Source organism: Semicossyphus pulcher, unplaced genomic scaffold (assembly GCF_022749685.1).
Source record: "Semicossyphus pulcher isolate SPU_LCO1_2020_fin unplaced genomic scaffold, fSemPul1.0.p SCAF_2, whole genome shotgun sequence".
NCBI lineage: Eukaryota > Metazoa > Chordata > Actinopteri > Labriformes > Labridae > Semicossyphus > Semicossyphus pulcher.
The window spans coordinates 35,755,396-35,816,343 of NW_027211693.1; the positions used below are offsets into that span (position 1 = coordinate 35,755,396).

General features: G+C 40.7%; 1 protein-coding gene across 1 annotated transcript; it reads right to left on the reverse strand.

Moving 5' to 3' along the window:
• Window positions 1-47,425: 47,425 nt before the first annotated feature.
• Window positions 47,426-60,679, reverse strand: syvn1 (synovial apoptosis inhibitor 1, synoviolin). Its single transcript, XM_069670574.1, has 16 exons — window positions 60,536-60,679; window positions 57,705-57,856; window positions 57,461-57,553; window positions 57,183-57,335; window positions 56,665-56,713; window positions 56,072-56,175; window positions 52,643-52,769; window positions 52,408-52,507; window positions 52,074-52,139; window positions 50,892-51,008; window positions 50,505-50,662; window positions 50,108-50,254; window positions 49,807-49,956; window positions 48,720-48,903; window positions 48,519-48,634; window positions 47,426-48,415 (listed from the first exon to the last, which is right to left on the reverse strand). The coding sequence occupies exons 1-16, from the start codon at window positions 60,609-60,611 to the stop codon at window positions 48,216-48,218; spliced, it is 1,992 nt and encodes a 663-aa protein (XP_069526675.1). The 5' UTR covers window positions 60,612-60,679; the 3' UTR covers window positions 47,426-48,215.
• Between the last annotated feature and the right edge of the window lie 269 nt (window positions 60,680-60,948).

The following is a 60,948-nucleotide window of genomic DNA, read 5'->3' on the forward strand; positions in this document are numbered from 1 at the left end:
CATTTTAAATAGATTTTACTCATACCGTCATGTGGGTTACATAAAAAAACCTTAAATGCAAAAAGGTATTAAGCTATCATTTTAGCTGGATGCAAAGAGGGATCTAATTCCAACAAGGTTCAAAGAAGGAAATATTTTATTGTAGGCTAAAGGGTTTTTTACTTTCTCAGTGTTTGGTCTAGATGTATGGGTCCCTAAAATGACAGAATTATAATTCACTGACAGCAGAATCTTTGTAGAGTTTAGGCTAAATCATGAATCAAACAAAGCAGGTCATAATGTTGTTACAGCTTGTAACAAGTAATGGTAGTCTTATGATAAGCCAAATAGCCCCATAAATGGTAGTTTTATGATTAGCCATATAGCCTTGTAATAATAGGTTTTTTTATAGGGCTATTACCACTGATTAACTTGCCTGGTATTTTTGCTAAAAAACAAAAAGTTGATTTTAGAAGAGAGAGGAGTCGAGGCAACAGACATTTAACAACATGAGACACCTCTGCTTCAGGGCCGTCATTTAAAAGCGACGTCAATTAAATATTATGTGTGGCACAGCTGCATCATCTGTTACAGCCTGCTGTTTTTATGCTCTCTGTCAGAAGAACAGTGTTTATGACAAGTTACTTTTAATTCACTTCACAACGTGGCATAATGTCTCGCGAATGTACGGATGTCATACATGTTTATTTTTTAATTTAACACACACACTCACACAAATAAGAGGTACATTTATTATAATCCTCAAGCATAACTAAGTGGCACCAACAATCATGCCCACAGATATTAACTATCCAGTGTCTGTTTTATGCACGCACGTGAGCATACAGCCGTGTGATCCAGCAGCAACAATAAGTAAATAAACATTTACAGCCGACCTTTCTCTGATGGTCAGCACACAGAACTTTAATAAACACGAGATCCTGTCCGGACCTGATGGCGTGTCTGCAGATTTAAATAATTATTGAGTTACCTGCTGTGCCTCGTGCGAAAATGTTATGTTTTGTTCAGTCAAAACATGAACATCAGGCTGTGGAAGCTTAAAATAATAAGTCCAGGCCTACGCCAGTCCGTATTTTGTAGGAGACAATTTGTCTTCTGGTTTTGATAAAGAAATAGCAACATGTGGACATGCGGCGGGTTAGTGTGGTGTGCACTCGCCACACGCCATGGAGAATACCTGCTTAGACGGAACAGGTGTCTCAGGAGCAGAGATATGCAACAAAAGGCTCCCGCCGTGGTTTGTATATTCCAGCTGTGTTTCACGCCTCTTTTTACGTCAAGGTGCCGAAAAGACTTCCGCAAAGGATACACCGGTGTATCCTTCGCTCATAGCTCCTCCGGCAAGCCTCCTCGATCCTCGATCCTCGATCCTCGATCCTCTCTCCTCGAGATGCATTTTATGAATTGAGACATCCTTCAAGATGGCATGCTGAGATCGATGTCCAGGTCACAGGCAGGAGGACAGAGGAGCAAGGAGACGAGGAGGCACAAAATAGAGAAATGAGAAAAGCCTATAGTGCACCGCTCAAGTGGAAACTACAAGAACTTTAACCAAGTCCAGTTCTCTTTGGGATTAAACTTTGTTTGTTTGAGGTGGTTTTGCCATCACATTGTGCATTCTTGCAGACAGGATGCACCACGTGAAGGGAAATACACCTCAGTGCAATAGTGCAACCATATACTTTCCTTCATCTATTCATATTTTGGACTTTTTTAGTCAACATTGAGAAATTATTATTATGTGATAGTATTCCTGGCTGCAAAACAGGGGGGTGCAAATCTGGGCACATACAAATTCTATGGTGTAATCCATCAATTTTATTAAACACTCGGCTCATAATTTGGACTGTTTAGTCCAATGTTGTGCTTTTCATACATCTATCAAGTGGTCTAAGAGAGGAGGGATACAATCCTTGGCAAGTAGAATATTACACACATCTGCCAAATGATACATCAAACCAAAACTTGAATTGCACAGACCTATGAAGCTTTTATCATTGTCTTAAACTCCACAATGTGAATATCAGGTAAAAAGCATTTATAACAAGTAGCTTAAATTTATTTGATCAAGTTTGCCAGTTTAACATTTTTCCACAGTTAAAAACACTTTTGACAGGTACATTTCAAACCAATCATATTAATGCTTCTTTTGCAGAGTCTAATAAAACCATTAATGACAAAGAGTGTTCATAAACTTTGTAAAAGAGTTGGAGGTTTCTGACAACAACACTTGTGACCTCAATGATGAAGATTAACTTTAGGTGCTTATTAAATAGATTTGTAATCTCCACAGGTTGTCCGGTAAGAACAAGTTATGTGCATGCAATGATGATTCCAGTCAGACACACACTCTCTTTGAGATGCCACTCATTTATTGAACTGAATTTTGACGTGTGTGTGTGTGTGTGTGTGTGTGTGTGTGGTTCTGTAACACAGAATAAATAAAAACAGTAAGTAACAATGTATTACAGACTTACATGCTTATAGCATACAGTACAATAACATAGATGTTAAACGATATTTCTCTCACATAAGTACACATATTATATACACATATATCAACCAATTAACCAAGACATAATAATTATGACTACGGTCATATCAAGGCATCTCTGAACCATTATATGTGCAGTAATGAATAGGGCAACCGCAAGGCATTATTTAACTCAAGGCTACTGATATAAATAAGCTAGCAAACTGGTACCACATCATACATTAGCAAACCACATAACAGAAATAAACATTGTCCAAATAGTGCAAAGACCACACTCTAATAATGATACAGTAAGGCACTTAAAGACACATCTTTACTTGGTATACAGGCAGTAACACATGTTTATAACCGCGACTGAGCGCCGCCATTGTTTACCGAGCATGCACTGTGGCAGACGCCATTACCGTTAAAACAAAAACATATTAACCACACTGTGGGCGGAAAATAACAACAAACAGCAGGATTACTTACGGGTTTATGAACGCACACAGTCTAATAAGGAACTTGGAACGGAGCACAGCAAACACACTCGAGATCAAACACCGCCGTCTTCACAGTCTTCAGAAGTGTTTTTCACAGACAACATCAGGCATCTTCATCCGCGACTGGAGCTGTATGCATTTTGATGCTGCTGCTCAGTCAGCTAATTCAGCATTGCCTGCGGAAGTCATCCTTCACCACAAGCCCATAAGCATAGAGAACTCTGTAGTAATCTGAGATGTCTGCACTACAACTGGGTGATCTTCTGCACAGCCGCCCCCAAGTTCGTGTAGCAAACTTGAACCAGTTGAGGATCAGCCAGAAGTGTCTCGTGAGTGCTGGGAGTCTGATGAGCCGAGCAACTGGTCGTGTGTATGTCTGGTTCTTGACTTGGATCTGGGCAGTCCGTACCCTACCATCAGCACCAGGAATAACTGCTGTAACCTTTCCAACTGGCCAAAGGGCATGCGGTAGCTGTTGGTCGATGTCAAGGACGATTGTGTCGACAGTTAGATTGCCCCTTTCCTGTTGCCATTTGGAGCGCGTCTGCAGGGATGGCAGGTAGTTTCTGATGAAGTGGATCCAGAATTGATCAGCTAGAGCTTGGCACTGCCTCCATCTGCGACGGCTGAGGAGCTCTGTGTCTGAGTAGATGACCTGAGGTGTAGAGGGGTCAGGCCGCCCCATCAGCAGCATGTTGGGAGTGATAGGATCCGGGTCTGCGATATCTGATGAGGTGTAACCCAGGGGTTTGGAGTTGACAATGCTCTCCCCTTCAATGAGTATCGTCCTCAAGACTTCCTCTATGACAGTCTGAGCTCCCAGGGTGGTGTGTAGAGCAGATTTAATGGAGCGGATCTCACGCTCCCAAGAACCGCCACAGTGCGGTGAATGAGGAGGATTGAACCGGAAGTGAATCTGCTGACTGGCGAGTTGTGACTGGAGAAACGGGGTTAAGGAGTCGAAAGCCTCTTTGAGTTCGGAGCTGCCTCCCTTGAAGTTTGTGCCTTGGTCAGATAACAGCTCGAAGGGCTTCCCTCGTCTGGCGATGAAACGACGGAGAGCCTTCAGAAACGAGGTATCCCTACTGGCCAGCAGATCAAGGTGCACAGCATGGGTAGTCAGGCACTTGAATACTATGCCCCATCCCTTCCCTGTGCGCCGCCCGATCTTGATGAGGTAAGGTCCAAAGCAGTCCACAGCCATTTTGGGGATGACTGGGTTGCTGCGCCATTTTCTGCATTCAGGACAATTGAACTGATGTTTACGGATGGCCTCTCTCCCACGAAGAATCCAGAACCATCTACGTAGCTCAGCAAAGACTCTCTCGGGTCCTGGATGGGCAAGGCGCCTGTCGTAGTCCTGGATGAGTTTGGTGATGTGATGATGAGGGTCAAGCACGACTGGATGCATCATGTCTTGACAGAGGTAGTCACATCTGCGAAGCCTCCCCCCCACGCGGATCAACTGGGATTCTTGGTCATACTCTGCAGCCAAGGTGAGTAATCTGCTACTTTGTGGGACCGGTTTCTGAAATGACAGGAGCATGAACTCTTTGGGAAAACTGTCTTTCTGTACCTGTCTGAAAAGAGCCTGTTCAGTTTGCTTATAGTCATCTGCTGTTTGGTCTGAGGTGGCAGCCGCCCTGTGACATGCTGTGACGGCTGCCTTAAGCAGCTCATTGAAGTCGTTGAAGGCACTGGCATCAGGCCAAAGTGGATCTGGAGCCACAGAGATATGTCCACAGAAGTTGGATTTCCGTAGTTCGGCAGGATCATCGATGAGGAGATGTCTGGGGATGCAGGCCAGGCGGTTTCATCTTGCCACAAGAATGGAGGTCCTTGGCTCCAGTGGTTGGGGCCAAGAAGCTGTGACAGGGCCAGCCCTCGGGTTATGTCATCGGCGGGGTTGTCTCCTGAGGTAACGTACCGCCAGGTGCTGTCCTCCGTCAGCTCCTGGATGTCTGCAACTCTGGTGCCAACGAAAACCTTATAGTGGCAAGATTTGTTGTGGTTGGGTCAGTCCAGTAGGTGATGCTAGAGATGTTGAGGGTGAGCTCTTTTTTCAGGACAGCAGCAAGCTGGGCACCAATGTGAGCGACTTGGGATCTTGCTGCCAGAAATGCTACTTGAATGTCACCTGTCTGATCCACTTTCCGCAGGTAGGCTACAGACCCGTAATCCTTTTCTGATGCATCTGAAAAGATGTGAATGCTTTGGGTGCAGGCTGTGAGGTCTGTCTCTGGATGTACATATCATCTGGGAAGAGAGATGGTAGGGAGTTGATGAAGTTCACCCTCCCAGGCATGCCACAGCTTAAGGAGGTCTTCCGGTAGCTGAGGGTCATCCCAATCTCTCTTCTTACCCTAGAGATGCTGCACCAGCATTTTGGCTCGGGTGGTGTAGGGGATGAGCAGACCAAGAGGATCGTACTGTCTGGCTAGGACACGATAAATGCTGTGCATAGTAAGTTCAGGATGCTCAGTGTGGCGAAGCTGGTAACTGATGGTGTCCGACTTACAATGCCATAGCAGCCCCAGAACCCGCTCTAATGGATCTGCCCCATCAGATGATAGCCAGAGTTCACTGCTTTCTGATCTTGATCCTGGTGCCATATGGCTGATGATTTCTGGAGCATTGGTAGCCCATTGGCGTAGCTCAAAACAGCCTGAAAGAAGTAGCTGCTGTAGCTTGTCGACGACTTGATTGGCTTCTGATGCAGAGGTGAAGCTCTGAAGGAGGTTGTCAACATAAAACTGTTCTCTATTGAGTGGCGGGTATCTTCACCTGGGCTACTGTGATCCAGAACATGCCTTCTGAGAGCGAAGGTGGCACAACATGGACTGCATGTCATGCCAAATGGCAGCACCTGCCATTCGTAGATTTCAGGGGATGTACTGCGATCCGTGTCTCTCCAGAGAAATCGGAGAAAGGGCTTGTCTTCATTCAGCAGGCGGACCTGGTGAAACATCCCTTTTATATCGCTGCTCACTGCGATGTGATACTCTCTGAAGCGAAGTAGCACACCAAGTAGAGTGGATCCTAGAGTTGGTCCTGGGTGATCTTCTGCACAAACTGTAGACTTAGATCATTTCTCGTCAATGTTAAACCCCACAAAAAGAATGTATATTGTCAAAATGCATCACAATATCGGGTAGTTTACACTTGAGCAGTGTGTGTTCATGCAAGGTGCATGCAATTCATGGCCGGCAAGCAAAAAAAAAAAACGGGTTAATCCATAAACATCTCAACCCTGAGTATTTTGAAAGTTGATACAAAAAAATATCCTTTTTGCAAGACATCATGCATTGTGTTTCTTATTACTGTAATATAATAACAGAGATAATAATAGAGATTAAAAACACTATTATGTATACAGCAGAGGTGTCAAACTCATATTAGGTAGTGGGCCGGATTTGTTCTGATGAGATCTCAAAGGGGCCGGACTATTTTTTGCCAACATCATGATGTCTTAACACATAGATATATCGGCTACTACAGTTTTATTATTTGAAATCATTCAATAAGAGCCAACAGATACTTTTAACAATCAGTGAGCATTTCATGTTGTTGCATAAACAACAAAAAAATTAATAAAGCAACATGCGATCCTTGCAACATATTAACAAGGATTAATTTTCAAATGTGAATGTCTTTGTCGTTCACCTATGATACATTTGAAAGAATAGGTTAATAATAATAGCACATAATAATACTGTACAACAGGGAAGTGTAACAATAAGTGGCATAGTAAACTTTTTCCTATTTACACTACTCTAAACAACAATACATTTAGTGTTTAAATCTCATTGTGATTCATTAATTAAATGAAAAGAAACAGTCACATTTGCACTTGCTGGTCGGCACCTGACACTTTTTGACTTCCACCAGCCTGTCGACATCAGGAACTAGTTTCTGAGCGGTGGTGATTTTCATTATGTCCCTCAGATGTCCGTGCGCCAGCCGACTGCGCAGTTTGGACTTCATCCCTCACGTTAATACCTGCTCACATACAAATGTGGTCCCAAACATACAGACTACCTTTGATGCAAATGCTGTCGTTAATAAAGTAATGTCAAACGATCAGATGTAGATTCGTACTTTAACGGTGCGCTTCACTGCAGTTTGATCAGCTCCATTCGGAGTTCCTCTCTCACGTGTGTAATCCCTCTCCAGCTGAGTGAAGACAGTTAATCGTCTTTTAAACTCGGCTATGAGCCCCAACAGTGTGTTCCTGTACGTGTCCATACTTTCGTGATTCACAGGTACAGATTTTAGACAGGAGAAGTGGGCTGGGTTGTGATGGGTGAGCTGCGCCTGCCACAGAGCACATTTCATTTGGAAAGCACGAGCGCTGTTGGAGTACTCTGTGACGAGTTTGTTGTGGCCCTGCATGTTAACATTCATCACATTCAAATGTTCTGTAATGTCCACTGAAAAAGCAAGACCTGTAACCCTGTCTGGCTTATCTTACTCTGCCACTTGCTTTCCTCTCTGTGCCATGAATTGAGCGATCTCTGTGGGTAATTGAAAGAAGCGTCTGAGCACCGCTCCGCGGCTCAACCAGCGGACCTCAGTGTGAGGGCAGCTCATGCCTAATATCGTGATCAGATAAATGATCATTAAAGTCTCTATATATACATCTATAAAAATATAAATAGGCCTATATATATATAAATATATATCTATATATATATATATATATATCTATATATATATTTTTTTCCCCTTCCCCAAAATGTCTCGCGGGCCGTATCTTTGACACCCCTGGTATACAGTGTATGACTTTAGTGGCTTGTCACCTGAGTGGCTCTGTTTCCTGAGACACTGGAAGATAGTCCATGACAGAGATGTAAATGAACTTTTGGGCATCGCTGATGACAGATTGGATGGTGGAGAGATCATCTGAACGACCACGGGCTGAGATCTGCGGAGGGGCACTATGCAGGAAACAGATGGAACACAGGAGGTAAGAATCATTTAAGCACATTGAGAGAGGAAGAGGACACTGACACAGCAGGGTTAACTCTCACTTAACTCAGAATACCATGAATTATATACTAATATCTAAGTTCTATCTATTGACATTGAATTTTTAACTTTTAGCTTTTTTTAACCTAGCTGTGTCATAGCCCCTTTCTACACAGTAAATTTTGCAGTGTTAAATCAACACTTAAAGAGTTAAATTTAACACTGTGTCCGAGTGTATTTGGTCCTTATCAGAATTGGTGTTAAATTAACTCTTTCCATAGTGTTAAAATTACAGAGTAAAATTAACTCAAAATTGAGTAAAAAATTAACACTGGCTAACACCGTACAGTGTTAATGAAACTTAACACTACAGGTTAATAACTCTGGAGAGAGTAAATATGATTCTCAGCAGTGTTGATAAGTTACTCTGCTGTGGTGACAATTTGACTCCGATTCTAATGCTTTTTAACACTGCATTGAGTTATTAAAGGTTAACACTGGAGGCTCATATAAGTGTTAATTTTACACACTACTGTGTTGATGATTTACTCTGTTGCTGTGAAAAAACAACTCAGATAGAGTCAAATCCTAACAGTCATTAACACTGCACAGATAAATATATAGTGTTATTTTTACACTTTTGTAGTGTCAAATTGCCTCTACATGTACCATTGAATAAAAACAAGTTACCACAAAAATGCATTTAACTTTTCACTTTTTATTGCACAAAAGCACCTTTTGAAACTGCATTTAACATTTGCAATCAACCAGTTGTACAAAATGGCTTTGCCTGCCGTGCCAGGCACAGTACAACTTGTTCACATTCACTTTTGGAAAACCTTTGGAAAAACACAAGCCACAATATAACAGTAACAGTAAGGTCATGTAACAGTGTACTTGCCGTGCCATTACAGGGCTCCAAGTGAACTGTAAATATAACATTTATGAGGTATAGATGGTTGCAGGTGTGCCTTAAGTCTGCATAAAAACATTACATTAAAAACAACAGTTAACTTTTGGTCAGCCTAACACGTTACCACTTTAGAACACTGACCCTAGGTCTGCATAAAATGGCAATATGGAACAACATATAAGGCCATATCTGTTGTACCATACTTCATTTGAACATCAAATGGTTTGAAGTAAAAAAGATCATTTATGTGTAACACTTTTAGAACCTTGTCTGGATGCAGCTTGACCTTAGAGGCGTGGTAATGGTCATCAAAACACATGGTTTCCATCAATTTTCCACAGAGCAAAACACAGTCATCTTTTACAGCAATCGTGTCAATTGCGTAACAAGCACCAAGACTGTATGGCATTCAACCCCAAATCATTACTTCCATCCATCATCTTATCTGTTGACAGTGGTGGACGGTTTCGCTGCTGATTGAAACCATAGTCATATGCATGTATTCTACCAGCCACTTGTTCAGCACTTAGGAAGTTGCCTTGAATGTACTTCAGAATCAGTTTCACCTCAAACGGACCAACCCCCTCTAAAATGTCATGCATTATATCTACAGAGAAGTTGTTGGCTATGTTGAAATACTGAAGTGAATTCAACAGACAAACGCGTTTCACACCATATACATGAGGCAGCCTAGGATCTGTTTGTACAGTCTGACAGTGCTGTGCATGTGCATCAACAGTTCTTAAAACAACTTCTGGATCATCTTCACAGAATACAGTTTGAAAACAGTGTTTCTCAAGGAGACAGAAATGACAGCAATATCGAGCCCCAAATGACTCCACAAAACCAAATAGACCATGCAAACCAAGATTGTCCCCAGTTACCTGAACTACAGTACCATGAATCGCATGTTCAAAAAATGGAATTTGCAGTCCCTCTGTCTCAAGCACTTTCAGATCATTAATAAGTGGTTCAAGTATCAAATTAAAACTGTATTTCTTGATGTCATGTGCATGGAATAGAGCACACAAATGAATATTAATGAAAGATGAATTAAAGATTGGGGGGAAATTTCTTAAAGTAAAATATAGCACCTAATTTATGTAAACCCTTTTTGGATCCCAGGACATTTGCAGTTTCAAAGTCGTCATAAAACAGCTGAATCTGCAAGGCATCTTTTTCTATAGAAAATAGGGGACTTTCTTTAAAATAGGTGGCATCTCTCAAGTCTGCATACACACCTTACTTGGGAATATACCTGGGCTTGAACATGTCTGCAAATTCCTTTTTTTGTAAAATACTCTTCAGTGTTTCCAAAATAGGAACATATGCAAACATATCGGTTACAATGACTTGGTCATATGTCCCAGTAGTTTTGTTTCTTCTGCTGTCAAATCTTGTGCCAAGCACTTTTTGAACAGGCTCAACAAGTCCCCATTTCTCTCTTAAGTGTTTGTTAAGTTTTGCCTCTGAATTTAAAGGTGTGAATGGATTTTCCAACGTTTGGAAGGATTGTTCTATTTTGTTCCTATTTTCTGTATCCTGCTGAGACAAGCACTGTAAAGCTACATCCTTAGCCTGACTGTGAATCTCAAAAATCACTTCTTGCATGGATGAGACAAACCTCTTAACATTAGACTGACTCAATCCATCTGCTTTGAGTTGTGCAATAGCAGTAGCACACATATCTAAAGTGCTGCTACTGGACTTTGTCAACGGGGTAGATGTTGTGGCTGTCTCCTCTACATTAGCTGTCACCAGCTCTCCTACATCACCAACATCTGCTCTGCTTAAATTGACATCATTATTAACCTGTTGGTCAATATTGTCAGTGTGTTTGGAGTTTAAATGTTTCCTAAACCCAGAAAAAGTTCCAAGCACACGGCCACATCCAGACTGAGCACATCTAAGGCGAAGATTTTTTCCATCCAAGTAACCATGAACTACTCGTAAATGCCTAACAAGTGTATTTGCGCAAGTTAACTCAGTCTGACAAACAAAACACTTCATGTTAAACAGATCTGCTCAAGTACTAATGAAGCAACCTAGCCCGAACTTCTGCGACACGGGGACTCTCCTTCACTTTGCCAACATCTATGTTGTACACAGTGGTCTGGATGAACGTGAACATGTTGTACAGCATGGGATCGTATGTGGTGGCAAAAACATAATGCGCCTTGAACAGTTCGTCGAAAGCACCAAGTGAGGAGGCCGACCTGCAACTGATGGCATTTTTGTCAAGTATGACAAAGAACTGGTGGACTTCTTTCTTCCTTCGTCCTACAGCCAGGAGGTAGGGTTGTGTGCTTGTCGTGACGGAGTCAAGATGTTCCTGGATGTTGGTTCCTGTCTGAGAAAACAAAACACAAATACATGGCGAGACTATTACAATTACATGGTTGTAATATTACACTCAAAAAAATCAGCTTCCATGTGTATGTACTATGTATAGTATTTAACTGTGTGTGTGTGTGTATGTGATCATGACCTGCAAAACCAAGGCTCCCTCAGTGAAACATACTCGAATAAAATGTAAAAATAAAATTAGGAACAAATACAAACCTTCTTGAAGACCACAAGATGCTTCTCTGCTTGGGAAGCAGACACCTTTCCTGGTCTCCTCCGACCCTGGGCAGTGGGTGGAATCAGGTGTAACAGCAGCAAAATCGATGAGAGGTCACTGTCCCAACCTGTAACAACACAAACCTGATGTTAAGTGGACCATCACCAAAATTCAGTGATTCTGCAATTTCAGTAGCAAGTCATACTTACCAATGTCGTCATCCACTTCAGTGCCATCCTCAGGAATATCAGCTGCCAGGAGGAGATCTTCAAGATCACTGGTGGATGGAAGCTTTCTGCATTGTTGGATGATCTTTTTCTTGAATGTGGTCGTCCATTTCTCCAGAAACTTGCCAGAGACATCCTCCCCAAACATCAGAACAAAATCCTGTTCCACCTAGGGTGAGGATAACGGAGAACTTCAAGATTTCACAGCCAGATGAATTGTGTTAATTGTTAGACTGTCACTAAAATACACACATACTTTTTACATAATTATGAAATTTTCAAAACACTGTCAAAATAATGAAAATCAATTACCAAGCCTTTGACGTCTTTGAAACGTGGAAAGACAGACAGTACGTTGCTCGACTGCTGTGGGTCGAGGACCATGTTGCAGCGGAAGTCAAATGTCAGCTTCATCTTCTTCTTGATTGTGTCCTCATCAGCTGAATGTTTAATCAGTGCGATTGCTTCCTTACACTCATTTTCACTCAGGACAGTCTCTGGAACAAACTGGGGCTCTCGTCTGGCAGCTGGTCCTCCAGGCCCATCTTCATGAGATGCCCCTTCAGATGATGCTACACAATATGGAAAAATACCATATTTTGACAACCATATAAACGTACAGGCAAAAAAAACAACAACAATGTTTCAGATCTTCTTATTATAGCGTTACCTCCATATGATGATCGTCTGTCTCTAGCAGTGGATCTCTGAATAGTTTTAATCCTCCAGGCCAAGTACCCAGTGCCACTCTCGCCATCATAATAATGCTCCTTGGAGGGTGAAAGGATAACAAAAACAGACACTCCATTAATGAGAAGTTAAGGTGCTTCCAAGTGATTTTGGACACAACAAAAAAGTAGAGATGCACCGATCGATTGGCAAACGATCGCAATCGGCCGATAATGCCCCTACCGGTTTTTATCGGAGTTCTCAAAATAGATCAAAACAGGCCGATCAGATGACGTTTCAATATAGAGACAGTGCATTGACTTGTTTGTGTGTGTGTGTGCATTGACTGCATGCATTCCCACTTCTCAGACCCAGGTCTCTTTAAGGGGGCGTGACAGTCTCTACATTGAAAGGCGGGCAGGCGAGGAGGGAGGGGGAGAGGAAAAAAACACATCAACACTGAGGGGCCGTCCAGACGGAAATGTGCACGTTTTGCATCGTTTTGGCCGATCGTCCACACGGATCCTGAAAACGCAGTGCCGAAAACGCACTGTTTTGGAAACCTGGTCCCAGGGTGAAAAAATCCGAAAACGCTCCCGTTGCGTTCTCGTGTGGACGGCGAATCCGCATACTTTGCGTATCGATGATGTCATCGCCCCACCCCTCAACCTCTAGCCTTCGACCTCTGAACCCCGTGACGTCTCATAACAGCAACAACAATAATGGCGGACTACATGCTTGTGTTTGTGCTGGAGAAGATATTGCAAAACAAGCTTATGGTTTCCTTGCACTAGCCATTTTCGTCTTCTTGTTGTGCTCGGTTTCTTCTTCTGCTGTCTGTTTGTATACAAGCTTTATACGCATGCTCCGTCTCTTCTTCCCCGTTTTTGGTGGATTTCCGTAGCAGAAACAGCGCCATCTATATGCCTGGAATATGAACTACAGCGTTTTGAGTCGTTTTCAATGGATCCGTGTGGACACAAATATTCTTGAAACGATGCCAAGGAAGACGGAGGGAAAAAAGATCGTTTTGGTACGTATGGACATGGCCTGAGTTGGCTGCTGCTAAGGCAGAGAAACATAAGGAGCGTGCAGCAACCCAGACGCCAAATTTATGGATTTGACGCTGTGATCGGTGATCGGCAATATCGGGATCGGCAGATACTGCTTTGAGTGATCGGTGATCGGTGATTGGCCCCAAAAATCCTGATCGGTGCATCTCTACAAAAAAGAGCCATTATAGTGTGTGACTGACATAACCGGTCCTGGAGAATGGATCACTGAGGTAGGGGAATAAGCTCACAATTCCTCTGGCATACATTTCTTTCATCTGTCTGGGGGGTGATGTACTGCAAGATTAAAAAAGTAAAGATTTCTTACATGCACTGGATTTAACAAAGATTTGAATTTAATCTAAAAGCTACATTGAGTTAACTAAAAACTATTTACAAATTACCCATTCTTCTCCGTCATGTCAGCTGCCAGTATGTTCACCATTTTCCTTCTGGTTTCATCTGTCAGGGACTTGCTTCGATTATATTCATTTATTATGCGTTCCCCACCAGGTTTCTTGGTAAGAATGGATTCCACCAACTTCAAACAAAGAGCAAAACATTTCAGCATGTTGAGAATACATCCCATTAATAAGTAGGGATTTTAAAAAAGAACTTAAAAACAAATGATCATTAATATAACACTACATTCTTTTTTATGGCCTTGGTGGCCTAAAAATAATTCCTGTTCTGCTTTGGTGTTTGTGTGTTAATTCTTACGTGCTTGGCTTCTGTGTCCAGCCTCTGCCGTTTACCGGAAGGACTCTCTGAAAGGATGACTGTATCTTGAGAATCAGACGAATCAAGGGATGGTGGTTCAGACTGCTCAGGACATGCCATGGAGACAGATTCTGACCACGATAGGAGAAGCAGATAGAAGGAAAAACATTAACCACCAGTAACTAGCATGTCCATTAAATACTGTAATATAAATTACAAATGTAACTGAGACAAACCAGTGTCATATTTGATGGTTAGCACTCCACCTGAGGGATCCTTAACTACATCCTCAAATACATCGTCATCCAACTCAGTCCCCGAACTGTCCAAAACCTTCACACCTTCTGTCACAGCTGGCACACCGAACTTTGCAAATGCTACAGGAAAAGACAAATGCTTGTGTAAACCAGACTTATGAATTCATGTTGGTCTAACACTCACAAATATCCAATGAATCTGGAACATTACTTTTGAACAAAGCATGCATTCAGAGTTACTCAATGTGATTAGTGATGGTAACATTTGTACTCAAAAGTTACTATTACAGTTACTCTTAGCACCTTTAAGCTTCCAGTGCAAAGCTTGATTCCAATGTCAATTTCTTACCTGCAATCAAAAACTCCTTCAGCTCTGGCTCTGTTATTCTTACAAATTTTTGGACATCACCAAGTCTGGCTTTAATCAACATGGTTCCTGCAGCACATAATTCCACATTGTCACAACTATATATGCTTTTTATAACATAAACACAAATATAAAAGCAAGTGCATGGTTTTCAACAGAGCAGCCCTGCAACAACACCAACTTTAATGAATAATGTTCAATTTGAAAATAAGATAATGTGTTTTTTGTTTCAGGCCACCAAACAGCAGACAAATGATCAGCTATTTGCAGAAATGACAAGCAGGGATCAGGTCTACTCCAGGGCTTTCCACTAAGGCACAGACTAGCCAGCCATATTAAATGAGTAGCCAGCAGGGGGGAGTGGCGGCGGCGGCGGCTGTTAGGCCATAGCCACGATCATATACACTGGTGAAATGAATGAATGAAAATACACTCTCACATGTCGCAGGTGGTGCTAACTGAACGCTTGAAGAGAAGACTGGATTACCGGTAGGACATCGTTTTGGGCTAAACGATGCGATGCGGGTAGGCTTTCTTTTGGCGTCTCTCTTTTTAATACGCACTGATTAAACTGACGAAATTTTGCAGTGGATAGCCTGAGTAAGTAAGGACGTACCGTTTTTATAGTGACAGAAGCATCTGGTGAGCTCTGCTTCTGTCGCCTCCACACCGCTGAGCGCGCGCACACACACACACACACACCGCATGTCGGGGCGGGGAGTAATTTGTGGTTATTGTCAGTACAAGCAGAGCGAATCACAACTTTAATGAGTGCGGTTCAGTTTGACATTATTGTCAGTCTGTTTGAAAAACATTTCATTTTGTTAAAATCGGAAAATAATATTTATAGCCTATAGGCTATAAAAATAATAGTCGCCGGTAGCCGGCGCTTGTGGAAAGCCCTGCTACTTATGTTTAATCACGTCAGCTCATGAACTTATCAAATCACATCATAAAAGCTATAATATGAAGTAATCCACCTGGTGGATTTTTTTCGGTCACCAGTATAAAAAGAAAAGAAAAAAGAAGGCACACATGCCGCACACTCCATGGTTAGCCTAACTGTTGATTTAAACAGCCATTCAGCCTATGTGAGGGGCAATTTTTAACCAGAATTTAAGTCATGTTTAATAAAAGAAAACTATCTCTCCACATCATATTGCTAAGTTAATTGCCTTTTGCAGACACGGTCAAGTTGGACACGCGCGCATTTTAAGCTAGGTATTCACTCGGTCACGTTAGCCGTGTCGAATTTGTTGTTAAGATACAAAACCCGCTCAAATACGAGGGGCAACAACACAATGTTCTTCTAAAACATAATTTCTGTTGAAATGCCAACATAAAACTGGGTTAATATGTGAAAATAAGAAACTTACCGCATTCATTCGACTGGGAGAGAAATGGCGTCCTGAAAAATCTTCGACGGTTGAAGGAGGAGGAGGTGGGCGGGGCTTTCCAGAGTAAAATCAACACCACGTCTTTTAACTCCAGAAATTTTCACCAACACTAGGGGGCATTCTACTCAATCTTTTGTTGTAATAACTCTGAAAGAGTCATTGAGCTTTGTCACTGCATATTTAACACTGCAAATTTTACTGTGTACTCTCACAATAAAGTAGTTCCACTTAAATTTACTGTAGGAAATATGGTTCTAGCAATTTAAATGTTTCACTGAAGAAATTGCTGTAATAAATCTCCACTTGACCCCTGGGTTGTAAAGCCAGGCCTTAAATACAGGTCTGTACACAACCAGTAGCCTACAGATTGAGGACGCATTAAGATCCGATCACTCATACCACATACGGAGGTGTTCTGGGACACATTTATCCACATACAGAAGAAGCGTGTACGCACATGTGTCGTGGGCCACATTAAGGACCGCCCACTCTCCCCATATTCATGGAAAATGAAAAATTTCGTTTTTATTTATTTCCCATGTCACTGCAAGCACATATAAACATATTTGATGCAGTAGAGCGGGGTGTGCACAGAAATACAGATCATGTCTGTATTTATTCAGTGAGAGAGACTGCATTTATTTATTATTACGGGATGATCTCAAATTTACAAGCGAGGGAAATGGCACGGGTCAGAGATTTTATAATAATTTTATCCAGTTTATAGGCAGTTGTTTCTGTCCGTTTTGGCACGTTTGTGGTATTCTCATAGTCGAGCGGCTAAGAGCTGATTTTAGGCAGAATCGTGCATTTGGTGATACAAGCATGAAAATTGGCATGAGCAGTCTCCATGGGTCACTTGACCCAGCCACTTGAAATTTCAAGTTGGCGGCCATTTTTCAAGATGGCCGCCACCTTGGTCGAACAATTAAGTGATGTTATTGTTTCATTGGTGATATAGGCATGACAATTGGCATGGGCAGTCTCCATGAGTCACTTGACAAGAAAATTGTCCCAGCCACTTGAAATTTCAAGATGGCGGCCATATTGATGTAATCATTCAGTTGGTGATACACACATGAAAATTGGCATGAGCAGTGTACTTGGGTCACTTGACCAGAAACTGCTCATAGCCAATTGAGATTTTAAGATGGCAGCTATTCTTTGAGATTGCCACCAGGATCTTTAAATCATATATTTTCTCATGTTAATTTGAGTTCCTAAAAAGGCCAAGAGTGTTTTTTTGATTGTGTTTTATCTAACTTCTCACCCTTGACCTGTCCGATGTGGTAAAACCTGACAGGAGTTGCCTCCTAACGGCATAGCTCTCAGGGTTCAGTGAAGTACACAAGCTCCCTTACCACGAAAAGGTAACAGTCACAAGGGAGGGTTTTTTTTTGTTTGTTTTTTAAGGCCTAAACAAACAGACAGTTATGTTGTCAATAAAAAAATACTAAGGGATGGGAAAACAAAAAGGAAGATTAGTAAAATAGCACGGCTGTGGTGCTGAATGGACAGCGCTCCAAAAAATAATTGAGCAATTAGTACTGAATGGCAATATAGGCAGATCCAGAGGCAACAGCAGGTCTGACTGACACAGCCGTGGAACCATGACAAACTGAAAATATCTCTCACAAATAAAAGGTAGAGGTGCTGACATTACAAAGTAACTCCTCAACTAAAAATATCTCTCACTGGTAATTAGCCAGTGGAAAACAATACTAAAGAACTAAACTAAAAATGTGATTCACTGTTAGAACTGAAGACACACTGATGTGGCGATGGGGAGCCGAGCCATAGGTCTACACCAGAAAACACAGGTGGCCAAGGGGGAGTAACCCTGGCAAAAGAATACACACATAGCGTCTAGCAGGGGCAACTACACAGACATGTGCAAGTGACTCCATATCTGAAGCACTTACACCTTCCAGTACATGCCTTGGTGCACCCGCATTTGGTCAACTCCCAACAACTCTCTGCAATAGGTGGAAGAGGAGTCCAAAAGATTTTCCACTCCTCATCTTGTTTCATCCATCCCCAGTCGGATGGGCTTGGCATTTCCGGTTGTTGCTTTAATGCCTGTCCCCACACGTATCCAGCCTCATGAAATACACATTTGGCATGCTCCTTGAGTGCTTCTTGAGTTGGTGGGATCAGGTCATATGGTCTTTGTTTTCTGGCAAAGAGATCAAGCCTCGCGTCATTCACAGTTGTGACATCGCTGGATCTGTCATACATTAGCACAAAAAATCTCTTCAAAGCTTGCAGGTCGCTGTCATCAACTGCAGAGGGGTTTTGCAAATGTGTTTGAGACCTCATCACACACGTCCCATATTTTCTGAACGAGTTTTTCCTTTGTGTCCTGCTGACAAATACAACATCTGTCCCAGTTGGTTTTCTGAACTGTTATGATAACCTCTGCCATGTCTGCAGCAAATGTATAGGCAAAGGCCGAGGGTTCATCCTTTTACCACCTTTTACCAATCACATTCTTGTATGGGATACAACTAGGTTCATGCTTTCGCCCTACACCTAGTCCGATCGTTCATCCAATGCCATTTAAATCCTGTGCGATCTGTACACCATCTGGTTAACTAAAACCCTGTTAACCTTGGCTCGGCTCTTACGCGCTGGCACAACCTATCAATTCAGGTGCGGCTATCTAACTGATTTGGGCTAAATTAGATAACATTTGGGATACTAACTTTCAATTAGCTGACATTGAACCCCACTCTGAGTTTAACAGCAGTGATATATCACCAATGTGCCCTGGTAGTGCAGATATTCATTCTAGTCTAAATTACCTGTAATCACCAAATCAACACAAGTGTATTTTTGTGCATCAGTGTTAGAGGTCATAAAATGAATCCTTTTTACTGAAAAAAACTACATTTATATGAGAAAATGTTTTTTTTGAAGATCCATTAGGCGGCTCACGCCAGTTTCCATGCTTGTATTAGCCTAAATGCTCCAATAAGGTGGCAGCCATCTTGAAAAATGTCCGCCATCTTGAAATCTCAATTGAGCATTTTCTGGTCAAGTGACCCATGTACACTGCGCATGCAAATTTTCATGTGTGTATCACCAGCTGAATGATTACATCACTTAACTGCTCTACTAAGGTGGCGGCCATCTTGAAAAATGGCCGCCATCTTGAAATTCCAAGTGGTTGGGACAATTTTCTTGTCAAGTGACCCATGGAGACTGCTCATGCCAATTTTTATGCTTGTATCACCAAATGCACGATTATGTGACTTATCTGCTCCACTATCATTACGTGTTTGCCCTACAATCTTTCACAAGGCCACAGCTCTTGGGCTATGCAATTAGTTGTCATTTATTGAAAATCACCTGCTATTTGATTTCTGTCACCTGTTTGCCACCTAGATGTCTGCAATTGAATACTATGAATACAATAGTAATACAGCCGCGAGATTATGTCATGAGAGGCTTGTTGCATTTGAAATTAATCTTGTCAAGCTTTAACAGTAAGTGTCATAGTTTAATATAATGAAGAACATTATATCATTTAAAGGCAAGCAATGTCAAAAATGTACATTTTTTCATGAGGCAGAGGATGTTGTCTTAAAGGTGTCCAGGGTGTAACAGTCTGTGTGTGTGTGTGTGTGTGTGTGTGTGTGTGTGTGTTTGCGCGTGTGTGTGTGTGTGTGTGTGTGTGTGTGTGTGTGTGTGTGTGTGTGTGTGTGTGTGTGTGAGAGAGAGACAGAGAGACAGAGAGAGAGAGAGATGTATGTGAGTATGAGATTGAGTGAGAGAGATTTGTTATACTTGATGAGATGAACAAATTAATTATGGCCACAAAATCAACAACCCCCAGCTGCCCACGGACCCCCCTTCAAGGTGTGAGGTTAGCCCCAGTTGTATTTGGCTAAGCCCCAGATGTTTTCAAGTCCTAAAAATGCCCCTGTGAGTGAGTGGTGAGTTCCAACAACGACAAGCCCTGGTTCAGAGCAAAACTCAGACGGCTGAGGCAGCTAAAGGAGGAGGCTTTTAGGAGTGGGGACAGAGACGGCTACAAACAGGCTAAATACACCTTCAGCCGGGCGGTGAGAGAAGCTAAGCGTCTGTACTCTGATAAACTACAACAGCAGTTTTCAGGGTGAGATGCTGGCTCATTCTGGAAGGGTCTCAGACAGCTCACCAGCTACAAGCCGAACCCCCCCCACACACACACACACACACTCTGTAAATGGCCTGCGGCTTGCCAACGACCTGAACGAGTTTTACTGTTGCTTTGATAGACAATGGGACAGTCCTGATACCATCCCCCGTGACTCCACTCAACAGCTACAGCTTATCACCTCCACCTCAACAGCCCCCTCCTCTCACACCAGAGCAACAACCCTTTCTATCATGGAGAGAGATGTTAACAGGATTTTTAAGAGACAGAACCCCCGCAAAGCAGCCGGACCAGACTCTGTCTCCCCCTCCACCCTGAAGCACTGTGCCGATCAGCTGTCTCCGGTGTTCACAGATATCTTCAGCACCTCATTAGAGACCTGCCACGTGCCAGCCTGCTTCAAGGCCTCCACCATCATTCCTGTCCCCAAAAAGCCAAGGACCACAGGACTTAAAGCTGAGATGAAGCGGCATTTCGAGAGTATCTAGCTTCCGTATCGTGACGTATTTCCGAGTGAAACAGGACGTGCAGGCGGGACATATCATTAGAGGGATTTTTTTTCTTTTTTATAAATCTTTTTATTGATTTTCTTTGGCAGACAGTATATCAATCAATCAATCAATCAAATTTTATTTGTATAGCGCCAAATCATAACCAGGGTTATCTCGAGACACTTTACAGAAAGAGCAGGTCTAGACCGACTCTTATGTTATTTAAAGAGAGGCCCAACATGAATCCACCATGAGTAGCACTTAGCAATTCGGCACATTGGCAGAAAAACTTTCTTTTAACAGGCAGAAACCTCGAGCAGAACCAGACTCATGTTGAACAGCCATCTGCCTCGACTGGATGGGCCGAAAATGGGATAGAAGGAGATGCAGGATAGAGACAGGCAGAGAGAGCAACAACAACATATGTTCTTGTTACAACAACAACATATGTCCTTGTTACATGAACAACAACAGACACATACTTATGGTTACAATGCCAATAATAGTGGTAGACTAGTGTGAAGATTAGCTAAATAAATAAATAAATAAATTAGCGAGAGAAGCAGAGTAATGATAAAGGCTGAGGTAATCGTAATTGTAACAGTTGAAGTCAACAGGTCTACTATTAGCATTAGCAGCAACAATAATGATACTATGGGGAAGGCTGATGTTAGTAGTTGTTGCAGTCGAGCAGGTCCACAGCAGCAGGTGGTCTGCAGCAACGATCCCCAGGAACCTTCAAGACAAGGGAGCACAAGAACTCCCGGGAAGATATGTGGCTAGTAATGTTAATGGGACCAGAAGATACAGAGTTAATGAGCTGCATTAATATGACAGAGAGAGAGAGAGAGACAGAGAGAGAGGAAGAGAGAGAGAGAGAGAGATGGAGACAGAGAGACAGAGAGGGAGAGAGACAGAGAAACACAGAGAGAGAGAGAGAGAGAGAGAGAGAGAGAGAGAGAGAGAAGCTTGGTGTGTCAGATCCCCCCGGCAGTCTAAACCTATAGCAGCATAACTATGGGCTAGTCCAAGCCTGAGCCAGCCCTAACTATAAGCTTTATCAAAGAGGAAAGTTTTAAGTCTACTCTTAAAAGAAGAGAGGGTGTCTGCCTCCCGGACCTTGACTGGTAGATTGTTCCAGAGGAGGGGGGCCTGGTAATTGAAGGCTCTACCTCCAACACTACTCTTAGAGACTTTAGGTACCACAAGCAGGCCTGCATCCTGGGAGCGCAATGTTCTAGAGGGGTAATATGGCACTATGAGCTCTTTAAGATATGATGGTGCCTGACCATTAAGAGCTTTGTAAGTAAGAAGAAGGATTTTAAATTCTATTCTAGATTTTACAGGAAGCCAGTGCAGAGAGGCTAATACAGGAGAGATGTGATCTCTCTTCCTAGTTCTTGTCAGCACACGTGCTGCAGCATTTTGTACCAGCTGCAGAGTTTTTAGTGACTTATTAGGGCAGCCTGATAGTAACGAGTTACAATAATCCAACCTGGAAGTAACGAATGCATGGACTAGTTTTTCTGCATCGTTTTGAGACAAGATGTGTCTGATTTTTGCTATGTTGCGAAGATGAAAGAAGGCGGTCCTTGATATTTGTTTTATGTGGGAGATGAAGGACATATCCTGATCAAATAGAACTCCCAGATTCCTAACAGTAGTGCTGGATGCCAGGCTGATGCCATCTAGGGCAGATATATCATTAGAGAAAGAATCTCTAAGGTGTTTTGGGCCGAGCACAATAACTTCAGTTTTGTCTGAATTAAGTAGCAGAAAGTTTCTAGTCATCCAGATCTTTATGTCCTTAAGGCATGCTTCTAGTTTAGATAGCTGATTGGTTTCGTCTGGCTTCATAGATAAGTATAATTGAGTATCATCTGCATAACAATGAAAATTAATGGAGTGTTTCCTCATGATATTACCAAGAGGAAGCATATATAAGGTAAAAAGAATAGGTCCGAGCACAGAACCTAGTGGAACTCCATGACTAACTTTGGTGTGCATAGAGGACACATCATGAACATTAACAAACTGAGATCGATCTGATAAATACGATTTAAACCAACTTAATGCAGATCCTGTAATGCCAATTAAATGTTCTAGTCTCTGTAACAGGATGTGATGGTCTATCGTGTCGAAAGCGGCACTGAGATCTAACAGGACGAGTACAGAGAGAAGTCCTCTGTCTGAAGCAGTAAAAATATCATTTGAAACTCGCACAGGTGCTGTCTCAGTGCTATGGTGGACTCTAAATCCTGACTGAAAGTCCTCAAATAAACTGTTGTTATGAAGAACGTCACATAATTGATTAGCGACTGCTTTCTCAAGGATCTTTGAGATAAAGGAAGGTTAGATATAGGTCTATAGTTCAGCCTGGCTACAGTGCTGAAAAGGTACCTGGGATTGTTTTTATGTTCTTCTATGAGGGAGGAGTAGTAGACACCTCGAGCATGCCGTAGGGCCTTCCTGTATTTATTAAGACTATTTTGCCAGATTAAACGAGACTCTTCTGTTTTGGTGGATCGCCACATTCTTTCAAATTTACGCAAAATTTGTTAGTTACGAGTTTCTGAGTCATACCATGGAGCTAGCCTCTGTCGTTTAATAATCTTCTTTTTGAAGGGGGCAATCGAGTCTAGAGTACTTCTCAGCAAACCTGCAGTACTATCAACAAAGTGATCAAGCTGAGAGGGACTAACATTAGCATAAGAGCTTTCTGTAGTAAACAGAACTGGTAAAGAATTAAAAGCAGCTGGAATTGTTTCCTTAAATTTAGCTACAGTCCTATCAATATCTTGTGAGTACATTTTTGTTAACTGGAGAGTAGTCGGTTAATAGGACATCGAATGTTACTAGATAGTGATCTGATAAAAGAGGATTTTGTGGGAAGACAATTAAGTTTTCAGTTTCAAGGCCATAAGCTAGAACAAGGTGGAGGGTGTGGTTAAAGCGGTGAGTAGGCTGGTTTACACTTTGAGTGAAACCAATAGAGTCCAATAGAGACATAAATGCCATGCTAAGACTATCATTATCAACATCTACATGAATATTGAAGTCCCCTACAATAATTATTTTATCTGAACTCAGGACTAAATCTGATAAAAACTCTGAGAATTCAGTTAGAAAATCAGAGTATGCGCCAGGAGGGCGGTATACTATCACAAATAAAACAGGCTGTAAAGTTTTACAGGCTGGGTGTGAAAAACTCAGAACAAGGCTTTCAAAAGAGCTGAAACTAAGTTTTGGTCTAGGGTTGATTAGAAGACTAGAACTGAAGATAGCTGCCACTCCACCACCTCGACCAGTGTCTCGAGGAATATGAGTATTAAGATGACTGGGAGGAGTGGATTCATTTAAGCTGACATATTCTTCCTGACACAGCCAAGTCTCAGTTAAAGAGAGTAAATCAATATGATAATCTGATATCAGATCGTTCACTAATAGAGCTTTAGATGACAGGGATCTGATATTTAACAGACCACATTTAATTCTCATATTTTTTGGCATAACTTGTTATTTTTTTATTTACTCCTTTTTTATTTAAGTTTGAATTAACTGTAATAAAAGGCCTGGGTTGGGGGGCAGACACAGTCTCTATAACATTAAGATTGTGGCTGGGAAACTGCTCACAGGGAAGCTCAGAGGAGTGTGTAGGACTACAGCTCTGCCTCCTGGTCTCAACTCTGGTTTGTCAGGTTTTACGACATACAAATCCCTCCATGGTCTGGCACCCCAGTACCTCACTGACCTCCTCCTTTCCTACACCCAGTCAAGGACCCTCCGTTCATCTACCTCCGGCCAAGCTTTCCATTCCTCACACCAGGTTGCGGACCTTCGGGGATAGAGCGTTCAGTGTAGCAGCCCCCACCCTCTGGAACGCTCTCCCTCCCGACCTCCGCAATGCTCCCACACTGGACTCTTTCAAAAAACTCCTCAAAACCCATCTATTCAACACAGCCTACAGCCTTTAACACCGGTCATTTAGTGTACTGTGTCTAGTCTGTTCGTGAGTGTTTCTGTGTTCCTCCTTGTAAAGCAACCTTGGGTCCCATGAAAGGCGCTATAAAAATTAAAGTTATTATTATTATTATTATTATTATTATTATCATAAGTATGTATTACCTGTTGTTGTTGATGTAACAGGGACATATGTTGTTGTTGCTCTCTTTGCCTGTCTCTATCCTGCATCTCCTTCTATCCCATTTTCGGCCCATCCAGTCGAGGCAGATGGCTGTTCAACATGAGTCTGGTTCTGCTCGAGGTTTCTGCCTGTTAAAAGGAAGTTTTTCTGCCAATGTGCCGAATTGCTAAGTGCTACTCATGGTGGATTCATGTTGGGCCTCTCTTTAAATAACTTAACAAAGAGTCGGTCTAGACCTGCTCATTCTGTAAAGTGTCCCGAGATAACCCTGGTTATGATTTGCCGCTATACAAATAAAATTTGATTGATTGATTGATTGATTGAATTAGCAAATACTCACTTTTAGTGATGTTCATTACGTAGTCATTTACAAATGAGTATTAAGACGTGAGCAATGCAACAGCATCCACCACAGACAGAAGTCGCTAAGTTTGTTTTCTAATTTGCACGTTTTCTAACATGCTATCCCATGTTCAATAAATCCAATATAAAACAGTTTTCTTTCCTTAATCATCTATTTTAGTCATTTTTAAGTTGCAAAACGTTTTTATAGCATGGGGGAGGACATAGTACCTTAACCTACAACAAGTGGTAAAAATGCACTTCTCTCGTCTAGAAGAGTTTAAAAACAACATATGTCCCTCTTTGGTAAAGATGCAGTAATGTGCTAAATGAAACCACGCGGACTGTCATAATAATGAAGTTTAAATGTTATTTGGATGTGCTTAATAGTGGATTTGTGTCATATAAGGTGTACTTCCATACTTGTCAAAAGACGCTTAAATCAGCAAGAGGAGATCAAAACAGGCTTTGCTGTTTCAACAACTGCCTTTAAGACATATAAGTCTGTTTTCTCTTCTTAATCATCTCTTTTAGTAGTTCTGAAGGAACAAAGCATTTTTTCGCATGAAGGAGGACATGGCACCTTAACCTATGATAAGTGCTAAAACTGCACTTATCTCAGAGAGAGGAGTTGCAGAACAACAAATGCCCCTCTAGCCTCCAATCCCAGTTTTAATGGGATCGAAGGCGAGTCTCCTTCTTCTGACAACTCTGGGCAAAGCTGACTTTGAAGAAGACGTCGCTGGGTCCGGATAAATCATAAAACCTCACCGCAGTCAGAAAAACATGTCTGGAGCAGGGCCCAAATTAATACCTAAGAAAGGATACACTTCAACGATCATGCAAGCACTGAAAAGGTGAGGAAAAGCATTTAAAAACATTCTTTTTTTAAAAACTTTGTTGATCACGTTGTTCTTGCTGAGGATTTGCTGACTAGGTTGCTTGTGATCATTTCCGTGTCAAGTGGCAGCTGAGCTGTGTGTGGGAAGGAATGACAGTTAAAGAAAAACTTGTTACTATTTGAATTTTAATGACAGAAAGTTGTGTTAGCAGTTGAGCTGAGGGTCGAGGACCCCGCTCTTGATAGTTTTAAGTGGCGATGCTTTATAGGCACCTTTAGCCCGCAGTGTACAGTAAACTTCATTTGGCGTGTCCTGACGGCTTGAGAATGAGACCACGTGTCTCAATGAGATTAAATAAAGGCTAAATAAAATAAAGAAAAAATTATGCAGCACAGGGGTTCCCAAAATAATGGTGCACGCGCTCTAATAGGCCTATCCAAACCCCTGCACCAGAACAACACGAAGAACACAACAGCTCAACAACCATAATATTATTTTATAGTAATTTAAGAAAGGCAGAATACAAGGAATCTCCATGTAGCACCGAATACAATATTTAATAAAGTGATGTCTGTGTGCATGAAGAGCAGCAGACACCTTCATTGTTGCTTTCATGTGTGTAGTGGCCAAAAAACTCCAATTATAAGTTTGTCCTGTAACTCCTGTCCTATTTGTCTTTTATCCGGGTTGGGGTGAGCAGTGTGTCTGACGCGCAGTCACAAAAGATCCAGCGAGCCATGTCGTTTTCGGATAAACGGAATTTATTATCAAAACCATGAAAACCCAAAAAGTAAAGCAAAATATGATGTTGTATTGATCTGATGATGCTGCGGTCAATGACAGTATCGCTGCTTCCAGCTGCCAATCCCCCGTCTCACATCCGTCTTCCAAACTTATAGGTTAAGTCCCGCCCTCACCACCTGAGGAGCCAGGAGGGCACACACTTACGGCTACAAATAAAATTCATTGCTTTTACTTAATAATTCAACGTAAATAATCAATATATCCTGTAAACAGAAATAAACCAAGTAACCTTAAATGCGGCTCTTACAATGTGCAAACATACATTTTAGAATTTTTAGAATTTTACTTTAATTTCAACATTAGACGTACCTAATGAGGTGGGTGGGCACAATGCATGGAGCAGAGCAAGTCCATTCTGGGTTTAATTTTGGAGACGGTCACTTGGAGATCATCATCCATGTTTAGTTCCGCACAATTTTTTTTTTTTTTATGTAAGTCAGTGCTCAGAAAGTCACATACACTGTTAATCCCAATTCGTTCAGTGAACTTAAAAGTTTAATGGGGAACGGCTTGCACACTAAACTTTTACTTTAGTACAGTACAGTAACATGAAAGTTATGAGTACACTAGACACAAATTAACTGTGTCATGTGAGCCTTGTCTGACTGGAAATGTATGTCAGTTCAACAGAACTTTTTTAATTACACAACAAAGATTATTTGTGTTTTTTTTAAAACATTTAATTAATTAATGTGATATTAACAGGGAATGTGCATGTTATTTTACATAAAATTACCAGGTTGCTGAATGTTTATTTTTATGTTTATTAAACACAAATAAATGATGTGTCATACCTTAGTAATTTTATGTACAAACAACAATTATATATTGCAGAAGTGAAATTACCATAATTTTTTTCATTATTCAGCTAAATCCCAATTTCCTCACTCTACTCAAAGATGTATTGGAAACTGCTTTTGCACACAAAACTTTCCAGTACACCTGACACAAAATAAATGTGTCATATGCCATTCGTCTGACCAAAGGTTTCTGTCAGTTTAACATAACATTTTCAATCAAATGATAAAAAATGTTTGTGTTTTAATAACATAGAATTCTATGTCATATTAAGTGGGAATATGTAGTATACATAACACAAAGTGTTATTGTGTTGTTAAAAATACATATTGTTGCTTTTTCAACACAAACAATGATTTGATTAAAGTAAATTATTTTGTGTACAATTAACCAATACATATTCTTACAGTCAACTTTACATTAGAGTCTGACCGATTAATCGGTCAGCTGATTTTATTGGCTGATTTCAGCATTTCGCAGATATATCAGCATATATGTCCTCCAATATGCTCCAATATTAATTACTTATGTTTTTTCAGTGCTTGGAGCGAAGGTCATTAATCCACCTGACAAACTGAGAGCACACTATTAATTTTTACAACATGAGAGCCAGGCTCTTAGATCTGACATCGAAATACAGCTGGACTCAAGAAATATAACAGCCTCCTCACTCATGGTTACAACTATAAACCAGCACAAAAATGACAATTACTAACATATGCCATCTGCAGAACATATGTTCTGAACAGACACATTCAAAACAGTAACATCAATTATTTTTTGCATTTTGGAACATAAAATAGCAAACTTAACTTAAACTACTCAGTCAGCCCTGGGCGGCAGGCATGATGGGAAATGAGGACGTCCCTATCGCTGCCAGAGTGCGTCACAGCTGATGCTCATGTTAAAATCAAAGTTAATCAGCAAAAGTAAGCTTGCTATCAGAGCACCGCTGTTTCTACCCTCTGCACATCTAATCTGCGCAGACGAGATCCCGTGTGCATAGTCTTACTCTCAGTTAGTTTTAAGTTCGATAGTAACGAAGTACAGCAACTTTAAGCTTAATTGTCTGTTTCACAGCGAAACAAACTTTGTACACCAATTTGTAAGTTCAAACAACTACTAAAATGTATACATAGTGCACAATATCTATGCTGTCCATTGAACTTAACAATATATGCCATTTTAACATAAAATATTTAAGTTGATAACACAAATATAGGCTTTATTTGTACTCAAGTTTTTAGGTTACACCAACAATAAAAAAAAAATGGAAGTTGTGCTGAAACCTTTAAATTTAGCATTACTTTGACTATTTTTTACTAAATTATGTGAACTAGAAAAAAATAAGTTGGTAAAAACACAGAAAATTGTGGTAGTTTTATGTTAAGACCGCCAAAGCTTTTTGTGTTCATCTTAACTCTGCAACTCTTGTTGTAATTATGTGTTTTTGTTTTGTAAAGTGAGCACAATTTTTTTATTTTATTGAACAAGAAAGTGATTACTTGTCAAATGAACATGAAACAACTGAGTAGATATTTGTAAACCAATTTGTAAGTTCAAACAACTTCTAAAATGTATACATAGTGCACAATGTCTATACTGTCCATTGAGCTTAACAATATATGCCATTTTAACATTAAATATTTAAGATGATAACACAAATATAGGCTTTGTTTGTACTCAAAGATTTTAGGTTAATCAAACAACAAAAACGGAAGTTGTACTGAACCTTTAAATTTAGCATTAATTTGACTATTTTTTACAAAATTATGTGAAGTTGAAAAAAATAAGTTGGCACAGAAAATTGTCGCAGTTTTATGTTAAGACCACCAAACATTTTTGTGTTCTTAACTCTGCAACTCTTGTTGTAATTATGTGTTTTTGTTTTGTAAAGTGAACACAATTTTTTCATTTAATTGAACAAGAAAATGCCTACTTGTCATATGAACATAAAAACATTGAGTACATATTTTTTTTAGTTCATTCAACTATCAAAATATATGCTAAGTGCACAATGTTTGTGTTGTTATTTGGCCTTGAACTAATTAGGCTTCATCAGCTTTATTCATTTTAGTTAAATTAACTCAAAAATCAATTCAAAAAAAAAATTGTTGCCTTAACATAAAAAAACTATGTCTAGCTCACAAGGGATGAGTGTTTGTGTCAGGGGAACATGAAGTGTTTGATTTTGACAGTCCTGAACATGTATGTAGACCTTACAATAATATTTTGTGTCATGGATGGATTGGGGTTTACAGTGCATGTAAGTAGAGCCACAGGGTATCAGGGCATCCATAGCGATCTTGGATAGCTGTGTATTCCCTTTTGACGGAAATCCAGAACTTGCAGCGCTTTGGTATTAAACGCTGTCTAACGTTCGGTCACTTGACAGTTCAACTAATGTGTCCTCCAAGTCTGATGTCAGATGATTTTCCCTCGTAACAGTGAATGGTGATCTTATTCAGTCGTATTGTTCTGTGGCGGCTTTCTGTGGAAAATACTTGTTAAAGTGTTTCAGGACGAACAGGAGGTTGCGTAATGATATAGACTTCTTCACTGTGTTAACACATTTTCCTCCATGAAGTCTTCCAGCTTATAGAAACCATATGAATCCTACCCATTTCAATTTGTGCGGTCTGTGAATAATACAGTGTCTGCAATGTATGTAAGGTGCCACTTATAAGACTCTTAGTTTCAGTCCTTGCTTCTCCCCCAGCATTGCTCCAGCACTGTCGGTGTCATGCCTGGACTAAAATGAGGACTCAGATGCAGAGGATATCACGTACAAGCACACTTTATTGATTTCAGATCCTCTTTGAAGAGTGACAAACAATTGGCTATGAAAAACTCACTAAAATAAACTAAGTCCTGGCAAGATAACTCACGGAAGATAAACTTCCTAATAAAGGAAAATCTCCAATAAAAGGAGAGACAAAAAACACACTAGAAACAGGGAAGATCCTAAAACATAAATCGCTCCCGAAGGAGGAAAACAAAAGCTAGACTAAAAATCAAAACACTCCCGAAGGAGGAAAACCAAAACTACTGATCAACGGGACAAAAGAAAAGGCTCACCTAAACAGGAGGCTCTACAACTATCTAATCAACGGGACAAAAGAAAAGGCTCACCTAAACAGGAGGCTCTACAACTATCTAATCAACGGGACAAAAGAAAAGGCTCACCTAAACAGGAGGCTCTACAACTATCTAATACTAATTAAACACAAAATCGCTCCAAAAGGGAGGAAAGAAAACAGTTTACAAAATAACACAAAATCGACGCTAAACTAGAAAACTTTAACAAACAAAAAATCACTCTCAAAGGAGGAAACAGAAAACAACTTACGTGGCGTAGCAAAAAACTCTTGGCAAAATCGACTATGACTGTGGATAAGGGCTTGGGTGCACGGACAAGGACGAAACACTTTGGCAAAAGACAAAGGGGAGACGCAGACTATAAGCACATGAGGGAAATGGGGAACAGGTGGAAACAATCAGGGATCAGGGGAGACAATCAGACCGGTGACACATGAGGAAGGGCAAGTGACCTGAAACGAGAGGAGAGTTAGGTTTCAAAATAAAACAGGAAGTTACGAGACAAAAATCCAAGACAAGACAAACCTCACCGCGGTGTGACAGTCTGTACACACACCAATGCAATCGTCCTAAATTTTATCTTTTATCATCCCATATTTCCCTTTCTTCACTCTATCAACCAGCTGAGACTTCATGTCCTTGGCCATGTCGTTGATGCCACCGGGCAATATTCCCTTTAGACGGCTGCACTGACTCTCACTCATGGGCCAGTTTATCCCGATGCATAGCCCAACTTATTGCTAGAGCAGCAGGTTTGATTTATATTTCCTCGATTGTGTCGCATTTTTGCCTGTGCAATTAAATATGCCACCTCATTATGATGACCTTTAAGCTCTGGCTGGGATTGTTGTTTGTTTCGTAAGGGTTTATTGGCCTTGCAACTCTTGCTCCTTTTGGCGGAAAAAATCAACAGGTTTAGCAGCAAATGAGGAATGCTTGGTTTTCCAGTGTCCTATAGCATTTTTACAGGCTTTAGGCTTTCAAGTGCAAGTATCTCAGTGCATACAGCAAATTGGGTGTGTTGAAGTCTGTTGACAATGACACATGCAAATCCATACTGGATAAATGCATCTTGATATTTTCAACACTTGGAGGAGGGCTGCTCCGACTGATGATGGATGTTCCCACGGTGGTCTCCACCGGTACCAGAGGTCTACGCCCTTGCTGACGGAGGTGCTTGTCGGCTCTCCGATTCCGCTGGCCCTCTCCGCCTCCGCTGACCTCTCCTGCTCCGCTGGCCTCCTCGCTGGCCTCTCTCCGCTTTTTCTTTGGTTAGTATTAACCAACGTTTCATGGTGGCTTAAAACCCAAGATAAGGTATTTAGCTGGTCTGCAGAAAATTTGCCTACCGTGCACATGTCGCTGTGTTTCCCGTGCTGCTGTAAATTGACCTGCTGAAACGATGCTGTCGCTAATTTGTTGTTATTACCTCAGGAACACTTTTTTTGTGCTTGTTTTTATTTCAAATGTAACTAATATTCTTGAATATATTGTTAGACAGGACAGGTAAAAATAAATGCAATTATTGTTAATATTTGACTACTATAATGGAATATTTTTTAAGTGAGCGTTTATGTAGGATGTAATGGGTAACCTGTCTTCGGACTCCTGCATTTCGCCCATGTCCCTTATAGGACTATATAAATAACAAGCTAAAATAATAAAAACAATTGATAAGGAGGAAATCTCCATAAGCTTACACTGGCATGAAAGAGTAGCCAGAAAACGTATTATGAATAACGTGACTTGTGCACGTTTGAGTTTTGAGAATATATCACTTTTATTTTCTCTATATCATCTTAAATCTACTCCTCTTGTGGTGTCAGTGTCTAACATGTATGCTTTTAGTTTTACTGCCATGTTGGCCTCTGATGCTCTTAGTTGAGTGTCTTGAGAATTACTGCAGTTGAGTCTTTAAAGATCCTATTCTAGATTTATGACCTGTTTTCCCTAAGTTACACTGACTTTATGTCAGCCTTTAAAATTATAGCCAGCAAGCTTTATGTACTGTAGCCTTTGCTCTCTTGGTCTTTTTCTTTTGATTCATTATACGTGTGCGTATAAGTTTGAACATTGTAAACTCACTGTGTAGTTTATAGCTCACAACTTATAATATGAGTTTATTAATTAATGGATTATTATCTGATTTCTTAACTAGAGAAAATAGAATGATGTTTGATTACATATTATTTTGGAGTATTACTCAGTTATGTTGACTTTTGATTACCCAAGTTATTGGTGAATTGTGAATTGCAAGGAATTATTTAACCTTGACTTTTAATCACTGATTTGTGCTACTATTCTCCTTCTAGTAGTTACTTTAGTCTTTTCATCAATCTGCATGGTTGATTTTTCTGTCAATGTACTTTTATGTACTCATGTAACCATGTCATATATCCATTTTTTGGACTTTTGACTATGTATTGTTAAACATTTATCATTTATACTTACATTTATTAAGTTGTTAGAGAACTTCTCTTTGAGTCCTTATTTGTGGGTCAGAGAGTTGTTGAAACTGGTCTTGTCTGTGAAAAGACTTATGATTGGGTCCCCGGTCGCAGCTGGCCCACGTGTGGTAGGGCTCTGGTTGGCCAATAGTCATGGGTCGGCTGGACATGGGTCCCTTACCTCACGTGGACGGGCCACGTGCACCCCAACTCACATGGACAGCCTCGTGAACTTGCAGGTGCAGGAGCTGGGAAATTCCAACTTTTGCGCAGAGGCCTATATAAAGGCAAATGTCCGGAGATCGGGGCTCACTCTCCGCTCCACTCTCCGCAGGACATGCCTACCCATCTCTCAGAGATTCTCCATTCACAGAAAGAGGTAAAGCAAATAGCCTGAAAAACTTTAAATCTGAATCTTGTCCGTTTGTGACTTGAACTTCTGGGGTAATTTAGATTTGAAGCAAGACATCGATGACTGTTGGGCCTGCCATATGGGGATGCTCGTAAGCTCCTGGCGACAAATACGCCTATTGAGGGTTTGCATGGTATCTCTTGTTAGACAAACCTAAACAGGACTCGAGGTTTTGTGAATAATCAATGCCCGCCAGAGACCCCCAAATTTAGCTGATAGATAGAGAAAATGTAATTTAAGGTTTCTTAAATTGCATCCAAATTGTCCAACTTCTACATTTTCAGCCTTATTTAAAGGCAACTGAAAACAGAACCAGACCAGTTCTGACAAATTTGAGTTTTTAACTTTTTTTTTCTTTTTTATATTTTGTGTCATTTATAACTGAGTGAACAAGTTAAAGGCATCTAAAACTTTAAGAAATCCTTTGGAGGGAGTTTTTGTTCCGGAGTGAGTAGAATTAAATCAAAAGTGAGAAAGGTTTTCTTCAAAGGACTCCGTTACGCCCCCGAGGTAAGCTCATGAGATTCACACTGCCGCGACATTACTGATTTATAGCCACACACACACGCACACACAGGGCAGAGAGCACCTTTAGAAGGCCCCTTCCTGAGCAATGTTAGGCATCTATGTCTATTGAGGCCTTCATAGCTATCACACTGAAAATTCTCAAACTAACTCCGAAAGAAAACCACGATGAAAGTAAAGTAGTTGTTTTTTACTTGTTCTTTGTAAAAAGCTTTTGAACGGCGAAGGGGGAAAAAAAAGTTACAACATGAAAATGATACCATTAAAAATAACTAACTCAGGGAAGGAACATTATGTTTCTAGAAAAAAAGCATCATTCAGAAAAAATAAGCGTTTTAACATATTCCCATTTTTCACATTTCTAATATAGAATTGCCTACATTTGAGCATAAGCAAGAGCATCTGAACTGTCTTCTGTCCCATTCATCGTTCACTCGCATAATGCGTCGGGCTTGCAGTTTCAGATCAGCTCTTCCTTCCTTCTTCTGCTTGACAATTTGATCTGATTAGCCTGTTTTGGATGTGATGTGATGCATTTGATTGATGTCTGGTCCAAGTGAGTTTTTCTTTCTAGCTCGCAATATAAATATTTTACTGAGTGACGGATGGATGTATACTGTAGCAAATCACTTTCCTCATTTAAAACATAGGCTACTTAAGTAAAAGTAAAATGACTGACTTTGAAGAATACGCTAAAAAGCACAAGTACAAGAAAAAGCAACTCAATTACAGTAATATGAGTAGGCTACATGTAATTCGTTACTTCCACCTCTGTGTATGGAGATGACAGTTTATTAGTCAAAAGACGCGTAACTCGGTGAGATGAGATCTTAATTACCATCCTGGGGCAGCTATGGGCAGGTGTGGGCTTAGCCCACCTTCATGTGGATCTTGCCCACATCATCAAAAGTTAACGAAAAAAATGCCAATGGCCAAAAAAAGTAGCAGAGATACAAATAGGCTACCGTTTCTACGTTGTTAATGATTGTGCAAGCTCAAGCCCGCCTCCAAGGCTTCTCCCTGCTCCCCTGCACCCCCTCATCTCGTCATGTTCAGGCAAAACAGCTGGTCTGCTCCAATTCTGCGTCCTCCTCACCGCCTAATTTGCATGGCTCCGAACCTTTGAATCCTCTCAACTGAGATGAAACAGAACGATATATGCACGTGGGAAATTTCCCTATCAGTATTAAGTTACTGATGAATTGTCCCCATCCGTAATTTTGATTAAAAATATATATATATATAATTGGATTGATCGAATGCCTCTTCAACTTGCGTGAGACAGCTGCCAATCTGTTTTTCACTGCTAACTCCTGGCTGTAATGGTGCTCATTATCTTCAGTGATGAACCTGAGAGTTATACAGAGCTGCATCAGGCTTCATGATTAAATGACTTTCTTTTTTTAATGTCACGTCTGCACTTCTGTCCATATGCATGCTCGGCTGCTGAATTTGATTTCTCTGTGCACGTTGCATTTCGGTTTGGTCCGGTAGTGAATCAAATTCATTGACTTTGTATTTCATTTTGGAGAAGAACTCTGCTTGCATATGTTCATATTTGCTGCAGTGTTGCAGGAAGCGTCTCTTTGTCTCCAACTGTCTGGGTGGACAGAGCTGACATAGTGTGTCCTCTCTGGGCAAACCAGGTGCCTCTGTGTCTACCTGTCTCAATGGCCATTGGCCAGGCTGTGTCCGCTGAGTCTGTACCTGGTTAAAGTCTCATCAGTCACAGCGCTCAGATAGTCTGCCACTGTGTACTGTCTGTTTAGAGCCGAATAACTATTGCGATTTGTTCTGAGTGTTTGTGCTACCTGTCCAATAGTTGATGTAATGTTGTTTTGAGGCCTGTTAGAAGAGCTGAGCCTCAGGATCAGCTGGCTGACGGGACTCTTCCCAATGTTCTCCTCTTGGCACTGCAGAGCTTTGTGATGGTACGAGTTGGGGTCACTTGTTTTGAGGTGTTTATGAAATTTGAAAGCTCTTTTTTTTATTCTAATTAAAAGTGGAAATTATTCAATGTCAGTGGAGCCCAAAAAAAACTGATTGTGGTTTCCCTGACCCCTGGGTTGTTTCAGGAATATCATTATTCTTGCTTTGTCTAAATTAACTGTCAGGGCCTAGGTCTGACAGAAGGTTGATGATCCAGTTGCTGTTGAAATGCCCCCTTTGATGGAGCCAGCAATATCAGATCATCTGCAAACAGTAGGCATTTGATTTGTGTGTCAGACAGGGTGAGACCAGGGATATCAGACTGTTCCAGTGATTTGGCCAGTTCATCAGTATAAATGTTAAAGAGGGTGGGGCTGAGACTGCAGCCCTGTTTCACACCTCTACTTTGGGAAAAGAACTCAAGGCAATTGTTACAGCACGTTTCATGCTGTAACATGCTTTTAATGATGTCATGAACTTTCCCTCCTACACCCTTCTCAATTAATTTTAAGATCAGACCATAATGCCAAATCGATTCAAATGCTTTTTTGAAGTCTACAAAACAGGAGATTTTGTTCTTGTTTTGGTGGACCTGAGTGTGTTGAGGGTATAGATGTGGTCTGTAGTTCGATGCGTTGGTGTAAATTCAATCTGACTCTTGCTCAGGACATTGTGCTCACTGAGGAAGTCTTGCAGTCGGCTGTATAGGATGCTGCAGAATAACTTTCCCAGGTTGCGGCTGACACATATGCCTCTGTAATTGTTTGCGTAACATTTATTTCCATTTTAAAGATTGGTCTGATAATTCGCTCCAGAGGTCCAATACTCAGAATGAAGTTGAACAATTTTAATATAGCAGTGTTAAATGTATGGTCGCTAAATTTCAGCCTTTCTACAGCTACAATCAGGAATGCTGGCATTCCTCGGCTGCAGGGCCTGGATTTTAGCCAGTAGCTCAGATTCAGTTATCTGATAGTTTAAAGGGTTCTGATTGTCTTTTAACGACTGCTTCTAACAGTTATTGTTTATTAAGGAAATTATTTCGGACCGAATTTATTATAGTGGTACTATATAGATTTTGTGTTTTTTCCAGATTTCACCATTTTGAAGAGCCCAGTCCTCTTTGTGTGGTTTGGTGAAAGAGTGCCATTTCTACCAGAAGTCATTAGAGTCAATGGACTCTTCAATTAGATCTAGTTGGTGCCTCTCATGCTGTATTCTGTTTTACTTCCGAGTGTTCCGAATGTTTTTAGTGTTTCCCAGAAGTGGAAGCGGAGCTCAGAGTTGTCGGGTTGTCTGTGTTTTTGATTTGATAATCTTCTGAGTGTTTTCCTCAGTTGTCTGCAGGCTGTGTCGAACCACTCCTCATTGGTTAATATTTTTGATGTGTGGTGCTGAGGCTTTTTCAGACTGAATAAGTCTGCCACATTGTCAAATATGTTGTAAATGACTTGTACAGCCTATTTCAGGCCGTCTTTACTGAAGGAAAATGAGGTGGAAAGAGAATGCTCGAGATGAGATTGAATGATTGGATTTTTGATAGCTATCTGATATTCGTCCTTGCTTTCGTTTGTCCATCTGTAAGGTTGTTTTCTGTACTTCATATTAGTGGGTTCTGCTGTGTGGGGTGCTGTTTGGAATACCGGGGGAAATTGTAACAGGGGGTAATTGTAACACACTGAATTCTTCCAATAAGAAACAAGCTGGAGTGATGAAATTACTCTGCACATACTCAGTAGGATTCTCTCTGCCTACTAAAAAGGAGCAGGATCACTTCATCACAGCAGAAGTTTTTAACAAGGTATCAAAGTTACTTTTTGGTTGCACAGTATTTTTTCTTCTGCTGTCTAAAGTTTAGATGACTGTGAATTAAAACTTAGATCCATTTCATCTATAGGCTATTGGTTAAAAATCAACATGAACACCTTCCGGCAACATGAGTGTTGCTAGCTAGTGTACCAGATTTTATCATGGCTACAGGGGGCAATTGTAACACTGTGATCGGGGGCAATTGTAACAGTGTTACAAGCCACATTGGCCCCGTATAAGCACCTTTTGATATACATTTCTGTTAGAAAATGGACATATTTTACTGAATTTGTACAATACCTGAAATCTAAAAGAATTCAACCATATACAAAAAAGAATCCTTAGTAACATTATTTGATACTACAGCAGACATTTGATTACATCAACAATGTTAGTATCGAGATGATACGACAACGACGTGTGGAGATACAGGATGCATGACGATGTAACACGACAAAATACAATACAAACACAACTTACACGTCTCTAACTCTGACAACAATAATCATTTTAGTGAATGAAGACATCGACCGTGTTAACCAAGACGACTGTCGGTCTTTTTTTTAACCGACAACTGGATTTGACACAAAGACGCTAACCACAATGACGCGAACGATCAATAGTAATATATAGATGACAATAGTTCAAATCAATCAAATTTCATTTGTATAGCGCCAAATCATAACCAGAGTTATCTCGAGACACTTTACAGAAAGAGCAGGTCTAGACCGACTCTTTGTTATGTTATTTAAAGAGAGGCCCAACGTGAATCACCATGAGTAGCACTTAGCAATATTCGGCACATTGGCAGAAAAACTTCCTTTAACAGGCAGAAACCTCGAGCAGAACCAGACTCATGTTGAACAGCCATCTGCCTCGACTGGATGGGCCGAAAATGGGATAGAAGGAGATGCAGGATAGAGACAGGCAAAGAGAGCAACAACAACATATGTTCTTGTTACCACAACAACATATGTCCTTGTTACATGAACAACAACAGACACATACTTATGGTTACAGTGCCAATAATAGTGGTAGACTAGGGTGAAGATTAGCAAAATAAATAAATTAGCAAGAGAAGCAGAATAATGATGAAGGCTGACGTAATCGTAATTGTAACAGTTGAAGTCAACAGGTCTACTATTAGCATTAGCAGCAACAATAATGATACTATGGGGAAGGCTGATGTTAGTAGTTGTTGCAGTCGAGCAGGTCCACAGCAGCAGGTGGTCTGCAGCAACGATCCCCAGGAACCTTCAAGACAAGGGAGCACAAGAACTCCCGGGAAGATATGTGGTTAGTAATGTAATGGGACCAGAAGATACAGAGTTAATGAGCTGCATTATTATGACAGAGAGAGAGAGAGAGAGAGAGAGGAAGAGAGAGAGAAACTTCAGTTTTGTCTGAATTAAGTAGCAGAAAGTTTCTAGTCATCCAGATCTTTATGTCCTTAAGGCATGCTTCTAGTTTAGATAGCTGATTGGTTTCGTCTGGCTTCATAGATAAGTATAATTGAGTATTATCTGCGTAACAATGAAAATGTGTGAGTGTTTCTTCATGATATTACCAAGAGGAAGCATATATAAGGTAAAAAGAATCGGTCCGAGCACAGAACCTTGTGGAACTCCATGACTAACTCTGGTGTGCATAGAGGACACATCATGAACATTAACAAACTGAGATCAATCTGATAAATAAGATTTAAACCAACTTAATGCAGATCCTGTAATGCCAATTAAATGTTCTAGTCTCTGTAACAGGATGTGATGGTCTATCGTGTCGAAAGCGGCACTAAGATCTAACAGGACGAGTACAGAGAGAAGTCCTCTGTCAGAAGCAGTAAGTAGATCATTTGAAACTCGCACAAGGGCTGTCTCAGTGCTATGGTGGACTCTAAATCCTGACTGAAAGTCCTCAAATAAACTGTTGTTATGAAGAAAGTCACATAATTGATTAGCGACTGCTTTCTCAAGGATCTTTGAAATAAAAGGAAGGTTAGATATAGGTCTATAGTTAGCTAAGGTGCCTGAATCTAGGGTAGACTTCCTTAAGCAGCTTGGTTGGAATTGGGTCTAAAAGACAGGTTGATGGTTTAGACGAAGATATCAGAGAATTTAGCTCAGGAAGGTCAATTGGAGAAAAACAGTCAAGGTAAACATCAGGTTTTTGAGCAGTTTCCAAAGATACATCTGCACCAGTTAACGGCAGGAGGTTACAAATTTTGTCTCTAATCTTTAGGATTTTGTCATTAAAGAAGCTCATGAAATCGTCACTGCTGAGGCCTATAGGAATACTTGGCTCAGTGGAGCTGTGACTCTCTGTCAGCCTGGCTACAGTGCTGAAAAGGTACCTGGGATTGTTTTTATGTTCTTCTATGAGGGAGGAGTAGTAGACACCTCGAGCATGCGGTAGGGTCTTCCTGTATTTATTAAGACTATTTTGCCAGAGTAAACGAGACTCTTCTGTTTTGGTGGATCGCCACATTCTTTCAAATTTACGCGACATTTGCTTCAAGTTACGAGTTTCTGAGTCATACCATGGAGCTAGCCTCTGTCGTTTAATATTCTTCTTTTTTAAGGGGGCAATCGAGTCTAGAGTACTTCTCAGCAAACCTGCAGTACTATCAACAAACTGATCAAGCTGAGAGGGACTAACATTAGCATAAGAGCTTTCTGTAGTGAACAGATGTGGTAAAGAATTAAAAGCAGCTGGAATTGTTTCCTTAAATTTAGCTACAGTCCTATCAGACAAACATCTTGTGAGTACATTTTTGTTAACTGGAGAGTAGTCGGTTAATAGGACGTCGAATGTTACTAAATTCCGATCTGATAAAAGAGGATTTTGTGGAAAGACAATTAAGTTTTCGGTTTCAAGGCCATAAGCTAGAACAAGGTGGAGGGTGTGGTTAAAGCGGTGAGTAGGCTGGTTTACATTTTGAGTGAAACCAATAAAGTCCAAAAGGGACATAAATGCCATGCTAAGACTATCATTATCAACATCTACATGAATATTGAAGTCCCCTACAATAATTATTTTATCTGAACTCAGGACTAAATCTGATAAAAACTCTGAGAATTCAGTTAGAAAATCAGAGTATGCGCCAGGAGGGCGGTATACTATCACAAATAAAAAACAAAACAAAATAAAAGGCTGTAAAGTTTTCCAAGCTGGGTGTGAAAAACTCAGAACAAGGCTTTCAAAAGAGCTGAAACTAAGTTTTGGTCTAGGGTTGATTAGAAGACTAGAACTGAAGATAGCTGCCACTCCACCACCTCGACCAGTGTCTCGAGGAATATGAGTATTAAGATGACTGGGAGGAGTGGATTCATTTAAGCTGACATATTCTTCCTGACACAGCCAAGTCTCAGTTAAAGAGAGTAAATCAATATGATAATCTGATATCAGATCGTTCACTAATAGAGCTTTAGATGACAGGGATCTGATATTTAACAGACCACATTTAATTCTCATATTTTTTGGCATAATGGTTGTTGTTTTAATTTTTATTAAATTTTTTTGATTTACTCCTTTTTTATTTGAGTTTGAATTAACTGTAATAAAAGGCCTGGGTTGGGGGGCAGACACAGGAGCCGCGTCTCTAATTCCGTGATCCTCGCCTCCATAGCTCCAAAAATACTACATTTCATACAAGTACCCTTATCCGTAAAGGTGGTCGAGGTAGAGCTAAACATCTGACACACCGAACAGGGCAGATCAGGAGAGCAGGAGGGAGAAGGAGAAGACATTTCAATTGATTAAGCTAGCTGCTAAGCTAACGGCTAAGCGAGTATAAAGTTAAGGGTTTAGCAGATATGACGCTGATGCAACAACGAGAGTGCTTGATGAAAACTAGTGTCTGTTTAAGTACACAGCAGCTGAATAACCACAGTGATGATAATTACAGCAGATTAATCGATTTAGCTCGAGCTCTAGCAGCAGCTACAAACAGCACAGAACAACACAGTAGCAGCGAGAAAACAGGAAATGACGCAATGACGCAATACGCTCACCTGACGGAATACGCTCACGCACTCTGTCACACAGGACTTCAGTGACCCGGATCTTCAGATCTCATTCAGCTGCAGGATTTGTTCACTACAGTTGTTCACCCGGTCGAGGTAGAACTAAACATCTGACACACCGAACAGGGCAGATCAGGAGAGCAGGAGGGAGAAGGAGAAGACATTTCAATTGATTAAGCTAGCTGCTAAGCTAACGGCTAAGCGAGTATAAAGTTAAGGGTTTAGCAGTAGGGTTGCCACCCGTCCCTTAAAATACGGAATTGTCCTGTATTTGACAATGAAATGGCGTGTCCCGTTTTGAATCAATACGGGACGGGGTTTGTCCCTGAGTTGTTATGAACGCAGCATCATCCCACCTGCATTCTGTGAAAAATGTGCGCTGGGGATAGGGAAAGACCGTCAGGGTCAGAGCCAATAAGAGGCAGAGGAAGGCGAGTCTCATAGCGGAGAGCCAGTGGGAAACAATTTTGTGCCCGCTAAACCTATGCAAATGACATAAAGACTCTGCCTCGTACTCAAACGCACCCCAAAGTGCGCTGCAGAGCAGACAGCGTCTGTGTCCTCCGGAACCGTTTGCGCGTACTTCAATGAGTCATGTTATGCAAACATTCGGGGCAAATTTGTCCCTTTTTCTATGCCTTGTGGCAAAAAGCACCTAGTTCACAAACGCCAGCACGAACAGCAGGTGGTGAGAGCTGCGGTGAAGTATTATAAGGGCTGGCAGGCTCAGACTTTCCAGTGATCATGATAACAACTCAACCTTTTGTGTGAACAGAAAAATGTATTTGTATTATTATAATCGGGAGACCAATCAGTCCGTGGCTGTGCGAGGCTCAACCGCGGTACACGGACACACTTTGTCCACATGTCCGGAGCCGTTACGCAGGAAGGGGATTGTTTCATGGATGGACTGTATACGCTGCTGCTGCGCGCTCGTTTTAAAAACATAAAGCTGTGTTACAGAGAGTAATACGAGTAAACACCTGTCGAGTCTGGACAGTAAGCTGTTCAAAGATCTGCCCCCTCCTCTCCCGTCTCCTCATCGATCTGTGCATGCAGTTGAGGTCCGTCAGTGTGCGCGCAGCTGAGAGCACAGCACCGCACAGCACCGCACCGCACAGCAGAGAGTGGAGTGAATTACCCCCTATGTTTACCAGCTGTTCTGGTCGAAAGAACGAACATAACAAACAGGCAGACTTCTCGCGCAGACCTGTAACCTCTCTATATAACCAGGCCATTCCTTCCAGAAAGAGAGGCGCAATGCACAATGGGTGTTGTAGGAATGTAGAATGGGTTTAAACCGCAAGCTGTTCGTACAACTTTCTCCACAGCTATGGCCAATTTAAAATATTATTGCTTCTATTGATTGCAGAGAACACCAGCTTTGACTGACAGTGGCTTTTTCCAGGGGTGAATTTGTCCTTTAAGGTTGAGGTTTACAGTCGGATACGTAAGCATTTATTTAATACATGAATCAAAATGTAGTGCCCATGTGAGAAAAAGAAACAACTATGATATGTTATGATTACCCAATCTGGAAAATTGCTTCCTTAAATACTAATGGATTAACAGTAGGCTATATTAAAAAAACTTAATGAATAAATAAATAGATTCACTTACTAATAATGAAAACTGTGTTTTACTTCAATAGTTTTCTAAGATTTAAAAATGTTTCTAGATATTTCTGTGTAGTTTCACTGTTTGGGTGGCGTGACTGCAAACAATGAAATATTTGAGCCAAAACTCGTGTTCACACCACCCAATACAATGATTCAATTTCATTAAAAATTTCTTATCCTACTCCTCCCCTATCTGTTCAGCTTATTACTAATGTCCACTGGTGATAAAGCACATCAAACTTGAAGTATGAATCTTAATACTTTCTTGAAACCAAGTTATGATTTACCACCACTGGCGCATCACCGGACCTGTGGTGGTCGTGGCCCCGAGGAACAGGCCCCAGCTGTGGTTGGCGTCCCTTATTTTTCTGCATGAAAGGTGGCAACCCTATTTAGCAGATATGACGCTAATGCAACAACGAGAGTGCTTGATGAAAACTAATGTCTGTTTAAGTACACAGCAGCTGAATAACCACAGTGATGATAATTACAGCAGATTAATCGATTTAGCTCGAGCTTTAGCAGCAGCTACAAACAGCACAGACCAATGGTCCAATGGTCAGCAGTACAATTAGCTGCTGGGTAGCAGGTTTCTAGGTGATAATGGAGGAGCGTTGACAGAGGTGGATTCTTCAAGGTAACTTGAGTGAGTGAGTGAGCCAAGTGTAGCATTACCCTCTCGGACATGAGCAGGGTTGGCCGCTTGCTGCTGTGGGGGTCTAGAGGAGGAAGAAGCTCTGTTAGAGTTCCACTGCGGACAGGAAGCTGGTGTATGACTTCCCTTACAGCGCCAACAGTACACTTGGGGGGGCTCGGTTTTGGTTAGGCGGGTTTGGACAGCCAGGGTTATCTTGGTTAGAAGACATAGCAGCAGTGTCAGAGGTAACAGGTTTTGTTGATTGTTTCAATACATTTTTCCTCTGTTCATATTGTAGCTAGTTCTCCCGGTCCTTTTCTAATTGCTGACCCAGACGGACAAGTCCATCCACAGAAGTTAGTCTGCTGCTCCTCAGCTGACTGGCCAGTTGGGGGTTTATGTTTTTTAAAATCAACTTATTGATTTCCTCCTCATTAATGTTGGGTTTCCAGCGCTTGCACAGTGACTGGTACATACAGGCAAAGTCTCTGACACTTTCCCCTTCTCCCTGGACTCTACTGCGTACCCTCTCTGCTATTTCATCCTCATAGTGCTCCGATAGGAAGGCAGCACGGAACTGAACATGAAATTCTTTCCATGTATGGATTTTATGCCTGGCCACATCCCACCAATCTCTGGCAGTCCCATGAAGCACATTACGTAGGGTGGCAATGAGCTCCTCATCTGTGAGTGGATTAAGAGCCAAAAAATCCTCACACCGTTCCAGGTATTGCAGTGGGTCGGAAGTATCATCCAGTCTGCCAAAAGCTGGAAATTGCAGTTTAACAGGACTCTTTCCCATGAATCTGCATGGTGGAGTGTAATCTGGGCCGGTTTGAAATGTGCACGGGTTTTTCTCCCTGAAAAACCTCGGAGTGGGTTTGTAAACTTACATGGTCAAAAGTAGTGGTGACCTAATCTGTGCTTATTTCTTCTGACAGTGTATGGATTGTGCTTTTGCAGAGGGTGAGCTCCTCCTGCACGTGAAGAACAGCCTCAGAGATTGGGGTGAGAACAGTGTAAAGGTCCTTTAACAGGTCAGTATGATGGTTCTTTAACCTCCAGCCCAGGGCAGCATTAAATTGTGTTCTTAGAAATTCAAGCTGTCTATCCATATGTTTGACCAATTCCTTTTGTTGTTCAGGAAATAGATCCATCAATGCTTTGGTTCCATGTTCAGTATGATTTGTGATTTCTTTTTTCATGTTTTCCTTTAGCTCCTGCTGGTGGTGCTGTTGGTCATCCACAATGTTCCCCAGCTGTTCTTCAATACCAGATCCAGAAACATTTTCCTTTGAGGCAGAATTTGCAGACTGATTTCCTCCATTTTCATAGTTTTTGTCAGAATTAGCAGCTTTTAAAGGAGTGAAGGTACTGGCAAGTTCAGACAATCCACAGATGTCCATGTCCAACAGAGAGTATGTTGAGAAAGATAAATTATGAACAAGACCTGGATTTGAGGGTGGAGACTCCTCTAATCCTCCATACATTTTGGATCCTCTCTCCTCACTCCTCGCTCCTCCGAGCAGCGATAAGAGCTTTGAGACGGTCCTCAATATGGCAGCTCCGGGAACTACTTCCGGTTCAGGCGAGGAGCGAGGAGCGAGCAGCTATCAAATAAGGGAAGCAGCCTCAGTATTACCACCTTGGAGGAGGGGCTTGTAGAGTAAAACATGTCGCTTCCTGTTTCCAGTAGCGGGCGCTAGGCCTGATGGGAAATATTTTCTTGTAATTGTGTTCAGGCTGGGACTCTTGTCATACACGTGAAATATAAGATAGAACACTGTGTATGATAGTTACAGTGATTTTCTGTTTTTGGCAATTTGCCAAAAAAACATCTGACTTTGACCCCTGGCCAAGGCCATGCCCATTCTCAAAAACTCAAGCTTTTGATAACTTTTAATCTCCAATGTCTTGTCAATTCACTGACCAAGTTTGAAAAAGATAGGAGGAAGTCTCTAGGAGGAGTTCGTCAAAGTATGGACCCTGTGAATATGGCAAAATAGGCCAAAAATGACAACAAGATACAAAATGGCTGACTTCCTGTTGGGTTTAGGGTATGTCTATAATAGACTTTTTTGTAGGTCCTTTCATGATACATATGTGTACCAAATTTGGTGCACGTAGGTCAAACCTGAGTGAGGGGCTGAACTTTAGGGGGCGCTAGCGAGCCATTTTGCCACGCCCATTCACCAAAGCACGATCACATGTAAATTTCTCCTACTTGTGATGCACATTCCAAATTTGATGAGTTTTGGGTCATGTTAAAGCCGCCAAATATGCAATTCATTTGGAAGAAGAAAAAGCGTAAAAAAGAATTCCTTGCATTCCAAGAGCACCGCCTTTGGTGCTCGGGCCCTAATTATACGTTCATCAAGATCTGATTAAGTGTTCCCTTAATTTTTTGGAGCAGTGTATTTTAATCTTTCGGAACATCAGCACCACTTTGTCATAACTATCAGGACTCTGAAAAGTGATTTTATTTGAAAATGACTCGTCATTTTAGCGCAGGGACTGGCTGCTCTTCTGATATTTCCCCTTGAAAATAAGATACAGGCTAACCATAGCCTAAACTTACAACTTAAGTAATAAGGACTTTTTTTCTCGTAAAATTACGACTTTATTCTCGTAATATTCTGACTTTTTTTCTTGAAAAATTACGACTTTATTCTCGTAATATTATGACTTTATCTCATATTATGACTTTTTTCTCGTAAAAATTACTACTTTATTCTTGTAATACATTGCCTTTTTTTCACGTAAAATTTCGACTTTATACGTGAGCAATGCATCAGCATCCACCACAGACAGAACTCGGTAAATTTGTTTTTTTAACTCGCACATTTTCTAAGATGCTATCCAATGTTAGCATGTAAAGCTAGCTAACGATAACTGACTATATACTTTGATGAGTTAGCCTATGTATTGTGTCATTTGTGCTGAGTTTGTCACATGCTTCACAACACAAGTGTCCACTGCATTTGCATTGCTCAAAGCCTAAACTGAATCTTTTATCTATTATTTATTATATAATACATATAGAAATTTTTCCCGCTTCTATTTTATGCAATCCCAAACATAGATGAATATTATAAAGTGTTGTTAAAATTAACTTAATTGTTTTAAATGGCCTAATGACATAAAAACTGAAATACAATTGAAAGGAATAAAAGCTTCATTAAAAGAGGTGAGAATACAGTATCTCTATAGGCAAAAATATGAAAAGTATGTTCAAATAAGCATACATTTGTAATCCAGATGTAACTTTGCCTTTATTCATCTTTAATCATTTTTGTAACCACTGTGAATTCATGATGGAATCCTTTGGGGGGGGACCCAACTCTATGGCATCTGTTTGTAAACATACAAACAAACATACTTGTTGCTTCACCACCATTTCAGTCTTGCACTTTATTCTGCATTATGTACAGATCATCCTATTAAAACTCTTTATACAGTATATATACATTTAAATGGATCAATATGTTACAACATTTGCGGTGGCAACAGAAGAGTGATGGATGAATGAGTTAAAGGAGTAGATAGCCAAAGCTGTTACGTTGATTTGATTTCATTGCAACCGACACTTATCCAGGTGCTGTGTAACATATTAGTGTGGTGATGAGGACCACCTTTATACTAAAGAAACCTCAAATAAACAAAAATCAAAAGTGCAGCTCATTGTCAATAAAACTACCAAAAACAAATCCAAAGACTCTCTCACATTTGACCAAGGGTTTGCGATGAGAATTTCCTCTTCCACTTGATTAAAATTACAAACACCTGCAGGACACATTCTGGGGAAAAAAAAGGTGGTGAAACAAAACAAAAGTTGGCCGATTGCTTTCTGAAACACAGATACAGTCCAGAAAAGCAGTACAGATCATTGAATCCCTCAGTAGCCTGAGTCCAACTCAACACACTTAGAAACCTGTGGAAGGCAAGAGCCTCGAGGGAGAGAAACAATGAGGAACCCAAGCAACAATAAAAACAGCTCAGAGTTCCCGAGGGTCCAGGACAATATGTCTAATGCGGAACACATGAATCAGTTGTCAGGAGAAGGTGAAGATGATGATGTGTCCAGTTTACGAAGGCGGCGGCGCCTCAGCTCAGCAGTGTTGGGCTCCCCGTCTTCCACTGCCACTACCACTCCTTCCTGAATTTTTTCCAGTCCTTCTAAGTCCAAAGCAATGGGTGTAGAGTCCGTTGGCTGAAAGGAGACCGCTTCTCTGTTGTCCCCATCAGCTGGAAAAGAACAGAAATATCGAATCAAGGTCTGAGGTCATTCATTTAATCATATTTTTTTGTCTTCATAATACAGTGTGAATGTGATGTAGGCTGTACTGACAGCTAGGGGACTCTTTCTCCTCTCTGGGGCTGTCCATTGTACTGTCAGCTGCAGGAGATGAGGCAGCATGATTTCTCCCGCTGGATTCTCCAGTGATACGTTCGGCGCGAGGAGGACTGTGGAGAAGCAGCAGAAGGAAATAATTAATACTGTTATCAAAATTGACAAAGTACTGACTTAAACTAAAGTAGGCACAGTTACTTGAGAGTGGCAACGCTGCTGAGGTAGTGGTGGATGTTGAGCATGGCGGCATCTAGCAGGGTGTGGATGTTCTGAAGACACTGGAGTCTGGCCTCAAGACCCTGTCGGCCTTCTGCCTCCAGCTCCCTTAATTCCTCCTCTGACAGCCGGGACAGAGAAGGTGGAGGAGGAGGCATTGACGAGACTGGAGGAGGGAGAAGCGAGGCACAAACACAAACTGTCCCAGGTGAGACAAACTTCAACAACAGGCAGATCAACTACAATCATGGAGATCCCTAAACTCTCAGCTACATAACAGTAATGTGTCTGTCCAGTATTAACCACTAGACATTAATAATCATACCAATGTGATCTAACCTGAGGGGTGAAGATTTACAGTATATGTGGTAAGTTGATTGATGCTTTTGATAACTGAATACAAATGTTGCACTTTGGCAGAAAAAAAGTATTGTACATGTTGTGGGAAGTGTCAGTGACTTTTGTACAGTGTGTTCAGATAATGTGTGGATATGTTCATGCTCAGCACTTCCTCAAACAAAAGGGGATAGAGAATTTAAGACGATATCATCTCCTCACACATGAACTGCACTCCTGAAAATGTCTGGACATAACCCAGATGGGTTGCTTGTAATAGCCCAAATGTCCAAATCCATTGACCTGGACTTTAAACTGCTGGTAGTCATGAACATGCCAACTTGCTCACTGTGATCAGCCTAGACAACTATGTTAATGTGAGCAAAGTTTCGCCGCTTTATACTCTTAACTGCTCTGCACAATTGCCTGTTGATTTTTTTTTGTTAATTTGTTTGTACTGCAGATTTGTCTGCAATACATGTCGTTATATTATACCCAGATACAATCCCTATAATGGAAGAGTCCTCCTCCCCTTCGAGCTCCACCTAGGCGGCTGGGACTTATTGTTGGACACTCTACGTGTGTTCTTTTACAAAAGTGATAGACAGCAGCCTTGCCAGAATCAAGTCATTTCACTTTATTACCTTCCTGTCTCTCTTCTTGTCAAATCTTGCAGAAATTAAGTTGAGTGTCAGTTTTAATCTGCAACGTAGAACAAAATGTCGGCACTTACCAAAGGGAGGAGGAGGTGGCATGGGCAACCATGGTGCAGTGGGAAACGGAGGAGGGGGAAAGGAAAACGGGAAGCCTGGGATTGCCGACCCTGAAGCAGTTACTGATGCAGCAGCGGTGTCTGCAGTTGACAGGGTCGGCTGGCTGGTGCCTAGTAAACAGATGCATAAGATTTTGATTTCGGCGGAAATAAAATTAACTACAACTAACACAGTATGTAACAGTGGTACTGGGAAAGAAATAGCTTCATCAAGGATACATTGAAAAATTGAGATGCCTTATGTTGCATGTGATATCCTTACCAGCTGCCTGATTAGCCTCTGTGCTGTCTTGTGAAGCATCTGTAGACCCAGGAGCTGCAGCTTCTGCAGCAGGAGGAGGCACTGCAGGAAAGGGACCCCAGAACGGGAACATACCAGGTGGAAAGCCAGGTAACATGCCTGGGGCAACTGGAGATTTAAAAAAAAACATGATAGCAGGGGGTAGAAAGGCAGAACAGGTAAATGAAGCAGCTTTACTCTACAGAAGTATTAACGCTGGGTACAAACGCTTTTTTTCTGCCTTGGGTTACTCTGGTACGAAGGTTGTTAAAAAGGTGAAGGAAGCTGCATGTCAGTCCACCAGTGTGGCCATTGGTAGACTAAATGCAAAAGCAGTGTGTGTGTGGTTGTGCTTGTGTGTACTGGTTTTGATTCTCACCATTAGCAGGTGGGACTGCAGGGGCGTTGGCAGGGGCTGCAGGAGCAGGGGGTGGGGCCTGGGCAGGGGTTGGAGTCTGGTTGTTATTAGACACTCGGAGGACGTCCATGCGACAGGTGGGGCAGGTCTGCTGCCTCTGGAACCAGGAGCGCAAGCAGCTGTGGGGGGGAAAAGAAGGCAACACAACATTACTTGAAGCACTACAAGAAGTATCCAAAAGTAACCCTGAAATTCAAACCTACAAGGGTCCTCTCTCACATTAAATCTAATCTTGATTTATAAATACAGGGAAATTGTGATATAGCAGTCAATGTCTGACATCTACACTGTTTTGTTTGCAGTCTCCAATGTTTCCTGCTGATTCAGTGTGATTACTGCAGGACTAACCTAGAGTGGAAAATGTGATTACAAGGTAGTTTCTTGGCTCCGGTGACCATTTCCTCTCGACAGATGATACAGACGTTATCAGAGGCCTGCAGGTCTTCAGGACTAGCATCAGGGTATCTGAAGATAGACAAAAGAACAACAATTCTAGCCAGGAAACTTATTAGCTATGGTTCTATTCAGGCTCGTACTACTTGTATTGTATGCTTGGCAATGTCCCCAACTATAGATACCACCATAATTATTAATACTGTCAAGAAAGAAGAGCATACAAACAAGAAATAAACTAATGCAACAATTAAAATGTTTACATAAAGCGCAACATAAAATTTACAAAAACGTGTCATAAATTAATCCTGTTTACCTACAAGGAAGAGCTTGTTTAAAGCCCCTTTCACACGTGCACTCCTGACAATTCCCGAACATTTCACACATGGCCATCACAGCGGCAGTTTTTCTCTCTCGGACAGGGGGGTTGCGAAGTGTATTGGGCGACAAATGCTATCCTGTTTCTTTTTTTTTATCTGTCAAAAAGATCATACATGACTGATTAACTTATTGAACACTGTCTGTTTGCGCTCTGTGTCTGCCAACCTGGAGCAGTGTCTCCACACACACAGTCTGCTGGTACATCCCTGCTGTAACTGCATTGATTGAGGGGTGATGTGTTCTGTTAAATATTGAATGTTTTATAAGATTTTAAGTGGAGCTGGGTAGTGTCAGTGTCATTCATCGCAATGTCTTTAATGACAACCGTAGGTGAAAAATTCAAAATGTTTCGTGTTTTTTTGGGCGACTGTAAAACTTACAGCTCGTGATGACACATTGGCTCACCCCAACTTCTTGCTGACATTTCACTAGGAGGCTGGCAGTAAAAAAGTCAGTATAAAGTTGGGGTGAAAAATTCGGCCGTTTGCGTTCACACATTCAGCCCACCTGGAAAATGTCAGGAAATTTTCAGTAGTGCAGTACAGTGAAAAGGGCTGAAGTCACTGTGTAACATGTAGGTTTCCATCAACCTTTCAATAGCATTAACACTTTATAAAGAAAGGCTTTCCATATAGGCTTTAGACCATGTAAATAAATGAGAATTCAAATCTAAATCAACAGAATGAAACATTTATGTACACTCTAAGAAATAATTACTTTTAAAAATGCATTCTTGAAAGGCTTTACATCACTTACAATGTATTCATGTTGCGAATGGCTCTCCTAGACATTATAGCATCTGTTACAGCTTTCTTGAACTGCCTGAGAGGAAAAAGAAAACAATACCGAACTCAAAACATTACTTAATACCACTTCTTTTAAAATATCCAGTCACTAAAAATGTAATTTCATATTTGTGTCCAACTCCTCAAGAATGAAAATGTCATGAAAACTAATAAATAACACTACTTATATTGGAAATGGCTGAACTCCTACTCTAAATATTTAAGAATATTTAGTCCTGCGTGAGAACTCAGGAGAAAAATCAACCCTTTGACCACCACAGAAACAGAGACATACAGCTGCTCACCTCATAGCCAGATACATTGGGCGAATTGCAAACAGGGGGAAGGTGTGGACCTTTATCATGATGGTCATAAAGGCAATGTACAGGAGCACTTTGATGAAACCTGAATAAAAACAATACATCTGAGTAATCCTGACACCATTTTCATAACTTTCACTGCACATACATTGCAGAGAAAAAGACAGTTAAGGGAAAAATATTCCAGCACCATAACAGAAACCATAGCTGAATAAAGCACCTGTGAATAGCTCAGTGTAGAGCATATAGACTGCCTTGTTTTCCCAAGGATTCTCACTCTGCAGGTCAACTGTGTGCAGCACATATTTAATGAAGGTTGTCAGCACCATGGTCATCAGGATGGCATACTGGAGAAAAAAAAAAAAGACAGAAAATATTGTAAAAACATTGTCTTCAATTTTTGGCCTAATAGTGCCGATAGTGGTGCTATTACAGTTTGACTGAAGTTTAAAATTCATAACAAATCATTTATTTTATAAATTTAGTTTATCTTCCTTTGGAATTTTCCTTCCACATTTTTGCTCAATTGACACTAAAGTTGTTGATTTTTGTTTTTTCCAAATTGAGCTGACAGTGCATCAAAATGTTTTAAGTAAACAGTACAACTTCAGCAAATTCTTGCTAAAAAAAATTCAAATCTTCATTTAAAGAAAATCACAAAATGTTGATGTCATGGTAGATGCAGTTTATTTAATGTCATTATTTACACCAGGTGTTTAGATGAAGCACACACAATCTTAGATTTCTTCTTGTTCACTAAATATTTAGCACTAGTTGCATGGACAGTTGTTATCAGAACCCTGGTTATTTCTTTGTGTTAGTCTTTGTGTGAAACCACCTCTGTAACTCACATCTCTCTGTTTAGCTCAGTGGTTCTCAAACTTTTTCTGTCATGCCCCCCTTTGGAGGAAGAAAAATTTCCAGGCCCCCCTGCCCCGGCAAAATTGTCACAAATGGTTCAAGTTTAACTTTTATTGAAAGAACGTCAAGATCGCAACCATTCTAATTTACTGTGCAAATAAAAACCAACTTCAATTTCCATAGCTCCATCAGACTTTTTCAAATAGAAATATAATAAAATGTGCAATAACTTTTTCAGAACAAAAACAATAAAGTAACAAACTGAGCAGGTCATTTTGTGCACATCCTCTCAAAACAGTAAAATGCAACCTGTGCAAAAGAACAAAAGAACTGCACATCATATCAAAACAATAACAAATCATGCCATGTTTGTGCTAAAAAAAAAAAAGAAGCACAAAAACAAGTTGTGATGGCTCAGGTCACTGTATCACTGTACTCAAAAAAAATAACAAATAAAAGTTACATTTATGCACCAAAAAAAGTGCAGGTATTTGGTTAATTTGTGAGTCTCTCATCACTATTAGTGGCTGCAATTAGCCTGTTTTTCACAGCAGATTTTTTCAAAACGGGGCTGCAGGCTTGTTACTGACACCCTTAATTCATGCTCAATATTCAGCTTAGATCTGTACTTTGTTTTTAGAGGGCAACAGCAGAAAAGCCAATCTCACAGAGGTAGGAAGTGGCGAAGGGAAGTGGAATACTCACAGCCCTCTTTCCAATGAGTGGATGCTCCCTCCCCACACCAACCCAGAAGTCACTCAGTGTCTTTGATGCAAACTTGAGTCTCAGGGAGGAGTCAGACGTCACTTGTCCTCTTCAGCAGAGCTGAAATCAGCAGGTGCTGCTGCATTGAAGGGATCTCTCACCGAGTCATACTGAGCACTGTTGGCTGGGAAGCATTTTTGAAAGAATCCTCTCAGGGAAGAAATGTGCTCCTTCAGACATGGAATCACTGTGGTGGCATCCAAATCACTGGTTTCAACAAATTTACTCAGATGCTCAAGGGAGTCAATATTACCCCTCTCAAAGCGTTTGCCCCATATCTCCAGCTTTCGAATGAAGCAGCTGATCTTTTCTGCCAGGTGAGGAAGGTGCTTGTCTCTGCCCTGAAGCTGGAGATTTAAGTCATTCAGCTTTCCAAATATGTCGCAGAGATAGGCCAGTTTCATCAAAAATTGTTCCTCAGTAAACTTTGCTGCAAGTTCATTCATGCGCTCCTCCTCCAAAAACATCCGAATTTCCTCTTGGAGCTCAAACACGCGACTTTGCCTGGCGAGAGCCACCAAGCTTCGCTGTGTAACAACACAGCTGAGTGTTCAGCTCCCATCTCCTCACACAGTGCAGAGAACAGTCATGCATTCAGGGGTCTTGTTTTGATGAAGTTCACCACACTAATAACATCAGTAAAAACAGTGTGTAGTTCAGGGCTCATCTGTCTCACTGCTAGCGCTTCTCTGTGTATAGCGAGACCCTCTTGATTAGTGCCTGTAGTCACTTCTGTTTTCCTGCCATGGTCTGTGCTCCATCCGTGCAAACACCCACACAGTTGTCCCATTTCAGCCCGTGTTCTGTGATGTAACCGCCAATAAGGTTAAAGAGCTCGTCAGCTGTTGCTCTCTTTGTCACATACTTGCAAAATAGCAAATCCTCACTTTGTCGTGACTCTGATGTGACAAAGCAAATATAAGCAATAAGCAAGCAGTCTTTATTGCTGTCAGTAGCCCTGTCCACTTTTTTCTTTCAGTTTTTCTGTGAGTTGATCTTCCAGATCATTTGAAATATCACATATACGCCTTGCAATGGTGTCATTGGAAAGAGGGACAGCCTTCAATTTTGCAGTGCTTGTCTCATCAATCATAGTTGACACCATATCTAGAGCTGTGGGGAGTATGAGCTCCTCTGCTATTGTGTGTGGTTTCTTTGACTGTGCAATTCTGTATGCAGCCTTGTATGAAGCCAGTTGTGCTTTGTTGTTCACTGAGGCAGTGAACAACAAAGTGATTTTCCCGCTTGTGGTATTCATCAAGTTTTCTCTTGATGAGAACTCCAGTGGCATGTTGACGTGAGTGGGGTGTAAGGTCTCCAAGTGTCTCTTTAATTTGTTGTGTTTCTTAACGTCAGCTGCCAGACTTTCAGACATAAAACACAGACAGGTCCATTGGCAATGCTAGACTTTTTCTCTGTATGTGTCTGAATGTGAAATCTGTCATGGAAATCACCAGGGCAACGCATTTGTGTACTGTGCCACCCGAAAATGAGTCGGGTTGTCCGACGTAAAAACATAGTTCCATCTGCTTTCGCCGCGCCCCAGTTTGAGAATCACTGGTTTAGCTCAACATGAACATCATGTGTCATTGGTGGCCAGTAGGGCTGAACGATTTTGAGAAAATATTTAATTGCACATTTTACCTTTTACAAATCTAAATTAATTAATTAATTAAAAAAGCTGTTTTCAAATCGCCATATTACGATTTCGATAACATTTTGATTAATTGTCCAGCCCTAGTGGCCAGGGTTGTTAGTTCAAGAACTGGGGGATGCAAAAGGAACACCTTGTACCTACTCAGTCATTGGAATGCTTGAATTTGTCATATGACTTAAAAATTCATTGATAAAATTGGTGAGGACAATTTGGACAGTGCTGCTATAAATACCCTACCCAACTCATTGCTGTGCAGCAGCCGTAGTTTCATAAAATAGTATGCAATACTTCTAAGATACAAACTAGTCTTGACCACATTTTTAAACTTTATATGTTTAAGGATTAAGCTTTTGAAATATCACAAACCTCAAATCCAAAAACAAGCTGGACTGAGGCTCCTCGAGTGATGATGCTCTGGCAGGCATGGTTGACAAACAGGAAGTCCAGGACCCCCAGCAATCCCATGAGAGCTGCAGGAAATATATTTATATATATGAAAAAAAAACATGCATTAATTATTCTACAAAGGGATTGCAATACCTACAAGAGGAAGCTTAATTCAAATGTAGAAAGACATTTGTCTTTCGAGCCACAAAACAAAACAAAAAAAGTTAATTCGGTATATAAAGATGTTTTCTAAATTTGGAAGGATTTATGAAATCAAAGGGTCGATTAGATAAGTACTAATTACATCTGCAATTCTGTATTGTTTAGAATATAGTCTTATGCTTTGGCAATGTCAACCATTCTGTTGTTCTGTCACGAGGCTTCACTGAACTGTTGTGCAACTGGCCTCCTGTGCAAACAGCATGACAGAACGATTTTATATACTTTCATTCAGCTGTAATAGCTGTTTTAAATGTTTTAAAAGTAGAACAGAAAGTGAGGGAAAGATGTCAAAAAAATAAACAGAAGGGGGCAGAGAATCATTTCTGATGTGGCTGATAATATGTACTTACATAGTACTCTCAAGTGAAAAACCCAGGATATGTTTGGACTCCGTTCCATCTGATGGAAAGAGGATTAAAATCATAGAAATAAACATTTACATTTTTCTGTAAACATTTGTGTATTAAATCATTAAATCATCAACAGTGACTCTGACTAATCAGTATATATAGGGTTGCCAAATCCAATACAGGAGCAGAAAACCTGTAATATGTTCCTGTTAATATTCAAATAATGTCTGTTGCCTTTTACAAGCTAAGTTAAAGCTTCCTTCACCTACATTTCCTTTCCATTACAAAACTTCTTACTTCACTGAGATATCTTACGTTGAAAGGGCCAAACTAAATTTGCTATCAAATTATCAGTTGCAAAATGTCAACTCTGGCAAAAGCTCTCACACATATTAAGTCCACACATTTGTCCCACATTTGCTTTCAGCTTTAAACTAAATACACTGTATATGAATAAAGTTTTTAAGTTTACTGTTTAATGTGTAAGATGAGAAAGTTGTTTCTCTCTCATTACTCACAAAGTCCACCCGGTCCTCAGCCAGCCAGTGAAAGCACTTAAGGAAGAGCAGAAGGGTGAAGAGGGCGACAAAGCGAGGGGAGAAGTCATCCCTGAACACAGTGAATGCTAGGCATGTCTCAGTCACTGCATACCAGGAGCGCTCAATTAGATGCTGGTGGTAGAGTGAAAAGACATGTAAATGTACATATACGAATAGGCTTTTTGTTGTCATTTGCAACCCTACATTGAATGTCAACCCAAATGTCTGGTATGTCATAAATGTAAACAGCACTCTACCTCCAATTCTGCAGCCCTTAGCTGTCCAAAAAAGACCTTTCTCATGAACTTTCCCAGCAGAAACACCAAAACAAAGGCCTGAATGTACAACACCTGTTACCAGAAACACAACAGAAACCAAAGCAGATTTTTCACAATGCCACTGATATTTTCTCTAGGAAAGTTTAAGAAGTGAATGTGGGTAAAAACATAAAATAGGCTAAACCAGGCTCAAAATTTGACTTCCTGCTGCCACTGCTCTTACCGCCATGCTGGGGCTGCTTTTGGTTAGGTAGACCACAGTCGGGTAGAATTGATGTTTGAGGAGGTAAGCATGTGCCACCACAGCCCCAGTCAATGCCAGACTGGTGGCTGTCACCAAGGCTGCTCGCACCATTTTGAAGTCAGCTACAGATACTGTAGAGGGGAAACAGATGATTGTAGAAAATAAAAGGATAGGGTTGTTACATGCGGAAGCAAAGCCACATGCAAATAAGGGAAAAAAGCAAACAGATTAATGCTAAAAATATCTTCAACATATACTTGAAACATGTAGTCACAAAGCCTTGACAGTATGTCAGTAATCCATGAGATGTCTACTCATAAAACAGAAAGGTCACTCAATGCCATTGAGAGTTAGAGTTTCCCACCACTTTTTACTTACTTTTAAGACCATGTGCCACCATTTCACCCATTACAAATATTAGGAATGTTACAATAAAGAGCCTCCTTCTATATTATCATTATTATTATGATTGAGCATTTAAATATTATTACTGATGATAATGATGATGATGATGATGATGATGATACTACTACTACTACTACTACTAACAAATAATAATGATAATAATAATAGGTCTCTGGGGTATACTACGACGCAAGTTCAACATACCCAGACTTTCTTTAGGTATGCTGGCTCAACAAAGCTTGAAGTCCCAGTAACAGATAACAGGTATCACGAATTATGAACTTTCTCTGTTAACCCAGGATTCTGCATCAGGCTCTGTGCAGAAAAAGGGATGTTTTACACATCATAATTCCGCACAAAAAGAAGCAATCATCGTTCGTCTGCTTCAGTCAGACTGTTTAAATGAGAAACGATGATGAATATATAAAAGTTATAACGGTAAAAACTAACACTGCTGCTTCTACTAAGGCAAGAGCGGAATGCTGCAGAAACTTCTTGTGTCAATACATAAATTAAGGTATTTATTTTAGTACATTTCTAATGGAAACACTACATATAATACAACAGTCATCATGGGTATTGATACCCATGATTTCAGTTGTATAGTCAGAAACTTCAGTTAGGTCGAACACTTTCACTTCATGGAAAATACGTGGAAAATAAATAACTTTATATTTAGTTAAGTAGAATTAAAATGAATTGATTGATTTGATTTAATCTGTGATAAACACCTACAGACTTAATTTTATCATCTGCACTTCATTGCAAAACCAGCTGTATAAAAAGGACTTAGCAGGAAATTAGGACCAAGCATATCCAGTGTCCTTAGATGCTGTGTCCTCATCGTTCTTTTACTGTTTGGATGATCTGCTTAAAGTGTTAAACAAGAAGAGAGAGACTGGAGGGAGGGTTTTTTATATATTTCATATTTTATTATATTCATCACTAATTGAATGCATAGGCTCTGTGATGCAATACATACAGTATGTGCTACTGTAACTGCATGGCTTCGTTCTGTGGCTTTACATGCGTAACGTCACGGTAACGACGTTCCCATTTACGTATACTTCAGCTGAGGATCTATATTGCCCATGGCCCCGACCAGGTTAGCTTTGCAAGTTAACATGGTGATCTAGCCAATTTACAAGAGAGCCAGCCTCATGACATGGAAAACTCTGGGTTTAGGCTCAACAGACCCAGCTAATCCACTAATCTCGCTTGGTAGTACACCCCTCTCGTTGTCAGTTGCCCATTAACTGGTTTTTGGACCTTGTAGTAATTTAAAATTTCTATTCATTCTGCTTTAAACAACGTTAACTTTACTAGTTTATGCTTAGTCGTTAGTCAAATCATGCTATATGTCCAATTCCACCCTATGGTGGTAAGCACAGACCAATTGTATTTCAAAAATATTTAAAATGCATTTCTACATCATTGCAATATAATAATATGTATTAACTGCTGTTTGTATTAACATTAAATCAATTAACATATTTTTGGTTTTATTTAAAGACTTGCGCCACTTGGAGTGCAATTTTGTTAGGCCTTTAAGCACAGCCCTTGCATAGTGGTATATGTACTACGGTTTAGGAATGACTGTATTAGACATTGATGGCAGGCTTTAGACAAAACAATGATTAGTTCCTGTATCGTGTCCCATATCTCGGACGACAATGTAATTTTGACTAAACAAGTGCAATTCTCATTAATGCAAAATAATATTTTCAAAACTTAAATGATCTGAGGAATCTGAGGATCTCACAAACGACGTGATATGATTATTACGCTTTTGGGTAGCACATTTGTGGAGCTCAGCGTGTTAGCCGTTTGTTCATATTACTTATCGTCATTCAAGGTGAACAAAAGTGAACAGTGTCATTCTTCAAAGCAGACTAAATATTAAAAATTAAAGTTTTGCTTGCTAGATTATATGCTTGCATACATAAATACTTGATTGTGCACTTGATTAGCATTGTATACACTCCCACTGTTGAACCTGCTCCATCAATCCCTCCGATGCTTAACTTTCTCACAATATCATAACAATCAAGATTATGTTATATCCGCTTATGTTAACATAAACATCAACATTTACCTACCTGGAGACGAGAAAGCGCCTTTAGCTAACTGAGCTTGCTAATAATAACCTCAATTTGAAAAAAATCAAGTCTGAAGTATCCGACTACCTTGCGGGCTTTGAACAAAGATAAAAATAAATAAATAAATAAACAACTACGCCAAGGACATACTTCTCAAGTATAATATAGATATATTTGTACAAGTACAGTGACTTTACTCCAGAGGCTACTAAACTGTAGAAGACAGGTAATTAGGTTAGACAGTGCTAGCTAACGTTAGCTGACTAGTAGGTTGTGTTACATCTGTCAGTGCTCTGCGGGACTCACCGACTGGATTTGTAATGAAGACTTGCTCCTTGTATGGTTTGACGGGTGTCTCCTGCTTAAATATGTATATGTTCATCAGCTACACCATTTCGTCGTTTCACATATGCCCCCTACAATATGTATTATCCTCGCCCCTATCTGTCTGGCTACGTGTTTATCTTAGGCTTGCTCTCTGAGAGCCACCTCATATCCGGCTGCAACGGTAATTTGACGCAAGAGAAATTTCAGGCATCATTCACTTATCACGTTTTCTCTCAGTTGATGTAAAAATTAGTGGAAAGAAGTTTTTCGAAATATTTAGCAAAAACAATATTTATACGTTTAATCAAATCTTTTCTTGATTTCACTGATAAATGAAACGTGTATTTGTAACTGAGGTTAATCACCTTTAGAAGGTTTACGGTAAATACAAA

Excerpts from the sequence above, each read along its gene's own strand:
- syvn1 (XM_069670574.1), bottom strand. The coding sequence starts at position 60,611 with ATGAACATATACATATTTAAGCAGGAGACACCCGTCAAACCATACAAG. Across the intron at positions 51,009-52,073 it reads ATTCGCAACATGAATACATT|ATACCCTGATGCTAGTCCTG; the intron begins GTAAGTGATGTA and ends GTCTATCTTCAG. Across the intron at positions 50,255-50,504 it reads TGCAGTCCCACCTGCTAATG|TTGCCCCAGGCATGTTACCT; the intron begins GTGAGAATCAAA and ends TTAAATCTCCAG.